Genomic DNA, 68827 nt, shown 5'->3' with positions numbered 1-68827 from the left:
ATTAGTTTATGAAAAACAAACCTTACAAGCAAATATTTAAATCTTACCAACTTAATCGATTCGTTAACTTTTTAACTTTTAAACAATTCTACTTATAATAATACTTTAAAAATGTTTTCCATAAACTAATTATAAAAATAAAAAAATAAAAAAGCACATGGGTGGCATGCGGATGGCAATGAGTTATGGTCGCTAGTTTTAACTTTCGTGTGTGTTCGTGTGCGACGAGTCCACATTTTCAACTCAAAATACATGTTTGTTAGGTGAAGGAAAATCAATGATTTTATAGCCCAAAACCACCCTTTTGTCTTAAATATGTGAGATTCGTGATATTCTCCACGATTCAATTATGCAACACCTTTATTGCATTGGTTCTTTCACCCATAGAGGAGAAGGCACCTATCTTGACTCTAATATCTCTCATGGAATCATCCACAGAGGAAAGGAAACCACCTTGCTCCTAGTTTATCTCAATCTTGATATCTTTCATGAGATTTCACATCAATGAATAGTTTAATCTACTCGAATATCACTTGTCATGATCCACATTTCAAACTTGAAAAACATGTTTATTACACGGAGAAGACCATGATTAAAACAATTTTAAAAAAAGACGATGATTTTTCTTCCTCCCCACCCTCCCTTTCCATAGAAGAAGTTACAGAGCTTTACCGGAGCATAACAAAGGTTAAAGGCAACCAAACCACATGTAATGAAGAGCCTTCAATTCTTTTCCACCCAATACAAAGACTCTCTCTTAGAGGCTAGCTACGGGGCTTACTACAAACCGCTTTACCAAACTGACAATGATGATATGGAAATGGAATATGAGAATGATAGCCAAGACCTCAATCATTGAGATGACACTGATGATATTAACATCACATTTACAAAAGTGGAAAAACTACGCATTCGATCAAAATGGACAAAATCACTCATCGTTAAGGTCTTTGGGAAAACGGTCAACCTAGAAAATCTTCTGCCAAAGTTTGTTACAGTAGAAGGTCATAAAAAATCGATCATATATGAGGATATTGGACTCCTGTGCTTTGAATGTGGACGTATAAGGCATAAAAAGGAAACATGTCCAGAGACTACCACCAAAATTTAGGTTAAAGAGGTATCAACTTTATTGAACAATCCACCATCGTCGCCCATCTCACCCAACCTTAATTTAGAAGAGGAAAAGTATGGTCCTTGGATGTTGGTGCAAAGAGGCTGAACCAAGCCAAAATCTGTTAGAGCACCTACAGCTAGGGATAGCCAAGCAAACCTTGACACTCTGTAAAAGACCATTGCTCAGCAACCTCTCCTGTATGCTAGAAAAAAGCATGAAGCCAAGTCACTATCATCCCCCCATGCAAGGTTACGAGCTTGACCACGCCACATCTCAGTCCCTAGGTACACTTCATAGCAAGAGAAAGTCCACCTCTTCCACTTCTTCTAACCCTATTTAGCAGTCCACCCCATTTCTCGATGATATTAAAAAGTTTCCTTCCGAGCATGCAACGTAAAAATTTTTAGGATAAATTACACAAATAGTCACTTAACTATATGAGTCTCTTTAAAATGATCAATAAATTTTTTTAATATAGTCACAAACATTTGAATAAATTTTTTTTTATCACTTGGCTGTTAATTTTTAATAGAATGCTAACTAGACATGCCACATCAATTGTTAAATGCTACATTAATTGACTGCATATAAAAGTCAAATTTTTAAAATTTTTTTCAGTTTTGACCTTTTTTCTTCTCTCCTTCCCATTTTTTCTTCCTTCTCTCTATTTTCTCTCTCTAAAATGCAATCACAATTATCAAAAAACTTAAAAATTTTAGTTTTGGATCTGCATCCACTATGTTGATTGCTATTCATCGCACCAAAAATGCCCCATAAACCTTTCCTAATTCCTTTTTCTCATTCTCTTTTCACTCCTTCAATTATTTTTTTTTTAAATCCTTAAAAAACCTAGAAGGATTTAGTCATGCGATTTCAAATCCAAAATGTATACTTTCATCACTTCAAATTGAACCACATCTTTTGTTGTTTCTTCTCTACTTTGACCTTTTTGCTCATAATTTTCAAGTCCCAAAATCCTCTAGAACAAGCCAAACCCAAAACCTTTTTTTTAATTTTTTTTTTTACTTTGTTTTATTTCTTTTTTTAAAGGATGAAGCTGATATTTTATTTTTTTAATTTTGGTTGTGGTTTTTTAAGGTAAAAAATGAGATTTTTTTATGGTGATAAAAAGTGGTATGGGTGAGGATATGTTTTAAGGTTTTGGTTATCTATGGTTTTGTAGGTTAGTTATTTGAGTTTTGTATTAAGGTTTTAAAAACAATGGATAAAACTTGAAAAGATTGAAATTTTTTGCTACATGGCTATCAGGGTTTTTTTTTTCTTATAGGTTGTTTTAATTATTTATTTTATCAATGATAGGGAAGGGGAGAAAGAGTGGTTCTAATGGTAAAGATGTGGCAATGATTGGTTTTCAGTTGGTTTGCTTGTTTTAGCTATTGATGATGATTCTATTTGCCTCAATCTTTAGTTTACCTATTAGAAGTAAAAGGAAATGAATGATTAGAAAAGTATGGATAATGAAAGAAAGAGAAAAGAAATAAAAATTTTACTATTAGAAGGAAAAAATAAAAAAAAATTATTTCATATTTTGTTTTAATTTTTATTGTTAATGACATGTCAACTTTAGCCATGTGGAATTTTTAATGACATGGACATGCCATGTGGTACTTGACATCATATTTGGTGTATACAATTAGGATTTTGTTAGAAATTAACGGTTCAGTGAAAAAAAAGGTATTTACTCAAACGTTAGTGACTAAATTAAAAAATTTAATAGTTTGGTAATCATTTTAAAATGACCCATATAGTTAAGTGACTATTTGTGTAATTTATCCAAAATTTTATCTCTTTTATGCAACGTCCCGTTAATAACCTTAGAAACTTACATGCAAGTTTCTACTTCCATGTAACATCAAAGATCCTTCATTCTCATCAATTTCTTTCTTCCCAAAAGCGTATTCTTTTTTTCATTCATCCTCTTATTCAAACACTTAACTCACTCCCATCCCCTTCCCTTCCATGAACCCTTTTCCAACAATGATAGGTTGTTGGACCCATAGCAAATTCCAACACCTAGAGTATCACAACCTCAACATGAACAGAGAATAAAAGCTTGTCTTGAAAGAAAAACTTGAAGGGAACACCTTAGATTATCCACCCAGAGCATGCTTAAGCCATTTCTCTAACACCTCTTTTTTGGTAAATCGAAGATCCTTTGAAAAGAACCCTGAGTGTAATAGAATCAATAGGTTATTTTGACACTTCTTTTTTCCACGTGAAAGGCATATGGTAGAGAACTTCACCTCAAACCTTGACACAAAAACAAACATAAACAACTACATGGCTTCTTGTTTCCATATTGATATTACCTTCACCAATGCAGCCATTGCTAGTGCCAAACTCAATAGTATCTCAAGTTTTCAACTTTCTTTCCACGATTCTTTCATGGCTTAATCATTTTTCAGAAACCACTCTTGCTAGCAAGCCCTTTGAGATTTACTTGCTTAGTACACAGCCCATGATCCTGAAAATAACAATAAGTAATTATGTTCAGCAATTTAGGTTGTATGGCAACCCACTTTTACCTTAGGAATCAATCATCATAGTGCATAAGCTAAAGTTTTTTCCATGGATAGAGATCACTTAATGGAATGCCCACCATCCTCTCTAAAGTCAGATAAAAACCCTTGATAGAAGCTCCTAACCACCCTCACCAACCATTGCACTCACGTCATACTCATTTGTAATTGTCGAGAGGCCTATTACTCGAACTTTGTTTGCACAACCTAAGATCTTGTAAGACTCTACTAGCCTAAGATCGTGATTATTACTGAGACTAGAGCTAAAAAAAAAGAGGTGCACCTTATCATTGATCGAGTTTTTTTTATGCATAGAGAAACACCATTACCATATAAAATAAAAGCATCATTTGGATATTGTGAAACTCTGGTTTGGTCTCTGTTGACCCTTTGTGTGAAACTGAATAGGTGATACATACAACTATCAAGGTATACTTTACAAACTCTTTTTGGATTCTTTTTAATATCTATGCTAGCCCTAGCTTTAGAGAAATTTTTTTTTTATGGAATAATTTATCTATGGTTGCCTCAAACCACCAATTACCATGGTTTGTTATTAAAGATTTTAATGAGGTGCTATCTGTTAGTGATAAAATTGAGGGATTACCTATCTCCACTAGTCTATTTAGAAGCCTTTTACAACTGTCAACTATTGGACCTTAGCTCTTCTAGCCCATATTTTAGCTAGACAAACCTTAAAGACCCTAGTTCACTATACCTTTATAAACCCTTTTTGGAAAACCCTATACCTAATGCCTTTATTAGACATCTGCTTAGAACTTATCAGACCATTACCTTCTTTTTATTAGTTTGAACTACACCTGTCCTTATTTTAACAATAAGCCCATTCGATTCCAAACTATGTGGATAGGCTACCCTAATTTCAATAACATTTTTCATGCTTGTTGGTGCAAAAAAGACACCAACCTCTACCTCACCACCCCTGTTTTCACAAATAAGTTTCAAGATTGAAACAAACAAGTCTTTGAGAATGCTCATGCACGTAAAAGAAATGTCCTTGCTAGACTTGAGGATTTTTAAAAAGCACTAGCCATAAATCCAAATTCATTCCTTGTTAAGCTTCAAAATTTCTTCGCCCTCGAATGCCAATAAATCTTCAAATAAGAAGAAAAGCTTTGGGCTCCTAAATCATGAGTCAACTAGCTGTTTAAGGAACAACGCAACATAAAATTTTTTTGTACTTTAACCCTTGTGTGCAACTGCTTTAATAAAATCCAAGGGTTGTTTGATAACATGGAAAATTAGGTTTTAAATGCCATTAATCTTCAAAATCTTATTCTCTTCCACTTTACAATTATATTTTCTTTTGATCGAACTCATGACCCCCTTCATCCCCTATCCCTTGACTCTCTGCCACAAACATTGACATCTTGACCCAACGTGTGACTAATCCTGATATCCATAAAACCTTGTGGATTTTCAAGCCGACAATTTACATCCATACTTCTATTAGCGCTATTGGTAAGATATTAGTCTAAATTATGTATTGCCATTCAATATATCTTTCTTAAATCTAGAATTTCTAAAGATCTCAATGCCACTTTCATTACTTTCACTCCCAGGTGTAAAACCCCCACCTATACCTCACATTATAGACCTATAAGTCTATGTAACATAGTCTACAAACTTGTCACCAAAATTTTTATTTTACATCAAAGACCTTTCCTTGATAGGCTTAGCTTCCCTCTCTAAGCCAGTTTCATTCTTGGTTATCAGGTAGTCGATAATGTCATCCTAGCTCAAGAGCTAATACATAGCATGCAAAAAAAAAAAAAAAAAAGCTAGATGGCCATCAAGCTTGATCTTGAAAAGGCCTTCAATTATCTCAAATAGGCCTTCATCAAAAAGATCATATGCTTCTTTAATTTCATAAAAAGCTAGATTACCTTTATCATGAATTATGTCTTATCTCTTTCCATGCCTATTCTTGTCAATAGAGGTAAGCTTGAAAGTTTTAAACCAATTTGGGGCATTAGACAAGGTGACCCCTTCTCTCTCTACCTTATTATCATTTGCATGAAATATCTGAGTCATGATTAACCAAGCATGAAAGCAATGGTTCCCTTTTAACTAATCACAAATGAGCTTAAAGTTTTCTCATGTTCTCTTTGTTAACGACATCTTTTTTTTTTACTAGAGTTGATAAAAAATCAACCTGCACCATTAAAAAAATCTATGTTGACTTTTATGCCAAATTGGGTAAATGCATCAACTTGAAAAAATACAAAATATTATTCTCTCTCAATACCAATCAAGAGCAATTAGCAAGAATAATCTCTTCCATTAGCATAAATGCTACTAAAAATCTTGGCAAATAGTTAGGCTTCCCTCTTTACCATAATCGTGCTAAAAAGTAAGAGCATATGTTTATTTTTGACAAGGTCATATTGAAACTTGCAAGTTGGAAAGCTATATTTCTATCACTAGTTGGACAGCTCATACTTTTTTAATCAATTATTGCTACAATTCTTTCTTATTATATAAAGTGACGATATCTTTTTACAATATTCACAAAGACTTTGATAAAATTAATAAAAACTTTTTGTATAGAGGTTCTAAAAACTTTGGGAAGTTTCATTGTATCAACTAGCCCACATTTATTAAACTTAAAAAGGATAGAGGCCTTAGCATTCACTTTTCAAAATAACAAAATATTGTCTACCTCACTAAGCTCAATTGGTAGCTCTTCAGCAACCTTAAATCATTGGGGGTAAAAACCTTGAGGGCAAAATACCTTAACCTCCAAGGCCCCCAAGGAAAACCACCAAGCCTTCACTACCTAAAAGTTCATCAAATTTGCTTAAAGCATCCTTTAAATAGGAATAAGATGAATTATTAAAGACAGCTATCAAGTGAATTTCTTGCATGATAATTAGACAGGACTTGTCCCCCTTCATTCTCTGTTCATTGGCCCTTTAAATCATAAGGAGTATGATTTCACAATCAAACTTTTTAAAACCCTATTTCAAATAGATGTTATCCCTATATATTTTTCACCTTACCTACCGACCTCTTTAATACCATATTTAAAATACCTTTTCCCCACCACTATAATACGCCAAATACTATAGAGGTGTAAGCAAATAGAGCTTTTGATGAATCGTTTGTGAACATGTTCGATTTTTGTTTGTTTACATTCATTTATTAAACTTAACAAATGATCTTGAATACTATTTGTACATTCATTTATTAAACAAATTAAATATGAATAACTATCTGTTTGTTCATTTACATTCACGAACAAGCTCATTTAAGATTTATTTAAAACTCGTTTGTTTATTATTCGTTTATTACTCGTTTGTTTAATAATACTAATGGGGTGTTTGGTTCAGGGGAATCCAAACATTTTCTTCCAAAATCTTATTGTTGGGTATTTGATTCTAATGTTTAGTTCAGAGCAATCTGATTTCAGAAAAAATTGACAGATTCTCAACAGCACCTAAAGTCTTAAAAAAATTTTCACCTCTCTCTATAGTAATTTAGGATTCATGGGAGGAAAAGTAACGTTATTTCCAAATTTAACCTGACTAAAAAATTATGAAATATCCGTTATCATTTTGAAAAGCATATTTGGAAATGAATGCAAGTCAGTTATAGGTTTCTGCTAGTAAAAAATTTGGTTTATGTATGGCATTTGATATGAAAAATACCTTCAATAATTCCTTACAAAAAATTTTAATAGGGTTATTAAAAGTATTTTTTATCAAAAATGTCTTGAATAATCTCTTTTAATTTTTATGAGGAGATTATTTAATGTATTTTTGAAAGTTATTGAAGACGTTTCTGGCAAAAAATATCTTGAATAATCTCCAAAAAAATTAAAATGGATTATTGAAAGTATTTTTTGATCGAAAATACCTTGAATAATCCCCTCTAAATATTTTTGGCTAAAAACACCTTGACAACCCCATTTAAGTTTTTGTAAGAGATTATTCAAGGTATTTTCTAATAAAAAAATGCCTTGAATAATCCTAAAAAAAAAGAAGAAAATTATTTAAATCATTTCTGACGAAAAACACCTTGAATAATCTCATTCAATTAAAAAATTAAAAGAAAAAATTGAAGAAAATTATTCAAGATATTTTTGACCAAAAACGTCTTAAATAATCTCCTCTAATTTTTATGAGGGTATTATTCAATGCGTTTTTATTATCACAATTATAGATATTTATTTAAATTATATTTATATATTAAATATATTAAATTATATTTAAATAAATATCTATAAATAATATAATAATAAAATAAACTAATAAATAATAAATAAATAAATAAAATAAACTAATAAACTAATAAAATAAACTAATAAATAAATAATTAAAATAAACTAATAAACTAATAAAATAAACAAATAATAAATAAATAAATAATTAAAACGTTTGAATAATCGTCTCTCATTTTTTTAGAGGATTATTCAAGGCATTTTTGGCTAAAAAATGCCTTGAATAATCCCTTACAAAAAATTAAATGGGGTTACCAATAATGCCTTAAATAATCTTTTTTTATTTTTTTAAAGATTATTCAAAGTTAAAAAATACCTTGAATAATCTCATTTAATTTTTTGTAAGTGATTATTCAAAATATTTTTTTACCAAAAGTGCCTTGAATAATCCCCTCATAAAAATTAAAGAGGATTATTCAAAGCATTTTTTACTACAAATGCCTTAAATAAACCCATTCAATATTTTGTAAGAGATTATTCAAGATATTTTTTTGGTCAAAAAAACCTTAAATAATCTTTAAAAAAAGGGAGGCGATTATTCAAGACATTTTTAACCAAACCTTGAATAATACCCTCATAAAAATTAGAGGAGATTATTCAAGGTATTTTTGGCTAAAAAACTTATTGAATAACCCTATTCAATTAATTAAATGTGGTTATTTAAAATACCATCATATATACCAAGGAAATTATAATAATTATTTAGGATTTAATATATATGGATTCTTTTCAACCAAATGAATGAATTTGAACATGAGATATCCTGAAAATGAAAAAAAAACCCGGATATCACACTTTTTTTAGCATCACATTTTTTTTTAGAATTTATAATTTTACGAACCAAATGCCCTCTAATAATAATATTACTTATTTACCCTTTACCCTAATATTCTTATTATCCTAACCCTTAGTCCCTTACCCATTTTCAACCTTTTTTTCTTAGCCGAATACATATATTTTTTTGAACTTTTCAAAACTCTATATCCTGATTTCCTCATCACTGATCATCATTGACCTTTCTTTCCCTTACTCATCATTGCCACCGCTAATCATTCATTTATCTCACTTGTTGTTGCCACTGCCGTTCCTTTCTTCTTATTTTTTGCCAATCTTTCATCGTCTCATTTTGAAACATTACTCTTTGGCTCTTTCTCATTAGGTAAAGTTTTCTATTCATGCCCATTTTCTAATATGTGGTTGACTTTAGAAATTGGCTGCCTATAGTTTTTTTTTTTTTTTTACATTTTTAAATAATAATTACTTAAATTGGTATATATTTGGGTTATGTGATTTTTGCAAAAATTATCTTATATCTTATTATATTGTTAATCTTATTCAATATATTTTTTTTTGGTTGGATTTTATTGTGCAACTGCATTTGCAACTGTTATTAGGGAGACAGGATTACACTTCCAAAAGCTTACTCCAACATATACAAATGTGAAATTAATTCCTATTTCAAGTTTGAATATAAACGAAACATATACAAATGTGTTTTTGCATTCTATAGAATGTTAACTATATGATTTTGTTCTTATGTTAAAAGCTCTAACACCACCAATCCATTGTTCACTCTTTAGTGTGTACTTTCCATTTTTGCTACACCATTAACGGTATGTTGTCATGTTTAGAGTACTTTTTTTCATTTTGCCTTTTATAAAAAATTTTAGCAATGTCCGTATCCATATTCGTTTTATCTCTTATCTCTTTACTGACTCTTTTTAGCAGTTTCTCTAAAAAAATTATCTCTGGAGAGGCTAAAATGAGTTCAGAGGAGACACCATCATATTTAGCAACTATTATATTTTGGTATTTTCTCTTTATTTATCTTTATTATGGGTTATTTTGTTATCAATGCTTTATTTATCACAAATTTTAACTTGTTAAGAACAAATTAGCTCAAACAAAAGAGTTTTTAAAATAAAATTACCTTTTACATATGTATTATATATAGAAGTAAAATTGCTAAACATTATTACATGTTTGTATTTATATTTTAAAAATACTATTTGATTCTTTTGAAACTTTTTTATAATGTATTTTTTTACTCATTAATAATGATATAACTATAAACTTTCATGTATGTCTTGTTATTCACTACAAAATCATACTAGTTCAAATCCAACTTCTCAATTACTTATAGCTGTGGAAAGTTATATTTTTTTTATTCCAGTCTTGATTCATCATCAATTCCTATGGCTTCTATTGAGAGAAATGAAATGGTCAATGATGAAGGAAATATTGATGTTGAAAATGATGAAGTTGAAATTGTTAATTATGCAAAAGAGCCAAGAAAAAAGACATCAAATGTTTAGCAAGAATTTATAATAGTTAAACTTGCTAATGGGACTGAAAAAGTGCAGTGTAATCATTACAAGGTCAAGCTTGGTAAGAACAAATATGGTATATCTATGTAATACAAAAGGCATTTAACTAGTTGTCTTATACATCAATTGACTAAACGTGGGTAAAACACTCTTTATCTGTTGCCACAAACATCTAGATTAGATAGTATGAGTTGTATTCAGACTTGAAAGTATGATCAAGCAAAGATAAAAGAGATTGTTTCTCATATGATTATGGCTTATGAGTTACCATTTACATTTACTAAATATGAGTTTTTCACTTTATAGATGAAGATTGCAAGTCCTCATTATCAAAGGATCTCTCGTGCAATAATCAAGCTGATTGTTAGACAAGTTATAAAGTAGAAAAAAATAGGTTAAATGCATTATTGAAAATAATTGATAGAATTAGCATTACAACTGATATGTGGAAGTCAGGTTAGAAGATTTAATAGATGGTGTTGACTACTTATTTTGTGAACTCTGATTAAAAGTTGTAAAAAAAAGTTTTAAACTTTGTTGATATACCTCATTCTCATAGTAGAGTTGTCATTTATGATGCGCTATACAAATGCTTGCAAGAATGGGGTATTGAAAGAAAAATATGCACAATTAGTGTGGACAATGCTTCTTACAATGATTTAGTTATAAGGATGTTGAAAGATAATCTTTCTTTTCATAGAAGGCTTTATTTGGATGAAAAATTATTTTATGTTTGGTGTTGTACGCACATCTTAAATCTTTTGGTGCATGATGGTCTTTCTACAATTGAAGAAATAGTTAAAAATGTAAGGGAACATGTGAAGCCCATCACAGTATCAACTCTATATTTGAATATGTTCAGTGATATTGTCAAACAGCTTCAGTTGCCTAGTAAGAGGTTGATTTTAGACTGTTGCACACGTTGAAATGCAACGTATGCTATGCTGTCATGCACATTAAAGTTCAAAAAAGTATTTCGATGATATAAAGCAAGAGATTTAAGTTACTCCAACTTGCTAACTAATGAAGATTAGGTGAAAGTTGAGAAAGTTTGTTCATTTTTAGCATTTTTTAATGATGTTACCAACATCATCTCAGGTAATAAACATTTAATATTTCAAGTTTAAAACTTTTTTTTTCATTTATGTTATAAATTTATATCATTCAGTTTGAATATTTATTTATTTTTATAATTACTAGGTTTTGAATATCCAACATCAAATTTATTTCTTCCTGAGCTTTGGAATATAAAATAATTGTTGGATGAGAAATTTATGAGTGAAGAACCTTGGATGAGACTAATGACTATGCAATGCAAAATAAATTTGATAAATATTAGGTTGAATGCAATTTGTTGATTTTTATTGTTGCTATACTAAATCCTAGAATTAAGATGACATTAATTGACTTTACATTTTATATTATCTATTCTAGAGAGGAAGCTCTTAGACATATTAAAATTGTGTGTGACAGCTTATATGAGCTTTATAAGAAATATGTAGATGCTTATTAGCAACTAATATTGGTACACCTATGGAAAATGATGCATAAGAAAGTGGTATTACCACCAATGTTTCTACAACTTATGGAATTAAGAAGGGAAAAGCTATTTTAATAAGGAGGTCTAAGTATGAGAATTATGTTAGGAGTGTGGATACAATTTACAATGTTAAGTCTGAACTAGATACATATTTGGAAGAATGGGTGTTCATTTGCAAGGAAAATTCTGGGGAATTTGATGCTTTAGAGTGGTGGAAGGCAAATAACCTTAGGTTTCGAAATTTATCCAAAATGGCTTGTGAAATTTTGTCTATTCCCATAACCACAGTGGTTTCAGAATCAACTTTAGTGTTGGTGGTAGAGTTATTGATGCATATCGCTCATCTTTAGAAACTAGTATAGTGCAAACATTATTTTGTAGTAGTGATTAGTACTGAAACTTCTATGGCCTTAAAAGAAAAGAAAAGGTAAGTAATTTTCATGTTCTTTTTATTTGTTATATATTAGAATTTTATAATAGTTTCTTATTTAATATTAATTTCTTATATAGGCTAAAGTAGAAGTTAAAAGATTTCACTGTTTTGAAGTTTAAAGAACTTTGAAGGTTATTTAATTTCAACTTTTAAAGGTAAATATTTTTAATAACTTAAAATTTACACTTAATTCTTTAGTGCATTTATACCATTTACAATTCTTCTTTTTTGGTGAAACAAAATTCTCATTTGGTATTTTGGAGATTTGTGGAGGAACTTTTTCTAGCTCCAGATTTTTTTCTTTGCACTAGCCACTAGCAAAAATTATGAAGGTAATATCGCTATGTAAATCTTATTGAAGTTGTAATGATACTTTTTGTTTTATGGGTTTCAATTTATGTAGTTCTCGATTAACAATTGAAGAATGAAGATGTTGAATTTAACTTGTTGAAGTTGAATTTAAGTTGTTGAAGGCTGAAAAATGAATAGTATTTTTATCGAGATTGATGGTTTACTGGTTGAAATTGTCAATGTTAAATTTAGCATAATTTATGAGGCTAATGGAATGGCTTGTTGATAAATAATGACCTCCTGGTTCTTTAATTGATTTTTTCGATGTGAAAGTTGCTAGATGATTTTGTATGGTTAAGATCACTTAATTTTTGTACAATAAGTTCTTTGATTAATAATTTTTGAAAGTTACTGGACAATCACTAGTTTATTGGGTTTTAGGTTTTTTTTTTTTTAAGATTTTTTATTTTCATTTTTATATAGGATTTTATAACTTATAATTGTTTATTTGTTTGTTTGGTTAGAGTTTGTTTATTGTTCATGAACATAATTTATAATATGTTCATGAACATGTTTGTTTATGTATATTCGTGAATATATTCATTTAATATTTATGAATAAACTCATTTAATTTAAACGAATTAAACACAAATGAACGCGAATATCTTATTATTTAAACGAACAAAGTTCTAACACAATTAATAAATTTTTTATCGAACATGAATCGAGTTTGAACAACTCTAAAAATAAATAAACAAATTACAAACATATGTTCGTTTGTTCATGTTCGGTTCATTTACAACCCTAAGATACTATATATTGGAACCCCTCAAGGGATGGCTGCTTCTTTCTAACTAGTGCGCACAAGCTTGCTTTTCAAACCGACCCCTCGACTGAATCCCAACCCGAGCGCAAGTGGATGTGGATTTGGAAACAACACATCCTATCAAAGCTCAAGTTCTTCTCGTGGGAATGCGCCCACTGTATCCTACCAACCAGGCTTTTCCTTACTAGGAGAGAAATTGTTTCTATATCGACTTGCCCCCTATGTTACAATTATGAAGAAAGTCTCGATCACATTCTCAGACGCTATCCCATTACTTTGCCTCTTTAGTAACTCACCAAGGTCCTGCAACAGCTCACTCCTTTCTTTGCTTGCCCCCTCCCTAAGTGACTCGAGATACACATGACTTCTAAGCCGCCCTACCATACCCATCGCATTCCCTGGAAAGTCATTTTCATCCACTTCATTTGGGAACTTTGTCTTGCTAGAAATGCAATTATCTAAACGCCAAATCTTTTCCTATCATCACCGATCGTACCATTAGCTGAACGATGGAGTTTTATCTCTGATCTTACAATGGCCACAAGGCCACCCATCCCACTTTTTATCGTCGTTAAAGTGGTCCTTTCTTGCCATGGGATGGCACAAACTCAATACTGATGGTTCTGCCATTGGTAATCCTGGTAACGCTAGAGCTGGTGCCATCATTTCTAAACCATGATAGAAATTGGATTGCTAGCTCGGTTAGACATGTAGGCAAAGCTATCAGTGTGGAAGTTGAGCTCTGGGCTCCGAGGGATGGCCTTGCCCTTGGTATTACTTTGCCTTGAAATTGAACTTGAAGCAACTGCTATCATTAGTCTCATATCCAACCATTTGTCCACTAACCACGTGCTGGCCTTTGATGTGTGATTACAGGGCTTTACTGAATCAAATCCAATAGAAGAAACTCATCCATACCTTTCACGAGGGAAACCGCTGTGCGGATGCACCTGATCGTAACGGCAGTGAACTCACCCTGGGGACTTTTGTATAAGAAATAGTTCTACATGTACTCTGCCTCAAACCAACTTTCTGTTACTCATATTTGTCCACGGAACTTTCATCGGCCCCCCCTTTGGCCGACGCTGTAGGAACTGTTTTGTACGCACTATTTAGTTATTTATGCTATGCTCCTTCTGTAAGAACCCAAAAAAAGAAAAAGCATAATTTTATAACGCAAAACCACAAATTGTTTTACTAATGTGGGATTCATGACACGTGTCCCCACCGTTTGGACCCATATGGGCAATACCATACCCTTCATTTATTGCCTATTTTTTATTTCCCAAAACCAAAACAAAAAAAAAAAAAAGGAAAAATGATATCCAGTTGATGCACGGTATAAACAAGGCCTCGAAATGGAGCAGCACCAGGTAGTCCAATAAATTGAATTCTTAAAGGAAATTCTGGTTAAACTGTTACCCTTTCTGCAATGAAATTACTATGATTTGTGGGCATCTCGAAGCCAGTGAAGCATGCATTAGAGAGAATCTTTCACCTAACAATAAAGACAAACATCATTTCCTGCGTTCTTTTACTATAAGCAGCACGCTCTAACCTTCATCGTTTGTTTTTGATTAATATGATTTTAGTTAGTTGGAATTGGATTGTCAAATTTTGTATGTAAAGCTACCAAATTTTGTCAAAAATAATTTTTAACGAGTTCACCAAACAACTGAAATTAAAAATAGTATCAACGGACAAAAAAATTCACCCCACTACCATTATACATACTCTTAATAATATTACAACAGTTTATCCCTGAAACTAAATTCAACTCACCTCTTAATAGTTAGCTACCTGTAATAATAACTTAATTACATTAACTACACTAATTTTCCGGATCAATTTTACATCCAGCTCCAAAGTTTAGCAGAGTCTATTTTGGATACCCACTTTTCAAAAAGTCGCAATAAAATCAATTTCCCAATATATCAGTCCTCTGAAATTTTCATCCATGTGATTTCCAATCACTAGAATTGTACTACCGTGCCTGTAACCTTTTAAATTTCAGAAATAGGACCCAATTTGCCAGATTCCATGCTTCTTCCAACTAAATTCTGAAAAAGTTTACTTATACAAGTTCATTTTAACACCAACTACCAAATACAAAACCTTTTTGTAGATAACTAGTATGTTTACAAGGTTGTCAAACCCAGGAACTGTTATAATTCATTGTTAGCCAACAGAGCAAAAACTTTATTGGCCAAAAAAAAACAGAGCAATGCTTTTGCAAAATATCCAACACAGTTACTTTTGTCCTCCTACATTGCTCAGTAAAATGCAATTCAGTTTTTCAATCCTTACCAACATTCAGTTTTTCAATCCTTACCAACAATGTCATCCAGACTCTCTCTGTCTCATACCCGTTTTGGTGGTACATACTGCACGTGCACTTCTTCACATAAATTCTGTATGAAGGAAAACAACAATCAATGTAGGAACAGCATAATACCCCAAACACAGAAGAAAACGGCTTGAAACTTTAATAAACAAACAAAAAAGGTTGCAAGTAGATATATTCTTGTTAGGCAAATTGCTTTGTAGTAAAATTTTAATAAATAGCCACTGATTTTCTTGTTGGTTTTATCAAAGATACCAGAAAATATTCAGGGAACCGATAGCTGGGTAGACAGAAATTCAGCCAATATCCTCAATTTCATTAGCCCATTGTCACTTGCCAGCACCGAAATCATCAAATTTATGGCACATGGCATGGGTTAATAGATAAGATTGAACAGGTTGAGCAAAGTCAATCTCCCTATACATGCATATCTTATGAAAACTTATTAAATGTGTATAAGAGGGAATAGATTATATTCCCATCACAAGATACCTCCTGGTGCAAATGGATAATATGACCTTAATACTTAAATATACAGTAACAACAAGATTGAATAGAACAAGCAAAGATATTGAACTGATCTAACGATTCCACTGTGGCACGCAAGGATGAAAGATGACATGCGAATGATGGAGAAAAGAAACTGAACATTATCATAGACCAAGAGATATAGATATTTGAACAGGTCACACTATTAACATGCCCCCATTGTGTTCCATATTTAGCATCCTCCACATTACTTTTGTAAAAGGTAAGTAGAAATGAGCTAACTGGCATAATATTTCCTAGGAAATAAAAGAAACTAATGAATTTCACTTAGGATGAGAAACCATACCTGCAAGTCCTCGGGAAGTGCCTCTGAAACTGCAAGAGTGTAACAACCAGGGACAAATCTTCCTGTGAAGGATTTACAGAAATGTCACATACCCAAAATATCTAAGAATACACTAATGTATGCATATAGTTTCAAAAGGCATCAAAAACAAGAAAAGATGTAAGAATAGGATACAAAGAGCGATTGGATAATCTACTATTCTGTGGTGAAAAACTATCATTGAGATGTCAAAAGTCCGGTGCCTTATAGAGTTCAGAAGCATTCCTAGAGAGTGCATTAATACAACAATCATCCTAGAGAACAGACTTCAAATCCAAGGTTTACACATTTGTATATGGAAAATGAAGAACAACAGCAAATTAAGCTCACACCATAAAGCATCACAACAGATTTCTAAATCATACAAGCCTTCGTTCTGCAGGAAAAATTCCTCCACAGCAAAAAAAAAAAAAGAAAAAGAAACAGAAAACTTTGTATAATATACTAAAAAAAAACCAGTGTAGAACAAACCAATTCGCAGCCAACGAGCAGCCCAACTTCTAGTCGGGTCCATCACAGAGATTATCCTAAAAAACCAAACAGCATATCACATTTAGAGCAATGCTCAAAGAGATAAGAAAGATACATTTTATAGAAAGGGTTTTTTTTTTTTTAAAGAACAAAATAACGAAGAAAGATACCCATTGAAATTAGGAGTGGTGCAATCGACTACGCGTTCATTATCCTCATCCATCTTAAAGAATGGGCAGTTTTCACATCCTGATTCCCTAAACTGTTCAATTAAATAGCCACAAAACAGTAATCCAAATTCCTCAAACATGAAACTTTTGAAAGCGAGAAGAAACCGTAACTGGAAACACAAAAATTACCTGATCGTAGGTTTTGACGAGGCGGCAACGAAGGCAAGCCCTGAGTTCGTGTCCGAAGCTCGTCGGAATTTGTGCGGGCGCGCTTCCCATTGCTCTTCCAGTTCCCTTCCCAAGGAATTCCAGGTCTCAGTCTTTAGCAAGGAAAATTCAAAAACGAACGATAGGAGACCTTTTAAGAATTTTGATCGATTTCTGATTTTTCTTCTCGTTCGACGACTCAACGAAGCACAAAGAAGCGAGAGAAGGAGAAGTTGCTAGAGCTTTTAAAATGGGCCATGGCCAATTACCGTGGCCCAGTCTCAAGACCAGATTTAGTTAACCCAATCACCTAGCCTTATTTTATTATTCAGGCGTTTGCTTGCCTAAATTTTTGCTTGGTTATTTGTCCATTTTGAATAATTATAGTCATATTAGGATATTATGATTCGAATCATAATAATTGATATTATGATTCGTGACGTTAATGTTAACATATTAAATATAAAATATTTTTTTATTTTTATAAAATTTACATATTATATTATAATTCATATGTTTTTTATATTAAAATTATGCGATCGAACAACATTAAAATTATTTTTTGGTCGAGATTAATTTTTTCGTGCTCATTTCCATCATGAACAACCCAAGATAACTAACTCGTGGCGCACACGTTTGCCCTTCTTGCTTAACCCCATAAGGTCTCTCATAAACATCAAAACTCGTTGAGGGAAGACATTCACTCTTGTCATTTAACTAGCAGCTAGTTGTCGAGAGACCTCAAGCACCCATTTGGTGGTAGCCAAGACTCGGGGCCTCAAGTGCCTACTCATCAGGGACACGTATGGGGCATTCACTCCCGATTCTCATTGGGATATCCTGTTTTAGCATAGTGAAATCATCATATCCGCACGCACCATTCGAAGCTGTCGTACTTAAAACCCTGAGGCATCACTGAATGCAGGATCGCCACCAACCTAGAGTCACATCAAGCACGATGTAAAAGCCCACAAAGGTCACACTTCAAGATCACAACTCATAGCCTCACGTAATGTTGCCCACAAGCATGATGGACACTCGACATCATGCTCACATCTCATCAGATACTCGAATGTGCTGCCTCAACTGCAACACACTTCCTCATGTAGAACCATAAGGGTTTAACAACTTGCTTGCTAGCCTACTCGTCCCTCGAGCTCATTGGTGCTTTTCTATGCAAGCACCATCATATGATCTTTGGTTTCAACTCATGGAAGGGAAATTGAGAGGCATAACGAATGTTATGATGCAACCCCACAATCTAATACTAAGGTGCAATATTTATCGACCTTAATCGTTTTTAAATTTATTATATTTTGAGAGACATTGTGTCACATTTGTAGTATTATCGTATTCATTCACTTAAATATATGTATTTAAAAGTAGCTCACTTCATATTAGTAGATCCTTCCTTACCTGCTAGTTAAAGGGTGATGAAAAGCTAATATTGATTATCCCTTTATATAGAGCATAGAAGCTTTTAGAGCTTTTTTATTGTGAATCATAACAATATTTGAAATGAAAATACTTTTTGTCTAAGCACTTTTAAAACCTAACTCAAAGCTCAATAAGCTTTCTTTTAGTTCCCATGTTGCTAGCATCCAACTAGGAATTGTATTGAAACATATATCCGTTATTTTTTACATATTTGAATTCAAATTTGTTTAATATTTATAATATTTCAATTCGTTTAAGTTTAATTATTATATAAATCTGACTCCATTTAAATAAGTATTATCTATTTAAATATTTAAATTCGTTAAAATATTCGTTTATTTAAATTTTTGTCAAAAATATAAAATAAACAAAAATTTAATTTAAAATCAAATTCACTTTTAATTAATAATAAATAAAAATTATTTTTTAATGTTTGAAACCTTCTATAAGTATAAAATATTATATTATATTATATATATATATATATAAACAGATATGAATATCCATTACTATTTATTAAAATTTAAATAAATTTAGATATTAAATATTTAAAGAATAATATTTATATCCATTTCAAATCTATCACAAATTATAATTTTTTTTTTGAATCTGTTAATTATTTATTTTTAATTGTCCTAATCCATTAACGATCCATTTTTTAAACTATCTAAATATGATATAAACGAATAGAATAATAACGAATATCCATTTTCATCTCTACTTCCAACTCACTGCTCCTTTAACCCACTCGAAGTTACTCGTATCAAGGCTCGACCGGGAGAGCCTACCAAGCTGTCCGGCTCCAGGTTCATCACAAGGCTGCCGGCTTCAAGGTCAATGCTTTACCCACACACTACTCGGGGATCACCATCCCAGGGACTAGGTCTCATCCGCTGCGGGGGGGACCGAGACTCCTCCGCTGCCCCGCATCAAGAGAATCATGGCAGAACCAACGGCATAATTTTTGTTAAAATTTTAAAACATCGCTTTTATATATTTTTTTTCTTATCATCTCATTATATCATGTTTAAAATTATTTTGTACAAATTTAAAATTTTTTCTTTTTCGAAATTTGAAAACATTACTGAAAAATGGAATGTACCTCAAGCTAATTATAAGCCAAGTGATCTACTGTAAATTTTATGTTTTACAAAAGCTTTTCTCGGAACACAAAAAATAAAGTTGAAAACTAATCCAACAATGCAGCAACCAACATCAGGATCAAAGACAGTAAGGGAAAAGTAATGGGTTATCAAGCTGAATGTGTCATAGCAGATAGCATTTGGGTTTTTGCCTGCTTTTGGATGTTAAAGAACAGAAGCAAATGATTGCAGGATTTACACAAATGTTAATTAAGGGGTTACAACTTGAGGAATCATTTGACAGCATACAAATTGTTTCAGCTCCTTCCATTGCAGTGGTGGATGCTACCATTGCTGTGGTCTCTGTATTTCAGGTTAAAGAGATCTAACCCCCAAATTCGAATTGTTCGGTCATCACTAGCTGAAGCCAGCATGTGAAGATTTGCTGGATTCCAGCTCACACAGTTAACAGCGCCAGAATGTCCAGGCAGTGCCAATAGAAGCTCCCGTGAGCACCTGTGCCATATGTAAACCTGCAACAAGAAACAATAAAATGCAAAGACATCTTCTTGATAGCAACTGAACATACATATGTGAAACTTAATCTATGATAAAAACAATAACAACTAGAATTATAGGAGTTAAAAAATAGCGAATGAACAAACTCATAACAGTTAATGACAGATGATCCCACTAGAGTGAATATTTAAAAGGCTGACCATCAAACTGGTCAGAGAAAAGCTATACACCTAAATGACACTAACAGACTATTCTTGGACTTGCCCTTCAAAAGCATGTGCTCCAAAGCCAACTGACTTGTGAAAGTATCAAACAGAACAAATTTTGCAGATGGCAACAATTTGAAAATAGTAATATTGATTATGTTCACCTGAAGTTGTTTGTTATCAAATCATATTTTCATGACATAAAAGAGGAGTAACTGTGAATCCTCACTACCACTGGCAATAAAAGCTTGCCCGAGTCCACCAAAACAAGATCTAATTATAAATCGGGTTTGTTTGTGACCTTTGTACTCTGATACAAGTTTAGGATCACCTTCTATGCTCCACAGATGGATTTCTTGGTTTATAAGATTAACCAGTAAGAATTTGTTGTCTTTTGATAATGAAAATGAAGTAATCAAGTCCACCTCTTTAATCAGTCTCTCAAATTTTGCTTCCCTGTCAAGCAACAGTATAGCAGACTCTCTGCATAAGCCTATGATCCTCTTAGCATCATCAGTTATTGCCACATCAGAGATTCTAAGAGTCCTCTGTCCTTTCCATCATTCCAGCTCTCTTCCTTCCAAATCCCAGAGGCAGATGCTCCTGTCAGTCATCCCAGAAAATATCCCTCTGCCATCAGGGAACCATCCACAAGAAATGAAACCAACACCAGATTTTTCATAAACATGAAGGCATTCTCCAGAACTGACATCCCAACGCTTGATAACCTCCTCCTGTCCGCAAGTAAGGATTTGGCTGTCATCCAGACTCCATGAAATGGTTGACACTGGTTTCTGATGACCGCATAGTGTGTGCTTCAGTGACACCAGACCATTTTCTTCAACCTAAAAAGTTAAAAATAATAAATTTATTACAAGAGGATGGTTTGAAGTTGAATGTAGGGTTATCAGCATTGTAGGATATATTAATAATGCATATAAACTTCAATATAATTGGTTTAGAACACACAATTTCCTCAAAATATTCTCAAGAGAGCCTAGCTCAATTAATACCTACTAAAATCCTTGGTTATAGGATCAAGGCCAGTGGTTAAAACCTCAGCAACAGCTAGGCTCACTAACAACATTTGATGAAAATGACACACAAGAATTTGCATGCCAGCATGCAAAATAAACATGAATATTTCCAGGCCAATAACAAGGGAACCATTAAGGTCGCACAGCACAAGGCGTATACAGTGCCCAACATTGTTCAGTCATAAATTATTTATTGTCATTGAATTATAACAAGTTAACCAATTAAGCAAGCTCTGGCACGTATCATTTGATCTTATCCATGTTTCTTCTTTACCCCACAGCAATAATAAATTATGACAAAAAGAGAGAAAGGGGCACAAAATGGAAAAATCCCACAAATGAGTGCTACTTAGCTAGCTAAAACATAAGTAACTTGGAAGAGGAAACAAAAGGTAAATGCAAAGACAATTATAAAGAAAAAGCTTACCTCCCATATAATTGTTGACTGATCCTTAGATGATGAGGCCAAATATTTGCCGTTATGTGAGAATTGCAGAAACCAAACTTCATCATTGTGTGCTTGTAGTATCTGTTCTCATTTATATAAACAGAAAATTTTCACTATTGCATTCTTTTGTTAGCTGATGAAAATCAAATGCACAGTATGTATTATGACAAATTAGAGAAGCAGCTAAAAATTCAAATGAAACAGGTAAGTCCCTTGATCATAAAACCAAGATGAAATTAACAGCAACAGTAAGAATACCAAAAGAATAAAAGATGGCTACTGAACATAGCTGGACTCTTAATCAAAGAAGGCAACTTCTCTAAGTATAATACCAAGAACCAACACAAATGACTGTTTCCACAGGCTAGACGTTGCTAAAACCAGTGACCTGCAGAATATATTACACCATAGATCCAAAAGATAAAGTCCAATTTATTACCTGTTAAGAGAAAAGGCATCTAATAAGGACTGCAAAGGCAGCAAATTAAACTACCATTACCTTGAAAAACGCTAATCTGCAATGTCTGGGAAGGAATCTGATTTTTCCTGCACTGGTGATCTGAGTACAAAGAGATCACTATCCGAGGAATTATGGAACATGCAAGCCCCTCGTTGAACATCAAGAGCCCTTTCCATTAGATGCTCTAACCTTTTTTCAGGAATGACTATTGCGGCAGGAACCAACTTTTGTAGTTTTTCTAGAATCTTTGACCTTGACTTTATCTCCTCAGTATCTTGACCAGAAATCCCAAGTCTTACACATTGCAAACGAGAGATGATACAGGCAGCAAGCTCATGAACCCGGTTCGGATTGACATGAAGTGGCACAATCTCATTCCTTAGTGTGTCCAATGCAGCAGCAACTCTTTCCATTTTCAAAAGTTCAAGGAACTTCTGTTCCAATATCATGAAAGATGCTGATTTCATGATTGTTTCATCCGAAAGACCAATCATTTAAAATGTGGCCACACTATCCTCCCACTGCCCATCTGTCACTTGCTGCATAAACAGATTAACCACTGAAGAATGCAATGGTATTCCCGATTCCTCTTCTAGAAGGGCACCGCTTTTATCATAACCGAGTGAGTACAATGCCCTAATTATAATTTTGATAAATTCTGCCTTTTTTATAACACCTTGTGAACCAATTGTTTCCCCATCCCCTTGGGAGGCTAGAGGCCTAGCCATCTGGTCTCGCAAAGAACATGAAACAGGTGCTGCATTCGAAGGATCCTCTGGCAAGCTCTTTGATTCTTCCAAGGGCCCTTTCACACGTTTCAAGGGTGGTTCACTATCTTGTATTACTCCCATGAAATGCCTAACTCGACCCAAAATTTTCCTACAAGTCAAAAAGCAAACAAACTATGATAGCATTCACATTTGAATAGTAGCTAAGTAACAAAATAGCAGGTGCTAAGTCTCTAACATCAAGCATTTAATTGATTGACAATAACAGTATCATTGCAATATAACATAAAAAGAAAAGCTCCAAACAACAATTTTCTAAAGATAGAAAAAGGGGGACAGAAAAATAGTTGCAAGTAAAACAACCAATGGCCCTTCAGTTGTCAGAATTAAGGACTCATTTGACTGATTAGAGTTAGTGGGAGTAGAATGGTCATCTTTATACTTCAAACTAAATCAAAACAACACAGTTTAATTAGTGCAAATTATTTATTTCACAGGAATTTCTGCATAAACATAATTAAAAATGGTCAATGGGAACAAAAACTAAACTTCCTAACACCAAAACTCACCAACTTTCCAAAGAAGGAAAATTATAATCTAAAACAAGAAAGAGTGAATTTTAATGGTAAGTAAAATAAAAATGAGCTAAAATTATTTTTTTATTAAAAGAAAAAAGAAAGAAAATTCTTTCATAGATAGAAAGGCAAATTCAAATGTTGAACAAAAACAAACAATAATTTCTCAATAAACAATTCGTGAAGTAAGAGGATTAATTATAAAAGGTTTTTAGGATTAAAATCCAGGAAAAATAAATTCATAGCGGAAGACATTCCCCAGTGAGAGGAAACGGAAAGGAAAGGGAGAAGGCAAAGAGACACTCGGTAATTGAAGATTGAAGGAAAAATGGAATTACCCAAAAGCACCACTACTCAAAGCTATGCATATGGAACAGTGCAAAATTATCAATTACTAAAATATTCTTTTCTTTTTTTCGCTCTTGATTTTCTGATTTTATTTTCATAGTTGGCAAATGGCAAAGGGCAAAAAATTTAAAAATGAAGAAAGAGCAAGGCTTTGGGTTGGAGACTTGGAGTCCGAGTCCCATCCCCCGGCTCCATAGGGCCGTAGCCCATGTGGGTTGTGGTTGCCATTACAACAAACAATTGCTTGGTGGTCAAATGGTGCTGGGTATTGTGCGAGACAAGCCTGCGTCAAATGAGGGTTTAGTCGTGCTGGTAACTTGGTTAGATTTGCACCATTCTTGGAAACTGAAATTGGGCTTGGACTTGGAGTAATCAATAAGGACCCTTCTTTTTCTTCTTTGTTTTAGTGTTTTTTTTAGCTGAGGTTTGATTAAACACAAAAAATGAAATATATATTTCTTCTAAATCCATTGTAGTATTATCCTGAGAAGAAGATATATGTAATTATTCATTCAAGAAAAAAAAAATTAAGCCAGAAGATTTGTTGTAATGTTTCTCTGCTACTGTGTCCGTGGACCGGACTGAATCAAGCCCAATCTCTCTTCTAAAGGACCAACTCATCAGGATCATGAGTCTTTTGCATACATATAATGAAATTAAAAAAATTTCTCATAATACTTTGTTGACGAAAATTGATAAATATCTCTCATTTCATTATCTTAGGTTAAAGAATCAATAAAACATAAAAATATAGTAAGATAATTCAATATTGATATATAATTACTAACAAAATTTAACTTTGTCCCTAAAACAAAAGAATGATATTAGTGACACCTTTCTTTATTTAGCAAAATAACAGTTACCATGACAGATTCCTTGCATTTAGCAACAAAAAAAAAAAAAAAAAAACATCACAGTTCTGACACAAATTTGAAGTTCATTTGAGCTGCATAAAAACTGACCTATATAAGGGACCAACTCATCAAAATTTTAGAATTTTCTGACATTGCTTACGAACATCTATTGTGATGGGTGAGCTTTTGGATGCAAACCAAACCCTGGTAATCCTCAAACTTTTCTCTGTGCCTAGATTCATTGTGCTTACAATGTCATTATGGAATCAAGCAGCATCCAATGAATCCACACTCGAATCTTCTGAATCTGAACCATCAGCCATCTTCTCAAGTGAACCCATATCCCCAATTTCAGAGAAAGTATGTAGCCGAATTTTGTCTGCATCCTCACTAAAAAAAGAGGAGAGAACAATTAAGTATATTGTATATAGGGTACAAGTCCTGGTTTCGGTTTTGACTATGCCAAAAAGGTGGAATAGAGAAAGTGATATGAAACACAACATCTGCTAATATTTTCAATTCCTTTCTATCATTTTTTTGAGAACTAAACATAGAACAAAAGTTAAATGGACAAATCATACTCTGTAACCCCAAATATTTCCTTGACAATTAAGGAGCTATCCCTCGAACAGAACTCTGGCAGCTGCCCAAAATTTGCAACAGAAGTATAATCAATTTAATGTCAGGCAGAAGGAAAAATAAATCACACATTAACCTTGTGGATAAGTTCAGAAGCCTCAAAAACAAATGCAATTAAATGGTTGATCAGAAAGCAAAAAACTAGATTCTAGAATTAATGGTGTGGACTGTGGAGCGGGCTTTTAACCACTAACTAGAATTTTTGACAATGAAAATGCCACATGCTTGTTTGGCCCATGATTTTGTTTTTTTCATTCTTATTGCATTCCAGATTCATGGTTTTCCATATATTAGTTTTCAGTATATAAACCAATTCATCCTTTTTCCAAATCATTTCAGAGACAATTAGACAGGCACCATTTGGCAGGCCATAATACTTTGCAAGTCATTCAACCGCGCACCACATTTTCAATAAAAGTGCAAAACTGCCAATTAATTCATCAAAATATTTTAAGAAAACATGAATGGCTATTACCAGATGGAAATCAAATAAAATATACATCAAAGACACAAACAATGGATGTATATCATAAATTGGTTGGAGTAAGAAATGCACACAAAATCCAGCAGAAAAAATGGCATTAGGAAAGAGGATCTTAAGCTGTCTGTCAAACAACACACCTCGGATAGATATAAAACCTTCCCAAAAAGGCCCTGCACAGCAAGTTTCCTCTTAAATCCCTTTTCTGTAAACCCTGACATGTCCATGACAACTGGGCCTGAACAGTAAAGAAAAATTTTCAGCGTCAGATACAAAACTCTCTCATGAAAAGATGAATCATGTAAAAGTTTACAGAGAGTGAATAAGAGCAATTAAAAAAGACATGGTAGCAACATTGACAGCCCTTGAACCCCCTTGAACCTTAAACCAACAATTAAAACTTAAATCAGTAACACATTTAAGATAAGACAAACCCATTTCACCACCGGTCAATTTCAAGAGAGGATATCTTGGATGATTTCAAGGCAATGAGGAATGGCCATATCAGTATTTTCAGAAATAGTTCTCCAAAAAAGTATCACTACCACAATCACCTATATTGTGCATCATTCATGATTACCAGGCACAAAAAAAAAAAATAAATAAATAAATAAAAAAGGAAAACCATTGCACGTATTATCACTAGAGCACTATTATATAAGGCAAAAGGCAATGGTACCAGGATCATATACACAAGTAAGGGAAGCAGCAGTGCTGAAAGTTACCTTTTTCACGCACAATCCGTCTTGAGATTTCATTTAAAATTTCAGCAATCTGCAAATCATCAAGCATTGAAGCTTTCCTGAGCTGGATTAAGCTGGCAACCAAATCAGCACTCCATGGTTTCTCATTCAACGAATACCTAATGTACTTGCGCAAAATCTCCTCCATGCTAAAACCTGTCTGGATATGGATTAGCAGTTGGCATTAAAACTCAAATGAAATGCACAGTACACATTAAAATAACAACAAAATGTCTGCATGACATGAGTTTATGTTAAAACATCTCTGTCAACATATCAATTATTTCCTAGAGGCTGTTAAGAACATAAATGTAAAAATAAAACCAAGCTCAATAACAGATTCCTTAGTTTATATTTTTTGCCAATTAAATGTTTTCAAGAGTCCACAATGAAATTTCTATGAAAAAGGTAACAATTAAGTGGTTTAGATTTCTAGCATAGCATATGGTATACTTGAAGATGGATCTCATTTTCCCCTTTTCAACAAGAATCTAAAATCTAATGTAAGGAGTCCTGTCTTTGAACAGTTAGGACCTGCAGTACTCACTCAAGCACTACAAGCAAGAAACTACAGAAATAAGACTGGAAAAGGTAACACCTCAGCTTTTCGATATTAAGTTTCTTCATGTAAGGCACTGCTTATATATAGGTTGGCTGGATATTGTCAGAATTTGTCTCACCTTTTGTATTAATCCCTTTAGTGCTGATTGATCTACTGCATCACTTCCTTGCTGAAAAAACTCATCTATTGATATGCAAAGCATTGCGTTTTTATTAACCTGTAAAACAATTGAAGAAATATGTAAAATCAATTTCAAAATCCACATAAAAACCCAAATAAACAAATTAATAACTTAAACAAATGAATTTAAGATAACAAAAAGTGTGGTCTAACCGACAAACTAACCAATTTCTTTCTTTTGTGCCTGGGAGAAGTGAACTTCTTAACAGCCTTGACAAAAGCAATGACAAAAGTGATACCAGCATAAGCCAAAGGAACCGCAAGAATCCAAGGCAAAGAGCTGGTGCCAACTCTGGGTCCAGGAATGGCTTGAGTAACGGAACCAGTGAACTCAACAAGGTCCAGCGCCTTCTCTTGAATCCACGGCAATTCCTCCTCGACTTCCACTTCCACTTCATCCGTGTCTTTCCCAACTACTTCTTTCTTCTTTTCTTTTGGATTTTTCGGTGGCACCGCAATTCCGCCGCTCTTGACCGCCGCAGCGGTAAGAGATTGGGATAAGTTGGGTCTTCTTCTTGGGGTCAAATGAGGGATTGATAAGAGAGAAGGAAGGAAGGGATGGCTACCAATTTTGGGTCGAGAGAGGAATTGGGAGAAAGCGTAAGAACAAGTGAAGGAAGGAGAAGTAGCAGAGGAAGAAGCAAGAAAGGCCATTGGGCAAATGGAAGTTTCGCTTCAGACTTTGAGCGTATAATCCTTACCTCCTTGGTGACAGCCCGCTAAATCCAGAGCCGAAGCCCCAACCAACCACAATGTCAAGAATGGTTTACGGCCCGTCATGGGGGTTTTTTTTTTTTTTTAACTTCTACTTTTTTAAAAAAATGGTGGAAGATAAAGCGTTTATTTCTGTAAGGAAGAAAAGATGAAAATATATAGTTTTAAAAATATAATTGAATGGATGTAAATTAACAGCTTAATTACTTTATATACTTATTTTAAAAGATAGTATTCAATGAATTTAATTTTTTTTATTTTTAAATTGTGATTTTCTTTTATAAAATGTATAATTTTATGTTGATAATAATGACATTATTTATTAATAAAATATTAAGTCTTTTTTTTTTTTGGGCAAAACGTAAATTTCCAATGAGTCGGAATACAAATCCAACAGAACGCAAGGGAAGTTTTTGAAGCAGTAACTCCATATTCTTCTGGTCACCAACATACTCGTTGCATGCATCAAGGTGGGGTTGGCAATCCTTCTTTATTCAGAATAAAAAGCAACGAGGATGGGTGCATAACAACCCAATCTCCGGTGCACGAACTCTTTTTAAGAGTGAATAAATGATCGGTTTGATTTAAAAAAATTAATAATCGATTTAATTAATTTTTATTTAACAAATAATCGAATCGATCGAATATTATTAAATAATCGATCATAATTGAATCGATCAAAATCGGTTTGATTCGATTAAATAACCAATTTTTTTATCACTTTTTTTTTATTATGAATAATTATTTAATCATAAATTTAATTCAATAAAATTCAAACTTTAGTATCATTCAAACTAAATTATTAAAAAATTTAATAATTTTAATAATATTTTACAAAAAAAAAAGTAAAAATATTTATCTCAAAATTTTTTTTATTTTTAATTATTAAAAAGTCGATTAATTCGGTCAGTGCGGTTATCAATTTTAAAAATCGAAAATCAATTGAATTAATCAATTTAACCGATTTAAAAAATTGATTATAAATAAAATCGAATAAACCGAATCGATTCAATCGAATTCACTCGATTTCGATTGATCTAATCGATTCAAACCTACTTTTGCTCACCGCTACCCCTTCTTGGTCTGATTAGCAACCGGATCTGCAACCTTATTTGCTTTCCTACTGATACAACTGATTTTAAACCCTTCTAAATAATGACTCCATACCTTAATATGCCACTATCCAATGCTCAATCTTTCCTTCTTTAGCCATTTCAGAACTCATAATCTCAGAATCAGTTTCTAATATAATCTTTCTGTAACCATTTACCTTGGCCAGCTTCACTACTTCTCTTAATGCATGAGCTTCGGCCGGTAAACTGAAATTAGCCCTTACCTAATTTTTTACTGATACCTCCAATCATATTCTTCTCATGATTCCTCATTATCACCCCTAAGCCAGCTTCATTCTTTCCTTGGAAGAAGGCACCATCACAATTTATCTTAGCCGAACTTTCCTCTGGTCCCTTCCATTTCTCTTGTCTGCAGCATGCACTTCTCTTAAGCTTGCCCTTCCTTTTGAATTTCTAAGAAACTCGTACAATCAGCAACTGCACCTTTAATTTTGGATATTACCACCATCACTTCAGGCTTTCTCCTGTGGTATACATCTTCATTTCGCATTTTCCAGATGTACCAACAAGCAAATGCAACAGTAATTTGCATTCTTTTTCTTATCCCCTTCCACTTCCACTTTCAAACACAACACTTCTTTATTAAGCCATTTATCAAAAGTGGTAACTCTATCTCTATCTCTATCTCTATCTATTATGTACACAATGTCAATTCCCAACCAGATTAACTTTGTCCAATCACACAAAAGCAAAACATGCTCAATTGATTCCACTTCTTTGTTACAGAAAGAACACATTGGGAATAGGGGAAGGCTTACCTTTTTCCTCCAGAGATTATAGTATGTAGCTACTGCATTATGTCAAGCTCTCCATAGAAAATTCTTTATTTTGGCAGGGATTGGCAGCTTCCACATGTCCTTCCCACCACATTATTTGATGAGGAAGGATCTTTTTTTTTTTTTTTTAATTTCTTCCGGGAACTTAATCTTTCATGACATGATATCCTGCTTTGCCAGAATACTTACTGTCCATTAGTACTACTGGGCCATACCAAAATGTCCTCTCCTTCCTGATGACACACTGGAATTAATATTCTGTATTTGGCTTAATTTATAAGCTTCCTAGTTCGTCTGTTATTGCCTCTTTCATTTGATCCAGCGCCCAAGTACCAGTAGCTAGCTTTATCCATGATTTCAACAACTTTTTTGCTGTAAAACCTCTAAATTCCTTTCATCTATAACTAGACTTAGAGGTTACACCCTGGGATCCATTGGTCTGTCCATATATTCACCCCTCTACCAAAACAGCTTTCTCTTTTATTAAATCTCTCCCTCCCAGTACGCTAGCCCATGCCTAGGAAGCTCGAACCCCTCCCTTTGCCTCAAAGATTTAGTAAAATATCTAGCCTTCATGATTTGCACCGAGTACGCATTCGACTGTACCATCATTCTCCACACCTGCTTTGCTAGTAAAGCTATATTCAACAGATTTAAATCCTTAAACCCCATCCCACCCTTATCCTTCCTTACTGTAAGTTGCTCCCAATTTATCCAATGTTATTTTATTCTCTTCACTCTTCTGTTCCCACAAAATCTAGCTATAGCAGTGTTTAATTTCAATAATCAAAATTCAAATTTCTAACAACGTCAAATATACTAACAAATATATAATCTTATAACATTTTAGGAATTCCAGAAATTTGAAAGATTTGCAAAGAGCTAATGAGTAAATAAAGAATTCTACCTATAAAAAAAATAGAAAATATCTGAAACTTTTCTTTCATCTACAACTACTAGGGTTGACATTATCCTCTGAAAATTACTACTTTAAATTGCTAATAACAAAAGTTTCCAAGCAAAGCAGTCCATCCATGATTGGTGCTAATGCCGGTTCTCCACGTCTGGACTCCCTACTGTCTGCCATCTGCATGCACTTGATGAAGCCATTCTTTAGCTCATTGAGTACTGCCTTGGTAACCCCTGGATTCCCCAACCCTATGGATTTGGGTTGGATAGTTGTTGCCTTATTTTTCACCATTAAGCACCGTGGCAGAGGCAACCCAAATTCATCCCCGAAGTAATCAGGGGATATCGCACTGCTAGATGATCCGAAAATTGACATTGTTTCAGTATTGAGTAAGCTAGAGTTGCTCCCAACACAACTACTACGGCCTATAAAAGACTTTAGAGATCAAAAAAATTGAAAACTTTGGAAAATGCAAAGAGAAAAAAATTGAAGAGAAAAGGGTGATTGATGTATGCATAGATCAAACCACCTTATCCTTCTATATATATAAAGAGATAACCAAAATCTTAATTTCGAAAGGAAGAGGAAACCATAAACCTAATTCCAAAAGGAAAAGAAAACCATTATCCCAAATGGAATAGAGCTTGAAAGGGTTTTTTCTCCTTTTCCTCCGAGCAAACAACTCATGAATTTTCCAATGCTCATTGTAAACCGCCTCAATAAGGCAGATGATAACAACTGTACAACATTTTCGAATATTCTGTGAACGATCATTCAAGCAAATAATTAACAGCAAAAACGACTAGAATGATAAAATCCTAGAGCACTATTTTAATTTTTGTAAATAGAAATAAAATTTCTCAGGGATCAGCTTTCTCCAATTCACTTTCCACAAAAATCAAATTCGTCGGTAACTATTCCAGTAATTCAAACATTTTATTAGCTCACAATCCAAAACTGAAAGCTAATCCCCTTCGGCACAGAAATTCATCATCTGTCCATTTTTGTCATCCAACAATTCAGAAAATGCTGCTTAGGCGTCTGCTCTTCCTTCCATTTGGTTTATTGAAAGAAAGAAAAAGAAAGAGTGCAACAAAAATTGTTTTTTATTTGAATAAAATCACTTTCAAAAGATCCATGTTGGCACCCCAATTTGATCATCTTTAACTCTCTATTCACAAATGACAAATCTTTATTTCACAGACCAAAACTAAAATACTAATTGTTTATCAAAATAGCATATGCATCTGATATTGTAATTTCCTTCTAACTGGAATTAGCAATAAAAAATGTATAGAAAATGAAAATGTTGCCCTAAAGCTTTGGTTTTCGGCTCTCAGATTCCTTGAACCATATAGGAGGATGAATTCTGTATTCTAGGGTTGGTTCCTCTTCTTTCTTGACTTCTTTCTCTTCAAGGATGTTTTTAGGAAATGCATCAGGGTTACCTTTGATACAGGTTTGCAAGGCGACAAATGGATGCACACAATCTGAGCCCTGTTAAAGAAGAAGGTTTCAATATATTAGTGCCTATGTAGAAGTTCAACGGGGATGGAGGATAGAGCTGACAGAACACAGAACTCCAACCATTATTCTCTTTGCCAAGCAAAGCCCAGGAATTGAACAATTTTTAAAGGCAAATATCCAGTCTATAAATTATAATATCTTCAAGAAGCTCAAATAACATTAGTTTGTCTAAAAGTGATAGCATTTATCTCCTAACCTCAGAGAGTTGAGCAGACCATTAGCCACATTATTTCATGCTCAGGGGTGGACAATTGGACATCATCCAGATACAATGGCAAAAAAAAAAAAAAAAAAACCTGGAGATATGACTTCTCAATGACAACAGTGTGAACGAAAGAATAGGAGTTAATGTTTAAAATGGTCAAACAGTTAGGGAAGGGTTTGCAAGGCTACAAATGGATGCACACAATATGAACCTTATTAAAGAAGAAAGTCTCCATATATTAGTGCCCATGTAGAATTTCAACAAAGATGAAGGCCAGAGCTGACAGAACACACAATCTCCAATCATTATCCTCTTTGCCAAGCAAAGCTCTAGAATTGAAAAATTTCTAAAAGCAAATATCCAGTTTATAAATTATAATATCTTCAAGAAGTTCAAATAATATTAGCTTGTCTAAAAGTGACAGCATTTATCTCCCACCCTCATAAAGTTGAGCCTAACCTTAGCTATATTATTTCATGCTCAAGGGTAGACAATTCGACATCATCTAGATACAAGGCCAAAAAAAGTAGTGATATGAATTCTCAATGGCAACAATGTGAATGAAAAGATAGGAGTTAATGTTTAAAATCGTCAAGCAGTTAGGGTATACCCCTAACAACCACTTAGATTAGCAGGAAAATATATAAATCCGAACCGCATGCCTTGCACTAAATTAAATGAAACAACAAATCAACAAAAGACGTAAGCCTATGCAGAGTCCTCACTTTCTATACAAGATATTTACAAGATTTACAGCTTCAATTTGGCATATGATACAGAAAAGTTTCATTCTCTAATTCTTTTTTTTTTTTTGGTAACTATTTAAGTGATATTACTAGCTTGAACTGAAGCAGATAGTGACAAAACTTATATGAAGTTTCATAGGTGGAGTTTGTGAAGTTCTTTACTAGAAATGAAAAAAAAAAAAAAAAACTTTTATAAAAAATCCAAACCGATAAATTAATAGAGTTCAATGTGAAGATCAACAATATGTAAAAAAGTTATTAAAAATATTATTTATAACTCAAATTTTATCAATACTTATTCAACGTAAAAATTCTGTCAATATTTTTACTAAAAATGTTTATTTAATAAATATATCAAAATTTATTAAAATTTTTTCAAATTTTGCACATTTGATCTTTGTGCTGAGATCTTTCACTTTATCGGTTTTGATTTTCGATTTTAATTTTTATTTACTCATTTCTAATAAGGAATTTCACGAACTCTAACTATAGAACTTCATTTACGTTTTCCCAAGCAGATAGATGCATGGTAGGAGTGACTAGATTAATCACAATAAAATGTTTAACATGACAAGTGAGCCCATTTTCCTCACAAAGGTTTTCAATTAATAGGGGTTACCTTTTCCTCAGCTGTGCTTTTCAGAAAACAAAGGAAAGCCTCTGTAAAATGAACCCCGCATGCCCCATTCCGCAGCTCAGCTACACAAGGGCATTCTAATGCTTTCTGCGCCTGCGCATCAAGAGACTGGCACAAAAAGAAAGAAACCCATTTTATTTACAACTGTTAGGTGACCCAAGAAAAAAGGGAAAAAGTTTATAATATTAAAAGGTCAACCAACCTGATTCTCATCGTTGCCATATGCCGCAGCTTCTATAAAGCAAAAGATAATGTTATTATGAACTACTCCAATGAAAAAGTCTTTCATTTTCTAAAATTGCAAGGGCAAAATACGAAGAATTTAAACTAAGCTAAGATCTTCGGAACTGAGGTTTTTATTAGCTCTTCTTTCAGACATTTTCACGAACAATTGAAACGCAAGATCGGTCTGGTCACGCAATTAAAACGGATCAACGGCAATTAATATTAGTAACATAAATATAAATTACAAAACCTGCAATAATAGAATCCATGGAAGTGAGGGAAGAGGGGTGTTGGGTGCGAGTCTTATCGTTAATTGCAGCTACCGCCGCTACTTCGCTTTGAACTTGATCCATCTCCGCGTTAGCACTTCCTGCGCTTGATCCATCTCCGCTTTATTTTTATCCTTTGCTTTGACTTTGACTTTTTTATGGCATTTTTTTTTTTTTAGTGTTTTTCAATCACTTGATGTTAAAAGCATTATAACTCCTTTTATAAAAAAATTTATAACTTAAACAGATGGGATAATTTATGTATTCGTATTATATTTATTTTATATAAATATAATTGTCAAATATAAAACATATATATTTTTTTGTTTTGATAGATTTATATATTTTTTTATTAAAATTTAAATTATATTATTTTTTATTTTAATTTTATATTATATTTAAAATTATCATGTATACACTTGAAATAATTTTTTTTTTAATGTCTATTTAATTGCCAAACAATTTTTTTTTTTTTTTTTACCAATCGAACTAGATTGTATGTAGCTATGAAGAATGATGAATTAATTTATTCATAAAATAAAATAAATTCTCTTTTATATAATTAAATTTTTAACTTTTAATATAATATAACTTAGTTTGATAATATCCATTCTTACAATTAATTTTATTAATGTTCAGATAAATGGGACTCACCCATTGTTGTGCAACATTTTGCACTTTGATTGACCTTTTTTTTTTTTTACATTTTTTTCCTCTTTTTGTTTTTTTAAATAATAATTATATTAGAATTATAAAAATATATATATATTTGTAAAAATTGTATTTTTATGCATAAGACCATCTATACCAAACTTCTTTTTTGCCTTTTTATTTTTACCCTTTTCAATTTTTTAATTTTTAAATAAAAAAGTAATTAAGATTTTTATATTTTTTTAAAACACACTTGAATTATATGTATTTATAGTCTCGTTTCCTGTTATCATCGCGTATCGTTTTCTTGGTTTTATTTTTTTTTTGTTTACTTTTTAAAAAAAAATTATTTAATAAATACTTTTAAAAATTATAAAATTATTACTATATATTTTTAAAATTTTTTAATATTTGAGACACGCTTATATCGATTTTCTTTTACTTTTTTATTTAAAATTTTTAAAAATATTTAATAAAACTTTTTTATATTTAATTTTTTTCGTAAGAGCCACTTGATATTAATTGTATATTACGTGTTTATTTTTTTTTATTTATCATAATTATTCAAAATTATTATAATATATTTTTTATCATAATTACGAAAACATCTCATATATTATATTTAGTTAAAATTACTATAACATCTTTTGATCATAATTATAAAAAAATATATTTTAATTGCTTTACGTATCTCTTATCATAGTTACCAAAATATCTCTCACATTATAATTTGTTGAAATTATTATAATATAATATTCTATAAACATAATTACAAAAATATTTTTTCAAAATATTTTACTAAAATTATATATAAATTATATGTACGTGTTATATTAATAAATTTATTATTTGATATCTTAATTTAAAAATAAATAATTTAAATTTAATGAGGATGTGTGCATGATACTCTTTGTGAGCTCTTTTTATTATTTTTTTTTGTTTTTCTTTATTTTTTATTAGATCAATTTTGTGAAAAAAATAAAGTTAATTGAAGTATCCATATGTCACACTTATTTAATTATTTATTTATTTTTTACTTTCATTGTTTTTAAATTAAATAAAATTTGTAAAAGACGATGAATACGGATAACAAAAAAAAAAAAATTGATCTGCAACAAAAGCATCGATATCCATTTGGTATAGATAAAATTGCCATCATGATAAAATTTCTTATTGACATCAAAGTAAATTCTATGATAAATTTTAACATTAGAATCAATTTAAAAGACTATCAGTATTATATAGTATAATACTTTTTAATATATATGTGCAAAAATTGTATATATAAAGAAAAAAAGTTATTTATTTATTTATTATTTAATTTTTATTAAAAGTTAACACTTGGATGTCACAAATATATATGTTTTAATATGATTTTGAATGATAATATGATAATACGAGTTATACAAGTAAAAATATTATATTATAAAATTTTAAATTGATATTACAACATTTTAAAAGTAATAATATTATATTATAAAATTTGTTAAATTACAAGTACATTGTAGGTTTCTTAACTTTTGTAATTTAAAAAAAAAAAACTATTGTTTTAAATGAAAAAAAAAATAAGGGACGGAACTGCAAATTAGGAAAAATTAAAATACCTAACTGCCAGGAGAGGAAGCAGGCAGCCAAACGAAGTGAAGAGCTCTGAAAAGGAGCGAAGTAGCCAACAAAAAGAAACAGAAAAGAAAACGGGTCTTCGTCTATCAATCTTTTCATTTTTTCTTGTTTGAAGTCTTGAAATACCCAATTTAATAATTAGGTGGAGTTTCCCAATTGACGTGAAATCAGAAAGAAAAATAAAAATGGAGGGAGTGTGGGAGAATTTCATGAGAAATAATCAGAATACGGTGAAATCCCTTTTTCAGCGCAAGAAATTATCATCCAATGATGAAGAATCCCTAGAAAGCTGTCCGAGACCCATCCCTCAGCTCTCTCCTCTCGCCAATTCCGTCGTCTTTCGCTGCTCCAAGTACTCTCCATATCTCTCTCTCTATCTCTTTCACTAGACATTGTTTGTTTCTGTTGAAATATCATATTTTTTACTCGTAGTGAGATCAAAATTTTAATAAGGGTTTCATAATCGATTAAATACTGACTAAAATGTAATTCCAATTTCTAACTTTATCAATGCATTTTGTTCTTCAATAACAATTAGTACAATTTTTAGTTTTCAATTATCCAAGGGTGTTTTTTACTGACTGTTGCCGGATTCTTAAAATTCCTACTGAAGAATTACAGCATCGTTTCGATGTAGAGCTTCCAGAAAGTGTTAAACTGCTTTTCACATATGCTAGGAACTTCTTAAAGTTTTGCTTATACCAAGCATTGCATAAAGTGAGTAGAAATCCAGATTATCTGAGTGATCCGGAGTTCCGTTGACTAACATATGAGATGATGCTTGCATGGGAGGCCCCCTGTGTTGAGTGTGAACGAGGAATCAAAGTAAGATATGCATTGGAGTTGTTTGCCATACGTGTCCTTGCCAGTATTTTGATTAAAAACTTTGAGTATGAGGGTTTTTGGGGGGTTCGAGATTTGGGGTGAGGGTTGACAATGGTCTCTGAACTTCTTTTCTATTGCAGGAACCTTCACCCATCAAAGAGGAAATAGAGGCTGAGGAAGGCGGGTCACTGTTTTATTCAAGTCCTATGAATATGGCAGTTCAGGTTTGTTCTACTATTTTTGCTTGTTTAATAAATTTCATTTGCATAACGATGTTATGGGCTGGTACTGCCTGGCAATATATTATTGGCATTCTTCCAGGGATTGATAATTCTTCAGCCATTTAGTTACCTTGGGGTTAGTGTAAGTGACCACTAATAAGTGATATGCAGTGATGGAGCAAGCGGCCAATTATGCTACAATTTTCTAAAAACAAAAAAAATTATGCTATAGCTTCATTTCTATATTATCTATTTATTTTCTAATTTTTGCATTTAATGTGTTTATCATATTAATTGTTGTTATAATGCCTTTGATATGTAAAATATTTGAAATAATTTTGTAAAAGAAATTTAAGAAAGTAGGAAAAAAAAAGAAAAATTAAAGGTAAGAATTTATATGTAAAGAAACCCAAAAGTAGGGGAATAAAATTGAAGGCAACCATTTAAGCATAAGACAAAGGAAAAAGACCTATAAAAATGAAGATATATAAGTGAAGAAGAACATATTAAATTCAGTAAAATTTCAAAAAGAACTTATAGGATTTATATAGAATTGGGGAAATTTAAAAAGTATAGAATTTATAAGAATAAGGGGGGCCAAGTAATAATATTAGAAAAGGCTTATGAAATTTGTAGGCTTATGAAATAAGTTTTAAGGGAGCCCGGCCCGGGGGGCTGATGATATTTGAAATTCATTCTTTACTTTCTATTAGGTTGATGACAAGAAAACTGTTGGACGAGAGGCTTTTGCTCGAATAGCTCCTGTCTGTACTGCTGTTGCAGATATCATAACGGTTTATAATCTTTTTGATGTATTAACAAGCCCTTCAGGCCACCGACTTCATTTTCTTGTATATGACAAATACCTCTGAAGCCTTGACAAGTACAAATGCATTATTGTTCTCTAGTAATTTTGTGCACTCTAATGTTTTCTGTTATTTAACTGTTTTAACTGTTGTGCCAAGTCACTTGACGTAAACAAAAGGGGGAATGATGAAGATAAGACTTACAAGTCCTTGTCTTTTAATTCTACTATATCTTTTACCGTCTGTTTGAGGTCATTATTTTCAAAAACCAATTTGGGTTTATGTCAGGACATTCCCAATAGAGGTATTTCACCTATTGAGGCTTTTGTTGGAGGATTTTCAGATGAAAAGAAAGATCTGCATATGATATTTATCAATTTGGAGAAAGCATATGATAGAATTCCCTGACAGATGCTTTGGTGGGTCTTAATGAAGAAAAGAGTTCTTTGAAAGTACATTAACATAGTTAGAAATATGTATGAAGGAATTGTAACGAATGTGAGGACACTTGAGGGTATGACTGATAGCTTCCCCATTACCTCAAGATTGCATCAAGACTCAGCACTAAGTCCATTTCTTTTTGCATTAGTTATGGATGAGCTCATTGAGACATATTCAAGATAATGGTGTATGTTATTTGCCAATATTATAATCGTAGTTGCTAAAACTAGTGATGATCTTAATGCAAATTTAGAATTATGGAGGCATACATTGGATTCTTGAGGTTTTAAATTGAGTAGATCTAAAACTAAATATTTAGAATATAAGTTTTGTAATCATAGAGAAACGAGTGATAGTGTGATTAAGTTGGATGGTGAGGTAGTACTAAAGAGTAGTCATTCTCGATATTTGGGATCAATTATTCAAAGTAATACTGAGATGGAAAGAGATGTGAATCATAGGATTCAAGCAGGATGGTGAGGTGACGAAATGCGTCAGGTGTGTTGTGTGATTGCAACATGCCTTTAAAGTTAAAGGAAAAATTGTATAAAATAACTGTAAGTCTTGTGTTGTTTTATGGAACTGAGTGTTGAGCTGTTAAGAAACAACATGAGAAGAAAATGAGCATAGCTGAGATGAGGATGCTTAGGTGGATGCGTGGTAAGATTGGAAAAGACGAAATAAAAAATGAAGAGATTCGAGGAAAATTAGAGATAGTTCAAATTGAGAAAAAGATGAGAGAGGGTTGTTTGAGATGGTTTGGACATGTGAAACGTAGACTTATCTGTGCACCCGATGGGAGAAATGAGTTTTTAGATTTAGAAAAGATCCAAACTTCTAAAGGTAGACCACGAAAGACGCATATACAAGTAATAAGAAATGATATGAAGGTTAAGGATGTAGCTGAAAATGTTATTTTCGATAGAAAAGAGTGGCGTAAGAAGATTCAAAAGGATGACCTAACATGATTCCTTTATTGGCCTTTCATACAACCGACCCTAGAGTTATGGGATATAAAACTTAGTTTGTTGTTGTTGTTATACTATCTATTTGAAATATTTTAAACTTCTGAAGAAATGGATCATGAAAGCTAAGGTGATCAGTGTTTGAAACTTTCTTGAGTTGAGCTATAGAAAACATTTATTACTTAGTCTCACTATTACGCCAAGCGCCTAAAATGAGTAGGCAGAGTGCATTAATCCCATATTGGATAAGAAAAGGAAGGTTGTTGGACATCTAAGCATTGGCGCTGCACACCCTAATAAGCTAGTTTTGCGGGGAGAGGGTAATGGCCACATGACAAGTGGTATCAGAGCCTACCCTTGATCATTTGACTCCACACTGAGCCCTTTAGTAGGGGTAGGCAGGGTGAACCAGTCTGGCCACTTAAAAAGGTGTCGGGGTAAGGCACAGTGACAAAAGTCTTGACCACACCAAACACTCTAGGGGGAGTAGGCAAGGTGGCAAGCAAAGTCTAACCATGCGAAACACTGCAAAGGGCAGCAGGCAGGGTGGCAGCTGTGATGAGGGCATCACCAGACTAGGTGTGAGAGAATGTTACGCCCAGCGACTTTCCCTTTCTTATCCGATGTGGGATTAATGCACCTTGCCTACTCTTTTTGAGTGCTTAGCGTAACATTCTCCCACACCCAGTCTCATGACACTCTCGTCACAGCTGCCAACCTGTCTGCTTCCCTTTGCAGTGTTTGGCGTGGTCAGACTTTGCCTGCCACCCTGCCTACTCTTTTTGAGCGCTGCACACCCCAATAAGCTTGTTTTGAGGGGAGAGGGTAATGACTAGATGACATTAGTGCTTATCTAATTCTAAGGATGTTTGAGTTTGACATTGATGGCTCGATGATCTGATTGGATAAAATAGGAAACATGTCCACTTATATCTTTTGTAGTCCTGTGTTTTTTGGGGTTATTTTGACTTCTGAGTTGAAACTGTTGGGATATTTATTTATCATGGTTTTTACCCATCTTTAGGGTTATTAAGGACACAAAAAATACATTGGGACCCTTACTTTCCAATCTTCCACTTTCTGAGGTGGAGATAATTTTAGATATTGAAGGTGCAATTCCAACTCAACCAGTTCTGCAACATGTTGGAATCTCAGCACGGCCAGGTATTTCAATGTTTTGAAAATTGACCAGAAATTAAGTAAACCTTTCAGTACATATAGATTAGGTTCAATAGAATTTGTAAAAGTTGACTAGTTATTAAGACTGTTAACCAATCTCCCTCTACAGGGCGCTGCTTGTATGATCTCAAGCTAGGCCACATCATATATGTGTTCATAGAAAATGTTACCTTCATATGAATGTATCAAATGGTACTGGTTATCAATTGATGGACTTTCATGTCTAATATATGGATGCATCAAGTGGTACTGATATTTGTATTGATGACAAAGTTTTAATGTAATATTTTTAAACATTCACATGTATTCTAAATATGAAATGAATATGTAATAAAAAAAACTAATCTATACAAACTGGTCATGCAACAGAAATAGTTTTTTGACCAAGAAATCTTTTCAGTTTCGCTGATGTCATTGATTCATATACTTCATTAAGTGCGTCTAACAACACGTTTTAATTGCATTATCTTTGGGTTGTTTATGCGTTGAATTTCTATTTATGCAGGACGGCTCACTCTAACCAACTTTGCTTCTGTACTTTGAATCTTTGGGAGTTGGTGTATTTGACAAAGCTGTGAGATATGATCTGGCAACGGACCTGAAGCAGGTCATAAAACCTGAATTAACTGTGCCACTGGGTGCTCGTCTCTTTTACAAAGCTGTTATGTACAAATCAACAACTGTGTAAGTTATCTGTCAACTCAATAACCTGGAATTATATAACTTACTGTCATATTTTTAAGAAAATTCTGATATTTCTTTGGAATTTTTAAACTCTATTCACAGAACAGAGCCCGTTTATTTTGAGTTTCCTGAATTTAAAGGCAATTTTCGTCGAGACTATTGGTTAGATATATCTTTGGAGATCCTGCATTCACACAGGTTTGCTAGAAAAAACAACTTCAAAGAGACTCAGCTGTCAGAAGTACTAGCAAGAGCTATATTAGGTATCTTTCATTATCATGCAGTGAGAGAAGCTTTTCAGTTCTTCGCATCCTAGTATAAAACTTTACTTAGTTTTAACCTAGCTGAGAGCCTTCCTGGAGGTGATATGATTTTGGAAACTCTTTCTAGTCATTTGGCACTTTTAAATGCCGATACTTCCCCACGCACTGTGAAACACCTGCCAACCTCATCTCCTGTTTCACTTCTGGCGCTTAGTCAACTTGGATTCATTCTGGAGAAGGATGCAAATCTGGATGGAGAAGCATTAATTGTTGGAGATTTCTGTGTTGGGAGACAAATTCCTTAGAGATAGCAGTGAAGCAATCAATATCTGACACAGGTAGGGCTGAAGCTGCACAGGCAACTGTGAACCAAGTAAAGGTAGAAGGGATTGATACAAATTTAGCTATAATGAAGGTTGGTTATTGCAATCTTCAATCTATTAAATTTGGTTTCAGGCCAGAACAACTTTCATATGATTGGCTATTTTGTTCAAGTTATTAATCAATTTGTTCAGCAGAAGTTGTCATCAGAAAATTTAATTCATTTTAATCCCCATGTTGATTAAGGGTAAGTTTTGTTTTGTCATGCTCCTACAAAACAACCTAAGTGTTCAATTGAATACTAGACAGCTGCCAAGCCTTTTGTTGTATTACCTCAACCGAGCAACAGAATCTTTTTGAATATTGCAGCAGTTTGTAAAAAGATGACACTTTTTTCTTTTTTCTAATTTGTAGGAACTACTGTTTCCTGTCATTGAATTAGCTACTCAACTTGAGCTCCTGTCTTCTTGGAAAGACCCTTTTAAGTCAACTGTCTTTCTGATGTTGACCTGCTATGCAATTATAAGGTAAACGTTGTCTTTGACTGGTCTTTGCATACTTTGCTTTAAGATACATTAAGAATAATATATTTTCTCCTTCTGTATGTCCTGAAAGTTGAAACATGTAAAATGAAAATATTTATGATATATGGATTGCAAACCGATCAGGAAAATATTTCTATTAATGGATGACTTAGCTGATCATTTCCTGAATTTTCTGCATGCAACATTTCAAGATTCATTTTTTATTGAGGTAAATTTCATGCCCTTTCCTTGCCAGGCTTATTGTCAAAATACACTATAAATGTCCATGTGTATATTCAGTTTGGTGTAGGTGTTTTTATTTTCTTTCAAACTTCTAATATTGACTTTTTTGTGATTGCATAGACAAACCAAATGATATAATGAATCCATCAATTATGATTTGCAGGGGGTGGCTCAGGTATATTTTGGCATCTGTTTCTGTATTCTTCGCAATTGTCATGCTCTGGCGCCAGCATTTTAACAAAGGGAAGCCCTTAGAAGCCTTCAGAATAACACCTCCACCAAATCGAAAAGCAGTTGAGCAGCTGGTGATATTACAAGAAGCCATCTCCCAACTTGAAGCACTAATCCAAACTGGGAATGTTATTCCCCTCAAGATAAGGGCTCTCTTATTTGCTGTCTTACCACAGGTGCATGTCCCAGCTACACTTGAATCAAATAAAAGAAAATTGAATTATGCTAAATATGTATTTCCCATAATATATAAGTAGAACACAATGCCAATAAATTTTCACATCCCCCACCCCATGGAACTGGAAAAGAGTAAAAGGAAAACTTAAATCCAATTTCTGAGTTTTCACTTATATCTTCATGTCGTACATTAACATTAGTAAGTTTCTTGTTTTACTAGCACCCTTGTGCTGCTGGAAATTGCATAATTTTGTAGCTTATTTATCTGCTTGATTCTATAGAAGGATTGCAAAGAAAAATGAGGGCTAGGGTGGGATTTTTTGGTTAGGCTTTTTTTTTTTTTTTTCTGAACATAACAGAAAAAAGTCATTCTAGGGTTTCAAGCTTTTTTCGTGAAGTTTGAATTTTGAAAGCCCTGTAACTAGTGCTCTAGAAAATCTTGCCCTATTGGTTGAACTAAGTAGGACATGAGCATAATTTAGTTCAATGAGTGTATTCAGCCCTTGTTAACCGTTAAGGCTTGGATAAATGATGACAAACAATTTATTAAAAAGCATGGGAAATGACTACAATAATTTCATGAAGAAGAGCTGAGAAGTGAAGCTCAAGCCAAATTAAATTACTAAAGTCTTGTTCTTTCTTGAATTTCATATTGCATGAAAAATGTAGAATGTCAGTATATAGTTAATTGGTCCCACAAACAAATTGAATGGCACTTTGAAGTTAATATTCTATAATAATTGAGGAATTGTGTCTAGCTTCTGACAATAATTCTATATGTTATCTGTCTGCCAGGCCTCTGACAGGGTTGCTCTCTTATTGGTTTTCATGGCTGTAGTGTTAGCTTTTGTGCCTTTGAGATACGTGATATTGTTTGTATTCCTAGAGGCTTTTACCAGGGAACTGTCGTATCGGAGAGAAAGCAGTGACAGATGGCTGAGAAGGCTTAAAGAATGGTGGTTTAGGATACCTGCAGCACCTGTTCAGCTCATTAGAGGTGATAATAAGGAAAAGAAATCATAAACGCTGTGAACAACACTCAGATTGTAAATTGTTAAGGGCTAAATGTATCTCGTTTCTGCTTAATTGCTCTCCGTCAGTCGTGTGCATATGGTTCTTCAGGTGTATTTCATCTACAAATCGACCCTACCCTAAGGCCTAATCCCTTTTTACTTGTCTAGCATTGGATCTATACATGCATATGTTCTAATCTTTTGCTCCTTGATTGCTTTTGCTCCGACGATGATCATAATGAATATATTTTTTTTTGAAAGGGTTAATATGTAATTTGACTTTTGAATTATATTACTTTTAACGATATGATACTTATAAAAAAAAAATTTAAGATTAGATATCCCGATTTTGTTTTCATCAAACATTTTGCGTCATTTATTAAAATCGTTAATTAAAATGCTAACATGATAAATGTTGACTAATAAAAATATATCATGTGTTATGATATTATTTGGTGTTTTTATTACAATAGTTTATCATTAATAGAATTAGTGTGAAGGATAAAATGTTTAAAGAAAATAAAATTTAAATATTTAATTATGAATTTTTTCTATAAATATTAAATCGTGAAGAGTGATATAATCTAGGAATTAAATCACATATTAAATCTTACTGCAAATGCACTACTTAAAATGATAACGCTTAATGGTCCAGAGCAAAGGGGGAAAAGAAAGCAAAAGAGAAATAAGTAGGGTACCAATAAGAAACGCTGTCGTATTGGCTGCCCTTTTAAGCCTTTTCCCTATGAGAAAAAAAAAAAAAAAACGCCGAGAACTGTTTGGTTGTTTTGTTCTGTAGTTACGACACACGGACGAAAAAAGCAAAAAAAAAAAAAAAAAAAACAATAACAACAGAGCGGCCATTGAAAATTTCTTCTTCTCGCAGTCTCTCCTCTGGTTAAAACCTTAGATACAGGGAGAAGAGCGAGAAATTTCATATTTATTCAGATTCTTTCCCCCTCTAAAAACACAGCAAAAGAAAAGGAACTCAAATTCCGAAGAGAAGAAATCGATGGATTTGGATCAGTGGATAGCAAAGGTTAAAGAAGGCCAGCATCTTTTAGAAGACGAGCTTCAGTTTCTTTGCGAATACGTATTTCTTCTCTCTCTTTTATTGGCCCTTTTCTACTTCTAGGGTTTTAAAATTGGTTACCTTTTCTTTATGTTTGTATTGATGGGAAAAAATAGGGTTTGTGTGGTTTGTTTTGACGATTGAGAAATTCGAAAATGAGTGTTTGATTTGTTAGAATGAAGTTGAGCATTTGGAAATGAATCAGGAATTGCAAGAAAATGTCAAGTTTATGTCTGTACTTGAAAATCATGGCGTCTTTTTTTTTTTTTTTGTAATTTGTAGTGCTTTATTTCTTTAGTATCATTTGTTAGTATTGCTTCTAAAGAATTATCACATAACTGAGGTTTTTTTTTTATAAAAACAAAGCTTCCAGGATCCAGCATAACTGGCATTTACTGTGATTTTAATTGATTGAAGAGTCATATGTTTGACTTTACTGTTATATGAGTTAATAGTATTTAGTTTCTATGTTATTCATTTTAGCGGTGTAATTTGATCATTGCTATATTGTCAACTTTCAGTTTTATTTGCTATGAAGTTTTAGCCTTTGTCATTTTATCTGAACACAGTGCATTATATACTTTATTATGTAAAACATTACAGGTAAAAGAAATCCTCATTGAGGAGTCAAATGTGCAACCTGTCAACAGTCCAGTAACAGTCTGTGGTGATATCCATGGCCAGTTTCATGATCTAATGAAACTTTTTCGGACAGGAGGTCATGTACCGGAGACAAATTACATTTTTATGGTACAGTTTACATCTCCTGCTTGGAGATTGTTGTGAAAATTCTATGTGATTTTGATGTCTGTTATAGTGTTGATTTCAACTAATGGGTGCTAAATCTTCCTATTACCTTGGATAGGGAGATTTTGTTGATCGAGGTTATAATAGTCTTGAAGTTTTCACTATTCTTTTGCTTCTTAAGGCAAGGTATGCCCTTTGGATGCATGCTTAAGCATCTCTGTAATTTTTCTTGGGATTTATCTTCTGGTTTTCAACCATGTATTTGGGTACATTATTTCTTTGTTTTGGACTTGTTCTTGGTTCACTATGTGATTTCTAGCACAATTCTCAGACCTTTAATGTACAATGTACCCCCAGGTTAAGGTGTACCTGGTCATTGTTGTTAATTAGCAACCATCATACATGGTTTCAAATTGTAGTATGGTATAGAAAGAAAAATCAATGTTCATTCTTATTTGTTTTGAATTTACTATTTTTCCTACTTCAGGCCAAAAAATCCTTTCGAAGCTATCATTTTGATTTGGCAAGAAGATAGTTGCTAGGATATATTGTATACATTATCAGACTTAGATTTAGAAGACTCAAAATGCAGATATCATGAATTGGTGGTTCTGCTATTGCTTTTTCTATGCATTTGATAAGGAAATTAGATTTCTGGTTCTGTTTTCTGGCCTGTTAGGTAATCGAATGCTGTTTCTTGTTTGAAATTAGAGGTAACATTGTTTTTTCCCTTTATGTTTTCTGAATCATAGGTACCCAGCTAATATCACTCTCTTGCGAGGGAATCATGAAAGCAGACAACTAACTCAGGTATGCTTTTGAATTATACCGGAATGGAATATGCTTGTAAAGACCTTATAGAATATATGGAAGTGCTATTGTGTGTGATTATAAGTTTGTCACACTATTATTTCTTTTCATTTTTCTTTCTTTGAGGCCACTCTTGTCATGCTTAAAGCTTTGTTACAGTTCCATGATTACTTTTTCCCTTTTTTAGGAAAAAGGGATTGAACGCCTCTATATGGACACATTAACGAAAATCAAAGGTTAAATTTTGAGAGTAGCATACTGAATCTGAGGATCAGGGTTATTGGAAGTTCTATATGCAAATACCATGTTAGTTTGATTTTTAGGTTTGTTGAGTAGTGCTCTAAAGCTGTAATTTTTGAGAAAAACATTCCAAATAGCAAGGACTGACATTTGACTGTGTGTACATCTCTTTACTAGGTTTATGGTTTCTATGATGAGTGCCAGAGGAAGTATGGAAATGCCAATGCCTGGCGGTATTGTACAGATGTTTTTGACTATCTTACACTTTCAGCAATTATAGATGGGACTGTAGGCATTCTCTCTCTAAACCATCTCTATCTAAGTACCTTATTTGATCCTCTTTAAGAGTTCTATTATTTTCTATTTTGCAGGTACTTTGTGTACATGGTGGCCTTTCTCCTGACATACGAACAATTGATCAGGTATTTTTCCTTTTTGCTTAGTTTTTGGTTGACTGGCATTTTTATTTGCTGCAACACTAGAAATTCACTTAATTTTTAATTTATCATTTATTTTATTTGTTTGTTGCTTGTGCATGTCATGTCCTGTATTTTTAGAGTATTTGCATGTAGCTCTGATATTTCTTTTGATCATAACTTGCTTATGTTGAACTTTAGGCTAGTTTTCTTGTAGCAAAGCATGAATAATTACGTAGTAAATTGGTATGATACATCTCGAGGAATCAAATAAAACCAGGGCATGTACAGTTGCCCCTTTCATCTCTTTATTTGAGTGGAAGAAAAAATATAGTCAACAGAAGATGAGTAAATTTTTAAGAAATGATGGGAAGGTTATAGTTCTTTAGATGTTTCTTATTGTTTTTAGCTTTGGCTTTATGTGTTGATCAGGCAACCTTTCTGGCTTTTGAACCTAAAGGCAGTACATTGCAGCATTGGACTTTATATGACTTTGTAACCATCTAGTCCCAGGATTAATATCCTCCCTATTCAGTTTCATGAATAACCTTCGACTCCAAGGTCTTATTAAGTAAAAACTAAGTCTTGGTCATGCAGTTGCATTTTATTTGGTTTCTTCTGCTGAAGAGATAATTGACTCTTTAGTCAATAACAATCTGTTTCATATGGATGGTATTTTCTTTAGCAAGAAGTAGTTTTCCTGTGGGACTTTTTCAACTATAAGCGTAATGATTGTTAGTTTCTCTTTATTTCCTTACATGGTGTTGAATCACTTATATTTTTCTCTGCTTTTATGCCAGATAAGGGTAATTGAGCGGAACTGTGAAATCCCCCATGAAGGCCCATTCTGTGATCTCATGTGGAGTGATCCTGAAGATATTGAAACATGGGCAGTCAGTCCACGTGGAGCAGGTTGGTTATTTGGCTCCAGGGTCACATCTGAGGTAATCAATCTCATCTCAGTCTTTAGTCACGTTGTCATGCTGAAATAATAATTTTAACCTTTTCATCTGTTGCAGTTCAACGTCATAAATAATCTTGATCTTGTTTGTCGAGCTCACCAACTTGTGCAAGAAGGTCTTAAGTATATGTTTCAAGATAAAGGCCTAGTAACTGTGAGACACTAAACTTTCTGCTGTCATCTTTTTAGCTTAATGGTATTAAGAGCTTAATGGAGTTTCTTGGTTATTGATTTTTGGAGGTGTGGTCTGCACCAAATTATTGTTACCGTTGTGGGAATGTAGCTTCTATATTGAGCTTCAATGAGAATATGGTGAGAATTGTTTTGCTCGTGCCTTCTATTCTTTTAACTTTTATACGTCTGTCTATGTGGGTAGTCTGCTTTAGTACCAGATTTATTTTTAGGATTGCCAGTTGTTTTAAGCTGTTTCAACTTGTATTGGTAAGAAATGTAATCTCTTCTTCAAATACATGCTATTCATGATACTAATTTTTTTTGGCATCTCTTCAGGAGAGAGAAGTGAAGTTCTTCACTGAAACAGATGAGAATAATCAGATGAGAGGGCCCAGGACAGGAGTTCCTTATTTCTTGTAATCAAAGGGAATTACATACTGCAGTACTTGTAATATTATCCAAGCGTATGGTTGTTCAAAGGAGGCATAACGAGGAAGCCTTGATACAATGTTTGCAAGTGGACCTGTCCTGGAAATTTTGTCTGGTCCAAGCCGGTTCTTCTTCTGGCTATTATTGGATGGTTGCTGTATGTTGCAACATGGCTTTTCCTTTAAATGTCCTCCTTCATTCCCATACATTCTCTATTAATATACGCTATCTGATGTTTGGTTAATGTCTGTTATGAATTCTTGGGTTGTGTATTTGTTTCATTATGTATATCTTGCTTCATTAAGTTAAAATTTATCATTGTTTTGTTTTTTTTTTTTCTTTCTACTTTCTTCTTCACTTGAAGATTACGGCTGGTCCATTGAAATGAATAAAACCCAGAGCTGTTCTGCTTGGGGTAGAGAAGTACATTTCTGTCATTTCATTCTAATGTTAGCCTGTGAGGTATCTGGTAATTAAGAATTTCAGGAGAGCTCCACATTTATTGGAAAAGTTAATGTTTCTTTACTGTGATCTATCATTATTAATAATAGACGGAATTATTATGCTAGATAAAAGAGTAACGACAATTGTCCTCTTTATAAAAAGAAAAATAAAATCGAGAGAAGTAAAATTGAATTATTTTACAATTTTCAATGGATTGATCATGAACGGTAAAATTATTTGTATTTGATGTGTTTCAATTCGTTTTAATTTGATATTGGAATGGATGATTTTTCTTAAATCGAGGATCGTACCAGAGATGGATTTGATTTTTTTGAAAAAAATCGAAGTTTAGTCAGACTAGGATTATTCATTTAGAATATTTTATTTTGATTCGTTTTTAGATATATATAAAAATATATATTATATTATTTATTTTATTTTTAAAATATATTAATAAAATTATTATTTAATATTTTAATTTAAAATATAATTTATATTAAAAATAATATTTTATAAATATTATACTAAATTAAATTATTAAATTAATTTGGATCCAATAAAAATTTGAAGAACGGAAATTTATGCTGAGATAAGAGGGCGAATAAAAGAGGATGATACATCTAAACCTTTGCGAAAAGGGCACTATTATTTTTATTACACAAGAACATTGGGAGGAAAGGAATATGTTCAATGTTGCAGGCGTCCCGTTCCTAACGGTGATGCTCCACCGTCTGTTCATGACACCATGCCTACAGGGCCTGATGCTCAGCCAGAGCATGTAATCTTGGATGAGAATGTTGAGGCTCAAGAACATGATTTGTACAAAATTGGTGCTATTAAGGTCAGTAATGATCAGCTTTATGTTGTTAACTTGGTTTTGAATGCAATTGCTTTCCTTTTCTGAAGTTTCATTTTTTATATGAAGTCTTTTTATGCACTTTGTTATTCGGGTCAGTTTGAATCATAAGTTGGTTGAATACGCTGAGGACACTAAAGGAGATGAAATTTACACAGTCTATGTCATTGATGCAGAGACTCGAGCACCAGTTGGGAAGCCATTAGTTTGTACAACGTCATAACTTCGATGGGCTGGTTATGAAGTTTTAGTTTACATTACAATGGATGAGATCCTTCGGCCAGATAAGGTATGGGTTTTCAGTTTCCATGCCTTAAAGTTTAGGACTTATTCAGTTCCTATCAAAGACAGTAGTCCTTTTCTGTTTTCCTTGCCTCTTAATGTTATAACTCAAGCCTTCTATTAGTTCCCCTGGTCTCCCTCCATGTTGTTTTGTTCCAGTAGTTTCTATATCAGTACCAGAACTCATCTCTGTATCATAGTCATTATTAGGCTATCATAGTCATTATAATGACATCTACATAACATGACCATATAACAGCTAATGATTAATTTAATTTTGTAATACATGCCTAGTTTAGAGCTTCTATGTGAGACTTCTACGTATTCTATGATGTTAATACGCTGTTTTTAAATTTCTGCCTTTCCTTGGATCACTCATCAGAAACCTGCAGGTAGGCAATCTGATTTATTTACTTAATTCTTCCAGACTGATTGAGTGTTTTGAGTTTCAAATGGATGTTCTGATCAATACATGATGGAGAGCAAAATTTCCTTGTTTTCTCAACTTAATATCCCTGTATCAAGTGCCTTAATACAGGATTGTAGCATTTATTTTCATTTTAACATATGCCTTTTTTCTTGAATTTTATGTGTATAGATATAATATTCATGAGATCTTCTAGTTTCCCTCTACATTCTAAAAATAAATTGTAGTTGCATAAAATATTAATGCTTAGATGTCAAGATCATGTGCATTCTTCAATTCCAGGTAGATTTATGTTCTTGTTACCTTTAGCTTCTTGTTCTACTGTGTTGGTGAGTGATGGGAAAATTCAGTGACCTGATCTGTTCTTAAAATGTTATTGATCATATTTTGTGAAAGAATTCATTCTGCTTCCTGAAACCATGGTCCTTTTTCACTGGTCAGGAATAAAAGTAGAAGGTTTATGAAATTGTATTTCATTATTTGATTTGGTCCCATGCAGCTATATTATATTGCCGACCCCAGAGTTATGGGATATAAGGCTTGGTTTGTTGTTGTTGTTGTTGTTGTTGTTGTATGTATGTATGTATATTATACTGGATTAACTTTGTACATTATCTCTTATTCAGGTTTTGGGAGGTTTTGATGCATCTAATTATGTCACTAAAAGGAAATGGGCTAATGCTTCTGATGGCACTCAAATTCCTATATCAATTGTGTGCCAGAAGAATCTTGTCAAGCTTGATGGATCTTATCCAATGTTGCTTTACGGTTATGGTTCATATGAGGTAACAATGCATCCAATTGGATAAACTCTTGTGAGATTACAGACTGGAATTATTATGCTTCTATTTGATCACAGTTTTTGTTCACTTAGATCATATTGAAATAAAGTGGAAGTTCATCTTAATGTGATGTGTAGAAGACAATTGCCTGCTTGTATAGTCTTCCTTGATTCTACACTATTTGGTTTGGTCCATGGTTTTTCTAGCCTTTTCTGGATTTGTGATCACTGTGAAAGTCTCTAAAATTTGTTCATTCTTGTTTCACTTCTATGGGCATCCTCTTTCACCCTTTCTTTCTCCCTTTAGTTTCTTAAAGTTCTTTATCCAGAAAGTTGAATGATCTTTTAAGTGGCCACTTTACCGGTTTACATTCAGCCGGTTTGGTATTTCAGCTAACTGTTGCAACAATGACTTTCACGCATCTATAATTATATGTTGCATCAATTGGTGTATCCTTTTAGTTGAATGTGCACAAGTGTTGGTGTACATAATTATTATTTTTTCAGTATTTTAATATAGTGTTCCTTGACTGTTATCAGATGTGTATATATCCTGACTTTAAGGCATCAAGGCTGTCTTTGTTTGATCATGCGTTTATCTTTGCAATAGCTCAGATTCGTGGAGGTGGTGAAATGGGGAAGCAGTGGTATTAGAATGGGAAATTTTTATGAAAAAAAAAATACTTTCACAGATTTTATTGCTTGTGCTGAGTTTTTAATTGAACAGAAGCACTGTTCAAAGGAAAATTTGTGCAATGAGGGAAGAAGTGCTGGTGGATTGCTTATTGGTGCTGTTCTTAACATGAGGCCTGATTTGTTCAGGGCTGCTGTTGCTGGAGTTCCTTTTATAGATGTCCTGACTACAATGCTTGACCCTACTATCCCTCTTACAACTACAAAGTGGGAGGTGTTATCTTTCTCCTTAAAGATTTCGATTTTCATTTTTTTGACCATTGAAACAATCTGGTAAATGCTGTTGGTATATTAGTATTGAATTGCATTCTGTTTTTGTCAAACACTCCATGGGGATTGATTTTGACGCTAAAATCTAATACCATGATTGTGGAGACTAGTTACTTAGTGAATACTGTGATGAGTTTTTCACACGTGTAAGTAATCCTAGCAATGTGGAAATATCTTCAATAAAAGGTATTAGAACTTCTGTGTCTATGATTGGAGGAAGTTCCAGGGATTGAAGTTTTCAATTGTTAACAATGTTTTAGAGGTGGTTGCAAGAGCTTCTTTTTACATCTTTATCTAAGAACAATTAGGCTAATTGAAGGTACAAGGTTTTTTTGGAGAAAATCTAGGCACCTCTCATAGTAAGCCACACATACAATGGCACAACAACTTTTTCACCTTTTAAGGATCTTGTCGATTTTAAATATTGTGAATCTTTTTAAGGACCCCGAATGTGATGCTTGCTTCAGTTCTTCCCTGCAGTTAACGATTGTTTGAAACTGATTATGGGTGAGATTTTGATTACTTATTGTGTTGAGAAACTAACCTTTTGAGTTACGGCTTGAACTTAGTGAATTTCAAATTTTGAAGAAGTTGTTTGTTTTAGAAGTAAAATGTTCAAACTGCTAGGTCAGCGCTAACGATTGAGTACCTGGCAAATTATGCCACTTAAGCACTTCTATATATATGCATATTACTCAATAAAATATTGTCTAATTTGTATTTTTTGGAGCTTCTTAGCTGTGGATTTCATGGTCGAGTTGATAGATTATGTTGTTTTAGATTACATTTGGAAAAGTTGCAGAGGAGAAATCTGGTATTCTCCATATGCCACAATTAATCTTTGTAATATATTGCAGCAGATTTGTGAGTCATGTACTCAGAACCTGCAAAGTTTGTGGCTAAACTAAGGGATATGAAACGGATGATAACATGCTGTTGTTCTAATGTGAACTTGGTGCTGGCCATTTTTCAAAGTCTGAAAGGTAGTTCTCTTTTCTAGTTCTTCTGCTAAAAGCCATTAGCATTTTGAATATTTCATTGTTAAGTTATATGGTATCAATATGTTTTACTGGTTTATATTTCTGTTTACATAAGCTTTATGTGTTGGTTAAGTGCACGAAAGATAACTAAAACCTCAAATATTACATGAAACTGAATCATAAATTGTTTCAAATTATCTCATACGTGAATGTTTTAGCTTTGACTAGAAGAAATATGCCAAAGGTTCTGCATTTATCTTTGCTTTTGGAGCGCACACATACAATCTTTTTTTTTTTTTTTATAGTAAAAATTACAATAATGTTGTGTTGAATGCAGATTTGAAGGCTTCAAATGTTGGGGTTTACCTTGAATCTCATAATCCACATCGAAAGTTGAGTAAAGTTATAAGAGTTGAAAATTTGTCTTGTATCCCACATCAGGACTTTAATAAAGTTATAAGGGGTTTCACCCTTATAAATAAGATGTTTTCATTTTAGTTTAGTAATTCTAGATAGTTAGATACCAAGAGAATAGCTAGGTAAGTAGTTTATTAAAATGGTGTTATTGGGTTTTGGGTTAAATTTTGAATAAAGAGTTTTTGGTGACTTTTCTGGGCCGAAACAAATATATTTGTGTATTCTTATTCTTGATTTGAGCTTGCTATTTTGTGTGTGGGTGCTGTGTATCCATATTGATTTCCCAATAAGTGGTATCAGAACATGGTTTGAGATATGGGAAGAGGTAAGTCCAAAAAAGCTTGATTCAAGAGAAAAGTTTGAATTCAAGTTTTGAGGATTGAAGATCAGCTTGCATGAAGCGTGAAGGCACACAAAAGAAAATGATTGTGAGACTTCTATTATAGGTAGAGTCAAGCATGTCTAGCATGAAAATAGATGTTTGATGAAATTTGAGTCAAAGTGGAGATTGTTAGGAATAATAACTTAAATCTCATAACAAATTTATTTATGATTGGTTAGATATTGCTTGATGGACAAGAATACTTACAAAAGAAGAATTATAAAAGAAAAAGGATTCTTAAAAAGCAAATTTGACTTGCAAAAGAAGAATTCTAAAAGGAAATGGATTCTTAATAGGCAAGTTTGTATGATTACAAATAGGTGAAGTCTTTATAGGATTAGGTATGAGAAAAAGATGTAAGAGAGTTGTAAGATTTTGTAAGATAGATACCTCATAGAAGTACTAGGGATTTACGTCTTATGGGTGTGTATCTTTGAATGTTTGAGAATGGACTAGAAGAGATTGAGAGGGTCTACATAAGTATAATGAATGGGTACATATGGGTATGTGTTTGTTTATGTTAAAAGGGTGCACATGAGTTTGTGTTTATTTGAGTTGAGAATACTCTGTAGAATTAGAGGAGATTGAGAAAGCCTATGGATATTGATTATTGAGTAAGATTGATTTGATGTATATTTGTAATTCTCTACAACTAGTAGATCTTATTTTTCACCCGTAAACGTAAGTCAGTTGGATCAAACTACGTTAAATCGTTGTCTGCTGTGTGATTAATTGATTGTTTAATTTTGCTTCCGTTGGTGTGATTAGATTGGGGCCTTTTGTCTTAATAAGTGGTATCAGAGCGAAGTTCGTCGAAAGAAGAGGTCGGCCCAAAAGATTGTGAAGCAAGTATTTCAAGATATTTGAAAAAGTTATGTCTAGTATATCTATGCCTAAGTTTGAAATTTCGTTATTTGATAGAAAGAGTAATTTCATGTTATAGCAAATTACGATTCAAGATCTGTTAGTACAGCAAGGGTTAGATCAGCATTAGAGAGTAATAAACCTGAGAAAATGTTTGACGGTAATTGAAATAGAATTCAAAAGAAAGCTGTTAGTACTATTAGATTAGTGCAGCCCCAAAGGTAAGATATAGTATGTTAACTGAGAATACTTCAAAGAGTTTATGAGATAAGTTTGAAGGTATTTATGCTTCGAAGTCATTGACTAATAAATTATGTTTGAATATGAATCTGTATTCTCTGAAGATGGAAGAAGGTATGATCTTCATAATCATCTGAATGAGTTTAATAGATTGGTTTCTCAATTGCTGATGATTTCTATTGTTGAACTAAAAGATGAAGAAAAGGCTTTAATTTTGCTATCATCTTTGTTCAAGTCTTATAGACCTTTAGTTTAGAGTTTGTTAGTGGGTAGATTTACTTTGACATTGGATGATGTGACTACCCTGTTACGTGAGAGCGAAAGGTTTATGGGAGTACAGAACTCATCATTTGGAGGGAGTACACTAGCTGTAAAGGATTTTGATCGAGGGAAGACTCAAAAGAGGATTGATGGATCAATAGGGAGATCCAAGTCAAGAGACAGAGATTATAGTGATATAGAATGTTATTATTGTGGTTAAAAGAGACATATCCAAGTGCACTGCAAGAAGTTGAGAAGGGATATGACTACTTTCAAAAGGGCAAATAATGAAAAGAAATCAGATGAAGAAAACAGTGATACTGTTGCCATCGTATCTAATGATGATGATGTCATTTTGACAATTTGTGTGGACGAGACTCAGATTTTGAAAGGTGATAAATGGTTGAGTTTTAGATTCTGTTGCTACAATTTATATTTGCAATAATAGGAGTTATCTTGTGGAGTTGGATGAAAATGAGAAGTATGGGATATTGTGGTTGCTAATAACGAAAAGATGCAGATTCAATGTATTGAGAGTGTTCACTTTAGATCTCACAATGGTATTGTTAGGATACTTCATCATGTAAGGTATATACGAAGTTGTAGTTACAATTTTATTGTTTTGGGTGAGTTAACTTTTCAGGGGTACACATACTATGGTAGTAATGATTCATTGAAAGTGTACAATAATGGTAATATGATTTTATAAGGGAATAGTGTCAAAAGTTACTTGTATATGTTTGATAGAGTCTCAGTTGTTGGGATTCCTATGATGAAAGAAAAGGAGAAAGGCAAGCATGTCAGCTTTGTGGATACTGTTGAAGTATTTGGAGATTCAAGTAAATGGAGGATTTGTTGGGGTTTGCCTTGAATCTCATAATTTCATATCGAAAGTTGAGTAAAGTTATAAGAGTTCGAGTTTGTCTTGTATCCCACATCAAGAGTTTAGTAAAATTATAAGGGATTTCACCCTTATAAATAAGATGTTTTGGTTTTAGTTTAGTAATCCTAAATAGTTAGATACCAAGAGAATAGTTAGGTGATAGGTTATTAAAATGTTGTAATTAGGTTTTGAATTAAATTTTAAGTAAGGAGTTTTTGGTGATTTTTCTTATTCCAAAAGTCTCTCAATTGTAAAGATTTATTTAATAGTGAATTAGATTTGAAATATGTCATTTTGAGTTGGATCGAAACAAATATATTTGTGTATTTTTATTTTTGATTTGAGCTTGTTATTTTGTGTGTGGGTGTTACGTGTGCATGTTGATTCCCAACATCAAGAAGATGCCTTGACATATGCTTTTATTTAGAAAGCTCTAAATATTAATTCCCACCTCTTAGTCCGCATAGGACTGATAAAACGATGCATGTCGGAGAGGTAATGGTAATTACATAATCCATGCTTGGATCGGAGGATCTGCCACATTTGATGTCGTAGTTTGGTGTAGAAATTAAAATCAACATCTCGTTTTGGGACAGGAATTAAGAGGGAAGTCATGATATTATTTATGAGACGGTGTTGAAAGACATTTCTGCAATGCCAGGTGTGCACAAGTGATGTTACATTTGTTCTGAATTTATTTTAGAACCAATCCGATTGTTCGCTGCTTATAATCTTGTTTTCATCTTCATTGTCTTTGTAAGCATTGATCACTACAATCCGCAATGCTCATCAAAAGAAAAAACAGCCATCACTCTTCTAGTAACCAAACATTCTCACCTGTCTTCATATTTTTCACTACAATTCCATTATTTGGCAACAGAGCTCGCAGTTTCTTTCTCCGAACTTCATCTCCATCAAATAAACCCTTTTCCTTCGCACTTTTCCATGAAATCTCCTGACAACTTAAGGTGTTCCATAAGCTCAGAATCAGAGTATTTGAACAAAAGATTATCATGGATCATAGACTGACGTGGAACAACACACAACAAGTGAATTAAACGCTCTGCAGCCTCGCCAACATGGCCTCGGGCAACGTCTCGCCCGGTAGATGCATAATCAAATACAGCAAGGTTTACATAGACATTGGAGTAAACAGAGTGAAAGAGGCCACAAAGGCAAATAGAGTCAGGTGCTTTCCATATCTTTAAAATACGATATATGTCGACCAAAAAGCTATGTACCATGTTTCTAGGAACACTCTCCCGCACCAGCAGAACGTAACACTGCGATCAAGCCAGGCAAGTTTTTGTCAACAGATTCAATCTCACCTCTTTTTTTAAAAATAATTTGTTGTAAAAAAATTAAAAAAATAATAAGTATGAAATTTTAAATAAACCATCTAAACATTGACGGGAAAGAAAATTTTTATAAACTCAACCGATTAATCTAAATTTTTTTAGTTAATTTTATAAACAATCTAAAATTGAATTAATCCAAATTGAAAGTTAAACCATTTAATCAACCAGTCCGATTGCTGAGCCGGTCGAAGTTTAATAATTATGTTCAAAATCCTCGAGTAATGGAGGAGAAAGAGCGTGTATTAAAGGATGGAGTATGGAAGGGTCACGAAAAATCAGTCGAGTAGATATTATTAAAGAAGTTGAAAAACTCTGTAACACTGGAATTTGAAGCCCATCCATAATGTTAATTCTATTACTAACTCTTCTAGCTTTAACTTTGCCTTGAAAGAATTTAGTGGTTACATCACCATATATTAAATCCAATTAAGATGAGGTGATGAGCATGCAAATAATCTTAGCCGCAAACATTAGTATTATTCGTTTGGTGAAGGGTCAAAATCCGATGTTGAAATTGCAGCCGGTTTTGCAGCAATAATTTTTTTATATATATATTAACGTGATATTAATATCAACCGAACATATTTTTTTCATTAAATTCAATTAAAAATAAAATTATAATTCTGATTCATTAAAATATAAAATTTTTAAAAATTCTTTATGATCTACCTCAAATTCACCAAAAACTTTAAACCTATCAAGAATTGTCTTGTTGCAACTGAAAAACTTGAAAATAAAAACATTAAAACATCGAAAAAATTAAAACTTAAGCATTTAAAAAACATGAATGAAAGTTAAGCCCATGAGTTGTACCTATCACATTAGATATTGTTTTTAAATTATTGTGATGGTGCAAATGTATGGTACTTGAGGACCTCTTGGCTTTGACTACCGAAGTACCAAACAACCATCAGCCTTCCAATTCCCAAACCGTTTCGCTTGCTTTGAAAATTTATTCAATTATTGGGAAAAAGAAAATGAATTGATTTGTCAGTGTTATATAGCAACAAAATGAAAGGTGTGAAAATTTTGCATTGTTGCAAACCAAAAGAATGGTTGGAAAAACCATGTCCAGTGGAGTTTTCAATCATTGCCACTAATTTGAACATCCAAATTCCATCACCCAAAGTAAATCATATGCATCTTACAAACTTAGATATTTCTCTCTACCAAAATTAACTGATTTTAATTTGATAGTCACATTGTTTCAAAAATTCAAAATAGTGTTATTCATTATTTTATGGTCACTGTAATTTCTCCAAATTTTGGTAAGAAAAAAAAGGAACAAATAAAACAATCATAAAAGAAAAGGCAACATCCAACCATTTACACAGACAACTACAAAGGCTAGTTACAACTAAAATTCAAACATAAACCTACAAATTATTACATTTTGTACACTCAATTTTCAAATTTTAAAAAATATAAAGTACCCAACTCTTTTGTTTTGATGCCCTTTTAAGGTATCATTCATAAACAATGTCTAGCGTATGAAAAGATCAAATATAATAATTCAGATTCATTTATCTATCTATATAGCTTTATTATGTCTACCACATGAAAGGGTTAATATAGGGATACTAATCCTTAAAAGAACTTTATTGTTATTCCCTTAACAATGATAATAAAAATTATAAAATTTTAATTAGAAGTCACATAATAAAAAAGTTATAATAAGAATTATAAAACTTTAATTGGAAGTCACATAATAAAAAAGTTATGTGTAACAACAAAATGATAACAACACTTGAATTAAAAATCTCCCATAAATATAAATAAAAAGAATTTACTAAAACATAAGAAGCTCTATAACTTTTAAAAACATGCATAGGAGTATTTGGTGTTGCCAAATTTAAATGAGTAACAAAAGAACTGAGGCTTTATATTTTGTTGTAATTCTATCTCTAGAAAACATTCATTTAATGAATAAGTTCTGAAGAACTAAAAAAACTGCTTAAGAAATTGACCAATAAATTCTAGATTAGAACTAACAACTCAACATGAGAGCTAGCATGATCATTGTAGAAATTTTAATACTTATTCTTGTAAGACTATCTTTAATAATTCTAACAGCTTTCTAAAATGAACACATGTCATTAATTTAAGTAGAAAGATTTTGATCATAATTTTGAAATCAGTAGCCTAAAAACTCTAAAGAATAGATACATATACAGGAAACTTTGGCAATGCCTTACCCTCAAAATTAAAATTAATTGTAACAAATACAATAATAGAGATCAAGCATTATAATAAAAAATATAAAATAAAGTTAAATAAAATCAACATATACAATTACCAATATGAAAATAGAAATAGGTTGTGATAGAGGAGTGTTGGATTTACAATCATATAAACCTAAACATGATTAAAGTAGATGATCAAAATGAAACTGAAAATCCATTATTATCAAATTTCAATGACAAGTATATCTAAAAAGAAATGGCTCACAGAAGAAATGCAAGGGATCTTTGAACTCAATTAAAACTAAAAAGATTAATTAAGGTTACTTGATTATTCATGTATTAAAAAGTAGCAACACTAATATATTTATAGTTTAAAATAAACATTCATAAATATCAATTAAGTAATTACAAAAATAAAACATAATTTTTTTATAATTACCTATACTGGAATAATTGCAATAGTGCATTGCAGACTTACTAGTGAAAAGAAGAACAAAATTTATTGAAATCAAATATATATATATATATATATATATATATTAGAAACAAATTCTACACCACAATATCATAAAAGATTAATCTTACCTATCATATGAATATTGATTGAATTTCATAACATAAAAAATTTTAAATATATTTAAAAAAGCAACATTGTCAAATTTAAACAAATCCAATTTTCAAAGTATAAAAAATATATAATGAAAATAACTTCAGCTACATTTAAAGGGCTCTAAAAATCAATAGTGCATGGCAAACTTGCCGGTGGAAAAAAGAACAAAATTTAATGAAATCAATATATTTATATATATATATATATATTAGTAAAAAATTCTACACTATCAATATAATAAAAGATTAATCCATAACTAGCATATAAATATAAATATAAATATAATAAATAATGTTGTTGCAATGAAGTTGTAATTAACAATGAATCTAATGTGTAGACATCAGATTTTGTTCGGGTCTACATTTTTTAATAATAATAAATTTTTTAAATAATAATAATAATAATAATAATATTGGTTTAATTATAATTAAAAAAAGAAAAAAAAAGACAAACAAAAAAATCCAAACAGAAGAAGAAACAAAATGGAAAGGGTCGGTGCCAGCGAGTGCCGAACATGGCACCGCTGGCCACCCACGCCCTGCCAAGCCGACCTAGCCATCATGCCACTACCCTAGCCATCATACCACCCCCCTCGTCCAGTCCCTTCATGAAGACCTTATGGCTTCATCAGCACACGCTACCATCATTTTCAACCTTTTAAAACACTCGATCTCCTTCCTCTGAAAATGCTCGGACATCCCTTCACCAGAACACCAGAAACACGCACCCCTACTAAAAAGCTCTCAGACAAAAAAAAAACCTCAAACAACCCCCAAAATACCCAAACAGAAAAACAAACAAATCTACGAAAATCAACACAAAAAAATCACATAAAACAGAAACCACAGTCCTCATCGAATTGGCAAGAAACCCAGCGGTAAGGAGATACCTGCAACAAAAAAAGGTCATTAGTTTAAGTTTAAAAAAAAAAAGAACAAAAAACTTTGAACTCCGATCTATATCGATCAAGGTCATTTCTGACAAAGAGGAGATTAGATCTAGAAAGATCGCATCGAAAGGAGCTTCCAGGAGGATTTCAGAATTTTCGACTACCGGCGACCACCACCAGCGGTGGCCCAGGCGGCGGTCGGTGCGGCAGTCCAACGACTGGACGGTGAGGGCCCTGGACCTTTTCCCAAAGCTCTTTTTTTTTTCTCAGAAACAAAAAAATGAACTGAAAAAAAAAGGCTGACTTTTATAAAAATATATATATAAGCAAAATGACGGTGTTTCGAGTATAGGACCAAAACGACGTTGTTTTAAGAATAAAAGGATCTGCACGTGGATCGAACGCGACCTGAGATCTGCGTAAATTGACCCGCCAACCCGCCTCAGCCACCTTCCAGTCGGTTCGGATGAACCGTCAGTGACCCGATCTAAACCGCTTGACCAACCAAACCACTTATCAGTCGGCTCAACTGAATCACACGTCGAACCGACCCCTTTTTGATCCAACCGAACTGTCGTTAATCAGACCATTGACCGATCCGATTCAAGTAAAAAAAATTTTTTTTTTTAATTTTTAAAATTTTTAATATTATTATTTTTGTTATTTTAAGTATATTTTTTATATTTATGCATGATAAGTTCTTAATTTTGTTAGGATAAATTTTTTTTAATAATAATAAAAATGAAAACAAGCAAGATAATAGTTAAAAGTTTTTTTAATGCTTAAATAATAATAATAATAGAATAATTTTTCATTTTTCTTACCTAGATATTGGAGGGAATTAAATCATATTTCAAGAATAATAATTTTGCTTAGATGTTTGGGAATTATTATTATAAATATACTAAACAAGTTAATAATTTTGATAATAAGTTTTCATAAAAAAAAGGATTTAAAAAAAACTTTTTGAAATAAAAAAATTTTATGTTTCTTAAATTAATTTTTAAATTACAAAATTGAACTTGCTTCGAAAGTCCGTCTAGATGTTGGGGATTTTTAGAGATATTCATGTTTTCATTAAACTCCAAACCTTCCATACCCTAAAATTCAAGCCTTAAGACCCTCTAAACCTTAAAATCAAACCAAAAAACCCTCAAAACTCAAACCAAAACCCTAAAATCTGAATCTTCAAAATCTTGAAAACCCTAAACTTAAACCCTAAACCCTTACCCTAAATCTATTTCAAAACTTTAAGAATACGTGTAAAAACCTCACATGAAATAATTTATTCTCGAATGCTGCCTAAATGATGGGTATTTAGGAAATTTCATTTCATTAAAATTTTCACACGAGTTCTTAATTTACATTAATAATAAGATTAATAAATAAAAAGTATAACAATAAATTGGGATATTAAATATAAATAGTCATACCTGAGCTCTGCCTAGATATTAGAGAGTCGGGATGGTCTCATTATACTTAAGAATCTAACTTTAAAATTGTATTTCATGTTACATAACACTCATTGGCATATATACATTAACATTAGTAATTATTTGCATTATTCTATCTTTGATTTTTATTTACTACTCAGTGATAAAATATTTTACAATAAAAAAAGAATAATATTTTTTTAAAAAAAATGTGATATTATAAAATAAAATAAAAATAACATTCCGAATGAAATAATTCTTAGTACTTTACCTAGTTGTTAGAGAGTTACTAACATTTATCTTTTATAAAGATTATTATTTCATTTTAAGGATTATCGTGTTAAATTTTAAGCGAAAAGAGTTATTTTAAATTCTGCCTAGAAGTTGAAGAATTTTAAACTAATTCTTTAACTTCAAGATTTTTTCGATATTCCTAAATAAAGAGCTTTAGCAAAATTTTATTTTTCCAAATCAAAGGAATTACTATTAAATTTCAAGTGAAAACCATTTTCATCCATCACCGAAAATAGCGCATAATTAAATGGTACCAATTTATGGGCCTTGTAGGGGTGCTAATCCTTCCCCACATGTAAACAACTCATGAGCCTAACCTGATTTTTCGTAGATCAAAATTTATCTTTTTTATAAACTTTAAACTCATTTTTATAGTTTTGTTAAAAAGATAAACTTTTTGGTGGCCAATGACACCCTAAAAAAGATTGGTGGTGACTTCCCTTTTATTTCTCTTGATTTTAAAATTTTTTACGTCTGGCGGTTCCAAAACCGTTACGACAGATTGACGAGTCCACTGGGGACTTTAATTTGAGAGTCAAGCCAAAACTTTTAATTACGCACTATTAAGAATTGTTGAATTTAATTGGTTTTATTTGACATTTCATTTAATCTCTTTTATTTTGATTTTTCAAAAAAATATGCATTAATGAATAAAATAAATTGTATGTTAGTTGTTATTTTATTTTAATTCTGTGTTTATGGTATTTTGATTAATACATTATTTTGCACACACTTTGCATATTCATAATGAGCTCTAGACCTGGGCTCTATCACTTTTAGGAGGAAGTGAAGTAGCTACGCTCTCGTGAGGTGATAACCTCTGCATTTGCTAGCGAAACACTTCCACTCAAATTGAACCCATTCCATTAGTAGCCTGTAATAGGTGAGGATCAGGGAGCTTTACTAGTCTATAACGGATAATGATGTGAGGAATAGTCTGAGAACCTTTAGACACGTAAATCTTAACCCGGCATATAGTAAGCCGTAAGGTCCAACTTTAGGATAGAGCCATGCCATCCCTTTTATGAGAAAATTACCTAAATTAGGACACTATGTATATTCTGTTATGATGCATGTTAGTCGCTTTTATTTCTTTGACTTGCGGTTCAGTGCCAATTATCTTTAATATTTGATTCGTGGTTTAATCTCAATCTTTTTATTCTCCGATTCGTGGTTCAATCTCGATCTCTTTAATTTAAAATCACAGTTTAATCGCGATTATTGTTGTTATCTTTAATCTTTGACTCATGGTTTAATCCTGATCTTTTTATTATCTGATTCACAGTTCAATCTCGATCTCTTTAATTTAAAATCACAGTTTAATCTCGATTGTTATTGTTATCTTTAATCTTTGACTTGTGATTTAATTTCGACCTTTTTATTCTCTGATTCGCGGTTCAATCTCGATCTTTTTAATTTAAAATCATAGTTTAATCTCGATTGTTGTTATTATCTTCTAACTCGTGGTTTAATCCCGATCTTTTTATTCTTCGATTCACGATTCAATCCCGATCTCTTTAATTTAAAATTACAGTTTAATCTTGATTGTTGTTGTTATCTTCTGACTCGTTGTTTAATCCTGATCTTTTTATTCTTCGGTTCGTGGTTCAATCCCGATCTCTTTAATTTAAAATCACAGTTTAATCTCGATTGTTGTTGTTATCTTCTGACTCGTGGTTTAATCTCGGTCTCTTTATTCTTTGATTTACGATTCAATCTCGATATTTTTAATTTAAAATTATAGTTTTGATTGTCGTTGTTAACCCCTGACTCGTGGTTTATTCTTGATCTTCTTATTTTTTGACTTGTGATTCAATCCAAGTTAACGTCATTTTCTAACTCATGATTTAATCTCGGTCTCTTTATTCTTCGATTTACGGTTTAATCTCAATCTCTTTAATTTAAAATCGTAGTTTAATCTTAATTGTTGTTGTTAATCTCTAACTCATGATTTATTCTCAATCTTCTTATTTTTTTTAACTTGCGATTCAATCCAAGTTAACGTCATTTTTTGATTCGCTATTTAATCCTGGTCTCTTTATTCTCTGATTTATAGTTTAATCCTAATCCTTAGTATTTCTCTTACTCGTGGTTTAATCTCAGTCTAATCGTTTTTGACTTGTGATTCAATCCAAGTTCAATCCTGATCTTGTTATTCTTTGACTCATAGTGTCGTCCCGATCACTTTCTTTATTATTCGAGTTTCGGTGTTGCCTTAATCAATTCTTTATTTTTCAACACACGATATCATTTTCTTTATCACTTGACTGATCTGTAAAAAAAAAGAAAAAAAATTTCGTTTGGATTTCGAATAAAATTATTGTCTTTTTCTTTGCCCTATTACTGATTATTAGCAATGTGCAAAGAGGGGCACTATGGACATCAAATTTGTCCAGAATACAAAAAAAAAAATATAAAATATGAAATACAAAAAAAAATACCAAAAATAATACAAAATACCCAAAAAATATATAAAAAAAAAGAATCGAGGATGGCAGTGGTGCTTTCCCCGGCACCACTACCACCATGCACTGCCACTATGCCCTACACCCATCCCTCACCATGCTCTACCCTTCACCCCTCTAATCACCTAACCCTATCACTGCCAGATATGACAAAAAAAAATAAAATAGGCATGGGGCTCGTGCTTACACCCCATGCCAAGCCCCATGCCTTTCCCTCAAGCACACACACAGTCGGAGCTCTATAAATAGAGCTCTTAGCAAAACCAAAACAGACGGAAACAGAGGGGGAGTAATGCTGTAAAAAAAATAAACTGCTAAAAAAAAAAACATAAAACAAAAACCACAGTCCTCGCCGAATCAGTGAGGAACCCAACGTCAAGGAGGTACCTGCAACAAAAAAAAAGTTATTAGTTTGAATTAAAAAAAAAAAAAGAAGAACATAAAACTTTGAACTTCGATTTACATCGATCACGATCGTTTCCGACGAAGAAGAGATCGGATCTAGAAAGATCGCGTCGAAAGGAGTCTCTCCAAGAGGATTTCAGAGCCCAGACGAAGGTCGGTGCGATACTCTGGCGATTGGACGACGAGAGTGTCGGACCTCTCCCAAAGCCCTCTCTCCTTCTTTTTTTTTCTTATGAAACAAAAAAATGAGCTGAGAAATTTTTTTTTGATTTTTATAAAAAGCATAACGGCAAAACAACATCTTTTCAAGCGTAGAGGATCCGCACGTTGACTCGGACCCTACCCAGGGTCCGCGCACCAAACCCGCGACCCGCTTCCTTCATCAGCCTCTGATCGATTTGACTGAACCAGAACCGAACAGCCCAGATCGAACCGAACCGGTAAGAAATCGTTGAGCCACCCAGATTGTGCCCAGATCAAGCTGAATCGTTAGATCGAACCGTTGAACCAAATTATTGTTGACCGGTCCGGTTCAGGTAAAAAATTTTTTTTTTTGAATTTTCTAATTTTTTTATATATTATCATTTTTGTTATTTTAAGTTTTTTTTTATTTATGCATAGTAAGTCTTAAATTTGTTAGGATAAGTTTTTTAATTATTTTAATAATAATAAAATGACAACAAAGTAAGATAATAATTAAAAATATATATATTAAAAATGTTTTAAAAAATAATAATATAATAATTATTATTATTTTTCCTGCCTAGATGTTTGAAGGAATAAAAAATATATATTTTTTAAAAAAATAATTTCGCCTAAATGTTGGAGAATTATTATTAATAAATTTTCATAAAAAGATATATATAAGAATTTTTTAAATTAATTTTCAAAAATCATTAAAATCGAACTTGCTTCGAAAATTGACCTAGATGTTGGAGATTTTTAGAGATGTTAGTATTTTCTTAAAAATGAAAACTTAAACACTATTTTTTTAATTTTCAAAATTTTAGGTTTTTAAAACCCCTAAAATTCGAAATCCCTAAAATTCAAACCCCAAAATCCAAAATCTAAACCCTTACATCAAAACCCCAAACCACAAAACCCAAACCCTAAAATTTCCAAACTCTAAAATCAAAACCCTAAACCTTCCATATCCTAAAATTCAAGCCTTAAAACCTTCTAAACCTTAAAACCAAACCTTCAAAACCTCTACTCAAGCCCTTACTCAAAACCTCCTAAAAATCCTAAGGACATGTGTGAAAATTTCATTTGAAATTATTTGTTCCCGAATGCTGCCTAGACGCTGGGGTATTTAGAAAACTTTGTTTCATTAAGTTTTTCATACGAGTTCTTAATTTGCTTTAATAATAAGATTAACTACAAAAGTATAATAATGAAATGAGATCTTAAATATAAACAGTCACACCTAAGCTCTGCCTAGATGTTGGAGAGTCGAGGTGGTCTTATTATACTTAAGAATCTAACTTTTAAATTGCATTTCATTTTACATGGCATTCATTAGCATACATACATTAGCATGTTATCATCGATAATTGTCGATATTATTCTC

General features: G+C 32.6%; 4 protein-coding genes, 1 non-coding gene and 3 pseudogenes across 9 annotated transcripts; 3 read left to right on the top strand and 5 right to left on the bottom strand.

The window, feature by feature from the left end:
* Positions 1–15334: 15334 nt before the first annotated feature.
* LOC111282626 (transcription elongation factor SPT4 homolog 1-like) lies at positions 15335–17650 on the bottom strand. The gene is made up of 5 exons (XM_022870788.2): positions 17366–17650; positions 17177–17268; positions 17007–17062; positions 16497–16558; positions 15335–15728 (listed from the first exon to the last, which is right to left on the bottom strand). Exons 1-5 carry the CDS (start codon positions 17453–17455, stop codon positions 15678–15680), a joined length of 351 nt encoding a protein of 116 aa, XP_022726523.1. The 5' UTR covers positions 17456–17650; the 3' UTR covers positions 15335–15677.
* Positions 17651–20079: 2429 nt separating this feature from the next.
* On the bottom strand, positions 20080–24315 carry LOC111282627 (WD repeat-containing protein 26 homolog; annotated as a pseudogene). The gene is made up of 5 exons (XR_016342255.1): positions 24214–24315; positions 22622–23451; positions 22092–22193; positions 20828–21472; positions 20080–20435 (listed from the first exon to the last, which is right to left on the bottom strand). The product of XR_016342255.1 is annotated as a WD repeat-containing protein 26 homolog (transcript).
* Positions 24316–25042: 727 nt separating this feature from the next.
* Positions 25043–28535, bottom strand: LOC111282092 (uncharacterized). Its single transcript, XM_022870038.2, has 6 exons — positions 27848–28535; positions 27621–27719; positions 26923–27100; positions 26338–26435; positions 25659–25720; positions 25043–25467 (listed from the first exon to the last, which is right to left on the bottom strand). Exons 1-6 carry the CDS (start codon positions 28334–28336, stop codon positions 25344–25346), a joined length of 1050 nt encoding a protein of 349 aa, XP_022725773.2. The 5' UTR covers positions 28337–28535; the 3' UTR covers positions 25043–25343.
* Positions 27452–27559, bottom strand: LOC149518893 (small nucleolar RNA snoR104). Its single transcript, XR_016342540.1, has one exon. It is a non-coding gene; the product is annotated as a small nucleolar RNA snoR104 (small nucleolar RNA).
* Positions 28536–32303: 3768 nt separating the features above from the next.
* MIA40 (Cox19-like CHCH family protein) lies at positions 32304–35019 on the bottom strand. 2 transcript variants are annotated; one of them, XM_022871450.2, is made up of 4 exons: positions 34806–35019; positions 34533–34561; positions 34313–34438; positions 32304–32712 (listed from the first exon to the last, which is right to left on the bottom strand). In XM_022871450.2, the coding sequence occupies exons 1-4, from the start codon at positions 34906–34908 to the stop codon at positions 32530–32532; spliced, it is 441 nt and encodes a 146-aa protein (XP_022727185.2). In that variant the 5' UTR covers positions 34909–35019; the 3' UTR covers positions 32304–32529. The 2 variants fall into 2 exon arrangements, with proteins under 2 accessions (XP_022727185.2, XP_022727184.2); XM_022871449.2 differs by having other exon boundaries at positions 34533–34564; positions 34806–35000.
* Positions 35020–37056: 2037 nt separating this feature from the next.
* Positions 37057–45064, top strand: LOC111291555 (uncharacterized; annotated as a pseudogene). Its single transcript, XR_016342254.1, has 10 exons — positions 37057–37450; positions 37665–37923; positions 38064–38147; positions 38858–39027; positions 41381–41520; positions 42041–42219; positions 42322–42897; positions 43218–43330; positions 43734–43977; positions 44774–45064. The product of XR_016342254.1 is annotated as an uncharacterized LOC111291555 (transcript).
* A 693-nt stretch (positions 45065–45757) lies between these two features.
* Positions 45758–50171, top strand: LOC111291553 (phytochrome-associated serine/threonine-protein phosphatase-like). Its single transcript, XM_022883363.2, has 10 exons — positions 45758–46084; positions 46667–46813; positions 46929–46996; positions 47563–47620; positions 48038–48148; positions 48232–48282; positions 49077–49220; positions 49296–49391; positions 49478–49549; positions 49748–50171. The coding sequence occupies exons 1-10, from the start codon at positions 46004–46006 to the stop codon at positions 49829–49831; spliced, it is 912 nt and encodes a 303-aa protein (XP_022739098.1). The 5' UTR covers positions 45758–46003; the 3' UTR covers positions 49832–50171.
* Positions 50172–50812: 641 nt separating this feature from the next.
* LOC111291552 (uncharacterized) lies at positions 50813–58408 on the top strand (annotated as a pseudogene). The gene is made up of 6 exons (XR_016342253.1): positions 50813–51125; positions 51317–51429; positions 52476–52634; positions 53171–53537; positions 54454–54576; positions 54911–58408. The product of XR_016342253.1 is annotated as an uncharacterized LOC111291552 (transcript).
* Positions 58409–68827: the final 10419 nt, after the last annotated feature.

The sequence above is a fragment of the Durio zibethinus genome, chromosome 5, assembly GCF_047325235.1.
Source record: "Durio zibethinus cultivar Kanyao isolate XHJ-2024 chromosome 5, ASM4732523v1, whole genome shotgun sequence".
In the NCBI taxonomy this organism is placed as follows: Eukaryota; Viridiplantae; Streptophyta; class Magnoliopsida; order Malvales; family Malvaceae; genus Durio; species Durio zibethinus.
This window is presented reverse-complemented; position numbering and strand designations above follow the sequence as displayed.

What these genes read in the sequence shown, in the direction of transcription:
- LOC111282626 (XM_022870788.2), bottom strand. Translation starts at nt 17,455, where the DNA reads ATGGGAAGCGCGCCCGCACAAATTCCGACGAGCTTCGGACACGAACTC. An exon ending in TCGTCAAAACCTACGATCAG is followed by an intron (nt 17,269 to 17,365) that starts GTAATTTTTGTG and finishes TTAATTGAACAG; the next exon opens with TTTAGGGAATCAGGATGTGA. An exon ending in ACCACTCCTAATTTCAATGG is followed by an intron (nt 17,063 to 17,176) that starts GTATCTTTCTTC and finishes TTGGTTTTTTAG; the next exon opens with GATAATCTCTGTGATGGACC.
- LOC111282092 (XM_022870038.2), bottom strand. Translation starts at nt 28,336, where the DNA reads ATGGCCTTTCTTGCTTCTTCCTCTGCTACTTCTCCTTCCTTCACTTGT. An exon ending in TAAAGGGATTAATACAAAAG is followed by an intron (nt 27,101 to 27,620) that starts GTGAGACAAATT and finishes ATCCATATCCAG; the next exon opens with ACAGGTTTTAGCATGGAGGA. An exon ending in AGGTTTTATATCTATCCGAG is followed by an intron (nt 25,721 to 26,337) that starts GTGTGTTGTTTG and finishes AATTTTGGGCAG; the next exon opens with CTGCCAGAGTTCTGTTCGAG.
- MIA40 (XM_022871449.2), bottom strand. Translation starts at nt 34,908, where the DNA reads ATGGATCAAGTTCAAAGCGAAGTAGCGGCGGTAGCTGCAATTAACGAT. An exon ending in CATGGATTCTATTATTGCAG is followed by an intron (nt 34,565 to 34,805) that starts GTTTTGTAATTT and finishes TTTGCTTTATAG; the next exon opens with AAGCTGCGGCATATGGCAAC. An exon ending in ATGGCAACGATGAGAATCAG is followed by an intron (nt 34,439 to 34,532) that starts GTTGGTTGACCT and finishes TTTTTGTGCCAG; the next exon opens with TCTCTTGATGCGCAGGCGCA.
- LOC111291553 (XM_022883363.2), top strand. Translation starts at nt 46,004, where the DNA reads ATGGATTTGGATCAGTGGATAGCAAAGGTTAAAGAAGGCCAGCATCTT. An exon ending in CAGCAATTATAGATGGGACT is followed by an intron (nt 48,149 to 48,231) that starts GTAGGCATTCTC and finishes TCTATTTTGCAG; the next exon opens with GTACTTTGTGTACATGGTGG. An exon ending in GCTCCAGGGTCACATCTGAG is followed by an intron (nt 49,221 to 49,295) that starts GTAATCAATCTC and finishes CATCTGTTGCAG; the next exon opens with TTCAACGTCATAAATAATCT.